At 31.6% G+C, this 72,089-nt stretch overlaps 1 protein-coding gene across 1 annotated transcript; it reads left to right on the forward strand.

Moving 5' to 3' along the window:
• Positions 1-3,388: 3,388 nt before the first annotated feature.
• On the forward strand, positions 3,389-58,508 carry LOC145317217 (endothelin-converting enzyme homolog). The gene is made up of 10 exons (XM_080158196.1): positions 3,389-4,601; positions 23,130-23,385; positions 30,651-30,801; positions 31,315-31,423; positions 39,016-39,176; positions 42,747-42,842; positions 43,123-43,195; positions 43,381-43,545; positions 45,539-45,895; positions 57,049-58,508. Exons 1-10 carry the CDS (start codon positions 4,308-4,310, stop codon positions 58,015-58,017), a joined length of 2,631 nt encoding a protein of 876 aa, XP_080014322.1. The 5' UTR covers positions 3,389-4,307; the 3' UTR covers positions 58,018-58,508.
• The last annotated feature ends 13,581 nt before the right edge of the window (positions 58,509-72,089 follow it).

Genomic DNA, 72,089 nt, shown 5'->3' on the forward strand with positions numbered 1-72,089 from the left:
TGGTTGGCTTATAAACCATTTAAGTTAACCTACCTCACATTTAATTGGTCTTCAGTTACCATTTAACCTGCCCACTTGCCAGAAAGATCTGCCAGCCAATTCGTCATACAGGATTATTATATCAATTAACTATCCTCCACTTTTTATTACTTTTGTTAGAGATATAGTCGTTTATCCATAAAAGATTCTCTAAACACAGGCAAAGTAATTTTTGGTATACAGGACCATGGGGCATAATGATGCAGCTTATAGTGCCTATAAAAAAATGATAGGCCAGTATTCATTTACCAGGGACGTCCAAGGGAGGGGGGTAAAGGGGTGATTAACCCCCCCCCCCCTCTATGATATAAATATTACCCCTCCCCCCCAAAAAAATCAATTTTAAATTTCAAACTTTTTACCCCCCATCCAAATAAAAATAGCTTGGACGTCCTTGCATTTTACCATTAGCCAATTAAAAAATTTACTTGCATATCATTGGACACTTTTATTGTATGACGTCATTTTTTAGATCTAATGATTTAGAAAATTTTGTTTGTTGTTAGATTGAAGAAATGGAGGGGAATAAGCATTTATAAATAACACTATTTAATTATTTTCTGATACAATATTCTTCTGTTAAAATTATTGATTAACCATGTTAAGTGAAGTGTGTATTCACTTACGCACATGTTTCACATTATCTAACCCTCATAACCGCGTTTCATTGCAAGAGCATAAAGGGCCTATCCCTATTGCTTTACTTATACTATTAAAAATACTATCATATGTTTTGCTATTGTGTCTTTTTGCGAATATAATAAGCGGAAGTGATAGTATACTGTTAAGTGGTCTCTACATCTTATTTAACCCTTTATTCCCCCTCCAATTTACAAAGTGAGGGACTTCCCCCTCCCGGATAAATGGTACTTAAAATCAATGACATCACATAATCCCTACCCTTTGTTAATTTTACCCCCCCCCCTTCCTCTATTATTTCCATTTTATTAACAAACACTTTGGACATTAAGTTTTATGTGCTTTAAATATCATAATATAGGTTTCAGAGATAGTTGACCACAGACACGAAAATATAACAATAAATTAGTAATTTCTTTGTTATGTAAGTTTTTATTTACATTTCTCCATTTATTTAATCTGATTTGGAGCCAAGAATTAGTTTATACATTCATTTTTCCGCCTATATTGGTACTTTTTCAAAATTATTGTTTAAAGTATTTTCCTATGTTAAAATAAATTATGTTTATAAATTTATGCTTCCTACTAAACTATCCTTGTTAAATTGTGTTGCTGCACTACTTAGGAGCAAAACTATCCTTATGGTTAAAATTGGTGGTAATATTGCTGCGCTATTTATAGAGAAAACCTGTCCTTGTTTATTAGAATGTTAAATGGCATATATGCACTATATATGAACAAATTTATGCTTGTTTTAGGAAGTTTGAAATGAGGTTTCAACGCTACATATAATCAAAAGTAGTGATTAGTAATATATTAAACAACTAGTTGAGCCTTATATGGATAAAACTATCCTTGTTTTAAGAATGAGTAATTTATATTTAAACACTATGTTAGAATAAAATCATCCTTGTTTTATCTGCGCTACATTACTGCATCACCTCAAAGTTGGAAGATGAATTGTTTTATCCAATAAACATTTACAAAATCATGGAGAAATGTTTTTTTTTTCCTACAGCAAAATAGTTTAAGCATTTTTCGGTTTTAAGGTTTGGAGACAGAGAAAGGTGCCTCCCCCCGCCCCCCCCCCCGTGCTAAAATAAATCTGGGCATTTTTTTGTTTGCTAAAAATGTATTTTTAAAAGCAAAGCTTTTCTATAATTAGGGTCGGTCCGTCCGTCCGTCCGTACGTCCGTCTGTCCGTCCGTACGTCCGTCCGAGATAGATAGCTTTTATTCGTTAATTTAGGCATGTTAGAATTGACCTATCGATGTCAAACTTTGCATGATGATTCCTGTAGTAGTTAGGTACGATTTAGAAAGCGTAGCATCTCTATAATCATTACCAGAATGACCGTACGTCCATTTTAAACATGTTGATTTTTCTAATTTTTTAACAGCAAATTTTTATGTGATCTAATTATCCGTTTGATCTGATTTTTGGTATATTGATTCCTGGGACAACAAAGAACAATATTTTAAGCGAAGCAACTCTATTATCAAATCCTAAAAATGTAAGTATGTCCATAAACTCAATAAACATTATCCTGTATCAAGAAGTTTTTCAACAAATTTACTTACAATTTTGCTTCGACTCTTATACTTTTATATTCTGATAATTCAGTTTAGACACTATACAAGTGTTAATGTCCGTTTGTCCTACCGTTTCAGTGCTTCGCTTTTATGGATGTTGTCATCCTTGTTTTGTTACGAAGCAACTATACAATTATTAAAGCTCCTTTTGTTCGACAATCTGTCTGTACGCTTGCCAATTTAAAGATGATTTTCTCGGCTGCTAGTAAAGATGTTCTCAATATCTTTTGAAGATTCATATGACAGCTTAAACAACAAAAGTATCTTTCCAGTAGTAAAACATCCAATAGAAAAAACTGTGTGTTTAGAATTTGTTAATATAATCTTTTTTCTTTGCTGTCCATATAATTTATCTTCTTTATCTTGATTCTTCTATGTACAACAATAATAGTACAAATTTTACCATAACCTGCTTGAAACAATATTCCTTTATAAAGAGTCATTTAAATTGAGCTAGCCTATCTATATTAAGATTAATCCCGTCCGTCCTTTCGTAGTTAATTCTTGCATGGAGCGTCCTATAGAAATTATATACATAGATATATGTAGTTTTGTAATCGTACCAACTTTTTAAGTAAGCTTGTACATTCATTCGAGTTCATTAGCCTCTAAAAAGGATTATAAATTAATACGGATCCTGAGCAGCAATTATCATTATATCTGATATTGTAATCTAAATCAATGAATTATAAAATCACTTTTTGTGAAACACAAAAACATAAATGAATGAATGAAAATCAGATGTAATTTTTGCATAATTAAAATCTAGAATATACTGGACGTTAGCAATTTTGATTCCGCATTTCAATAAGGATTAGTCTTCCTTCTTCATTGCAAATTGCAATTTTTAAAATCAAAAAGACAACAAGGACAACAGTGTCCGTATTAATCGCAGCATTACACGCACAAACAATGATTAAGAAAATACAGACCTACCAGTTCACCAACACCCACTAATTATGAAATAGGTTAACTATTTTAAAAGCAAACTGAATTTATTTTAAATTAATATTCATTATATACTGGGTGATTCATACAAATTTCCCATGTTTAATTTCAATATAAAAGATTTTTTGTAACCTACTTCTTTACTTTTGCAATTACTTTAATGTTGTTTAGCCTAAGCTAAATAGCTCGAAACCTGTTAGATTAATAAATAAGCTTCTAGATAAACATCTGTACATTACAAAAATGCGCCTTTTTTTGTTGAATTTTTGTCAAAGATTTTACATATTTTCTAAAATATATTTGCATTTGCTTTAAGCAGTTTCGCTTCAGTTACAAATATAGTTTTATGTAATACAAGTGTTGTTTTTACTTATTGATTTTTGTATGCATATTATAATTTTTAATATACTTCTTTGATTTTACATTGAAATTTTTGTATATATGTAAAAAAAAACTAGTTTTAAATGATGTGTGTGTGTGTGTGTGTGTGTTTGTCCCGAGAAATTCCCGGCCGGGGAAATCTGACATTACTTTCCGTGTTACTACAAACACCGAGAGGTAGACTCCCCCCCCCCCTCCCTCGCTTGCTCCCTCACCCATTCTCCATCACACACACCACACACACACACTCAACTAAGTGAGTAAAATGAACATAAAGATTTCTCAGTAATACGAGAGTGTGAGCGTGTAAGGACAACTATTAATTTCTACCTATATTTTCAAATTTCTACCTTACTATTAATTCATTTAAAACAGTGACAATAAAACGAAATTTATCAAAAAAAATGAACATTAATTAAAGTGTTAAATAAAAAGAATGATATACAAGTGAGAAAAAAAAAATTAACTTAGTTAAAAATAAATAAATTGTCCGATACATTAAGAAGGAAATAAACATGAAGTGTTATTTGACATAAAAATATTTTTACTTTTCTTCTGACACATTTCTATATCTACTCATAATGAAGTATAAGAGCAGATATGTAGATAGTTAATTATCTTTATGTGAGAGGTGACATGTTTTTTTCTTATAATATATAATTACAAACACATATTATAATCCAGAGTGCAAGTGTTTGAAGCCTAGCCATGTGGTCAACAGATAGAGACATGGAGGAACAGCACTATCTAGCAAATGAGCATCACTTGTTAACCAACCATCATATCTCAATAAAGCCGAGAGGGGAGAATGGCATAGGTGGGATGGATCATAACAACGCCAGCCGCCAGCATTTGGCTGTTGGCGGCGGCAGCAACGGCGGCGGGAGCATCAGCATGCACGCCAGCTTGGACCAGCTTGAGTCTGGACACCTGCTAGAACATCATGTTCATCATGGACACCATGATATCATGGATCCTATGGCCCATCATCTCAGCGAGCAGGTAGATTTAAATTTTAAAAAATGCGTTTAAAAACTAGTTTTATGTATGGGGGCAATGTTTGAAACCAAGAGGGCTAGCTAGTCAGTGGTTTACAAAAAGTTTCGTTGGTTAGTTTTATGAGGGGGGTCTAGTGCAAGAGAAAGATAAACAAGGTGCAAGTAAGGAAGTGGGCAGTCTGCCAGGCTAAACGCGCTCTTTCTTCCTTACTTTCTCTCTCTCTCTCACGCACCCCATCTATCTCTCTCATGTCCTCTCTCACCTATAAATTCCTAGGTATTCACCCGAATAACCTGTTCCCATTAAATTTTAGATTATAAAAGTTAGGGGATGAAAATGAGGGTTGTTGTGTGTGGGTTTGCGTGCGCGCGCGTATTTGTGTGAGTTTAGATTTGAGTATTTACATTTGAAGTATTTACCCTATTAAAAAATCTATAAAGTCGATTTCGACTGCATGATGTAATCAATGTTTTGCTAGGTAAAAAATATTGTTTTTTTATGCTATTAGCTGCGGCCATTATAACTTTATTTGGACTATCTATGAGGGAGGTTTTTTTTCTCGATGAAAAATTGAAATCCTCTGAAATCACAACCAAATTGTAAAAGCCATTCCTGATATTTATTGCCTCATACTTAAAACCTTGCTATTTTATTTAAATATTTATATCATCAAATTCATAAAAAATGTACATTTACTTATAGAAATTTGGATATAAACTGTAAATCAAAAACAACATATAAAAGTTGCTGATTTTGATAGGGTATTTGTGTGTGTGTGTGGAATGTAAGATTTAAGGGCTAAAGTATGCATGTAATACATGATATAGAAACACGTATGATATCGGGTTTCAGTCTCATATATAACATATACATGTACCTCCCAAGTTCAATGATTAACAAGGAGGACAACATCTTTTACATAGCGTATATCTGAATTTCAGTGGCGTGCGAAGCACTTTGTCTAGGGGGGGGCATTTTGAAGATTTTGTAAAATTTTGCCCCCCCTAAAACAAAGTGCCCCGGGGGGGCACTTTGCTTTAGGGGGGGGCATTTTGATTATATATACTAATTTTAAATAAGGGCGTTTTAAGGGGTGGGATTATTTGATTATGGGCCTCCTAGTCCTTATCCCTTCTTCCCCATCCCTTCCCCCATCCTTATTTCCCATTTATATCCCCCACCTCTTCCCCCCCATCTCTTCCCCCCCCCATTTCTTCTCCCCCATCCCTTCTCCCCACCCTGCAATGACCAAGGGAGCTAGAAAGCATCTTCGAAAAAATAGTACAGAAGATAAATTAACCTTCCCCCCCCCCCCTCTACCACAAAACATTTTTAATGGGTGGAAGGGGATGTTATAAAATCTCAGCAGGAAGGATGAATAACCCCATTAAAAAAAATTGGGGGGGGGGGGGGAGATAAAAACACTCATTTTGGAAATAATTTACCAAAAATTAACCTAATATGAAAAAATGATATGAAATATTTCTTTATTGTATGACAACAAGGATGACAACATCTTTAAGTAGCAAAGCACAAAAAATCATTAATAAGAATACAGACAAGTAGATTTAAATAGCATCTGTTGAAATAAATATATATTTTAGGTAGAAAAAGTCACAAATCCTTATTCCTGTATGTTGTGTGATGACAGTCAAAGTAAATTACATACTGGATGCTCGAAACAGCAAAAAATTTTATTTTTTTAATATTATATTCCACAAAAAAATTTATCGTAGCATAAAAACCAAAGATATAATGAACTGTGTATAAAATAAAAAAAAAATTACTTGTCCTTTCATTGTGATAAAAAGCAGAAATCATTTGGAAGGGCGCAAAGCGCAAATTTTTTTCTTCAAATATGCAGGGAGGGAGGGGTTTTTGGGCTATTTATTACACTAGTCCCCAATATTTCATAGCAGAAACTATTTGGAAGGGCGCGAAGCGCAAATTTTTTTTTTCAAATATGCAGGGAGGGAGGGGTTTTTGGGCTATTTATTACACTAGTCCCCAATATTTCATAGCAGAAACCATTTGGAAGGGCGCGAAGCGCAAATTTTTTTCTTCAAATATGCAGGGAGGGAGGGGTTTTTGGGCTATTCATTACACTAGTCCCCAATATTTCATAGCAGAAACCATTTGGAAGGGCGCGAAGCGCAAATTTTTTTCTTCAAATATGCAGGGAGGGAGGGGTTTTTGGGCTATTTATTACACTAATCCCCAATATTTCAAATATGCAGGGAGGGAGGGGTTTTTGGGCTATTTATTACATTAGTCCCCAATATTTCATATAAAATTTTCTTATTCGTTGGCTCAACAACTTTGGGGACTTTAATGGAATTTTGATTGGTTGGTTAATTAAGTCGAGTTTCCATACATTTCATCCACTAATTGTAATCTATATAAGGGGTAATTTTGTGTATCATCATTGGGGATGTACAAAATTTCTTTGGTAAAAAGTTTATATTATACCAAATAAAATACTTCCTATAACCTGGTTTGTTATTTTCAGTGAAAAAAGATTATAACCTAATTTCTACACTAATTTAAAAATTTGGTAAGGTTAAATGAATAGTAACTGTCTGTTTGGCGCGAAGCGCGAAAATTTTTTTTTTGGAGTATTTCTTGATCTTTTTTTTGGAAACTGGGATAGTTTTGCTTTTTGTAGGGTAGGGGGCAAAAAGGGGCATTTTTGTTGACCAGGGGGGGGCAAAATGGGGCATTTTTTAACATTTAGGGGGGGCAGGGGGGGCGGTTGCTAGGGGGGGGCAGGGGGGGCGTTTTGATCGCTAGGGGGGGGGGGCGATTGCCCCAAATGCCCCCTTCGGTTCGCACGCCACTGCTGAATTTTAAAAAAAAGACAAAGCCCAAATTGTGTCAAAAATGATCCATGTGACGTAATAAAATGAGGGAGATGAATGGAGAAGTGGGAAAAAAAAACCTAAAAAAGAGACGGATAATCCCTCATTTTTATTACGTCACATGGATCATTTTTGACACAATTTTAATACAATTTGGGCTTTGTCAAAAAATAATTCAAACTTATTTTTCTATTAAATGGTAAAATAACTTATTTCGTCAGTGACTTAAACATAACTCCACAGTTCTACATTTGAATAAAGTCTTTTATTATAAGACTAAACCCTGCGGGTCTCTAACTCTAATAAGACTGGTTACGCGAGGTTCTTTTTATAACCCTACATAACCAAAAAACAACAATTATATTTTGGAAATTATTTATTAGGCTACAAATTTTGATGATCTAATTTATAATTTCAAACCTTCATCGCTTGCTAATTTATATTTCTTAATGATAAAGAACCTATGACCTATATAAGGAATTATAGAAGAGCTGTGCGACTAAAAAAGTACTAACACAATAAATTTGGCATTCATTGCATGCGTTAACTATTTTGTTTTTCATTGTAAACAATCAAAACTTAGTTATGCCTAATTTTTCAAAATTTCTAGCTTTGATTATTTAGCAGTATTTTTTATTTCATCATAAATAAATTTGCCTCATTTATTTGCACGATTTTCTGTACAAAATATTTATCATGTTATATATTAAATCTAAAATTTTCTTCCATAACGAATTGGCTTGTCATATAGGGCAGCTTGGTATTGGTTCTGGTTTTCTTTCTGTTATTCCTAAAGTCTATTTATCATTTGTTTCTAAAGAAGGGGGAAGGGGGCATTGAAATATAATCAAACTGGTCCCCAAAATTTGTAGATTTCTCTTATTCGCTGGATAGAAAACTTTCGAGACTGAATAGGTTGGCACAAACTTACAGTGACCAAAATTTTCAACCAATTATTCAATAATTAAAGTCTAACTCTACAGAAGGGGTAATTTTGATTTTCATAATTGGGGATGAATATTGTACATCAATTTATCGTTTAGTGTCTTATCCCTTAAAATCCTCGATTTAAAAAAAGCTTCCTCAACAATTGAATACCAATTTGTCCGCTGGTTTCCTATTACTCATTGGACATATACAGTGTGTTTTTTTTATGAGAACTTTTTTGAAAGCAATTTTACCCCACTTATAGTTATCAGAATTTAATGATTAACGGCTTATTATCTTCGTTTTTTATAACCATTTATAGAACATCAAAAAATATTTAAGTTTTTATTTAAAAAGACAGTAAAATAAAAAATTCAAAACTTGGGTGTCAACATCTAAAAATGGTTTTAGCGCATTAGTCGACTTTTGGGGGCCAGTACTCCCTCCTTGGTTGAGATATGGCCTTCAAACTTTAATATGTTTAACTTTCTAGTACATGTCCTTAAAAGTATCTGTATCAATTTTTAACTCTGTATGTCAACTTTGAAGCGTTTTGCAGCCATTCTTGCAAAGGGTAAAAGATTCGAGCATGAGAAAAATGCGCTAAAACCGTTTTCAGATGTTGACACCTAGGTTTTGAATTTTTGATTTTTCTGCACTTTTTTAATAAAAACTGAAATATTTTTTTTATGTTCTATAAATGGGCATAAAAAACGATGAAAATAAGTTATTATTCATTAAATTCTGATAACTATAAGTGGGGTAAAATTGGTTTCAAAAAAGTTCTCATAAAAAAAAACACACTGTATAAATGTACACATACAGCTCATGAAGCATTTTTTAAAAGCGAAGCTTTTCTATGATAAGGGTCTGTCCGTCCGTCAGTCAGTCCGTAACGGTTAGCTGGTTATTCTGATTGTATTCTGATTATTTAGTTTTGACACTCTACGAGTGTTAATGTTCGTTTGTCCTACCATTTCAGAGCTTTGCTTTTATGGATGTTGTCATCCTTATTTGTATAAAGTTTAATTAAAATGATACATTATATTTAACTTTTCAAATGACATTTGAAAGTTGAAACCGTATAAAAACATTTATATCAATAAATTATCATTTTCACTGAAAATTGCAAATACATTAATTTTAAAGTAAATGATGGCGGTTTTGCTTTAATGTGCAAAATATAGAGAAAACAACTTTCTTTCTTAGTTGTAAAATTTATAGCAAAACTACTCTTTATATCGTACGTATTAAACTATATTACGGTTTAATATATTTTTTCTTTGTCCACTTATTGTTGCTGCTCTTCTTAAAGACATAATTTTACTTATTTACCTGATTAAAAAATATATAATTATGATTTAATTATAAAGTATGATGTTTATACCCTTCCACACATGCATTGCAAAACCAAATAAACAGGAAAGCATGTTATTACAACAGCACAAACTGCTTCTTCCAATTAAATCACTCTTATTATTACTAAACACGCCTTCTTTTATATTTGGTTTCAGGGATAAAAGGGATAAGACAATGGCCGATAAATTGATGTACAAACCCAATGATGATACACAAAATTATCCCTTTTGTAGATTACAATGAGTGGTTGAACAGTTGGGACACTCAACTTATTGAACAAACTAAACAGAATTGAAAAAAAGTCCCCAAAGTTATTAAGGCAAAGTATAAGAAAATGTTATTATAAAACTTTGGAAACTAGTATAATAAACAGCCAAATGTCTCCTCCCTCCCTGATTTGGTATGGTGCTTAATATAAAAAAAAAGATTACAATGAGAATTTAATAGTCTGCTAGATTGAATTGACACCCTAAAGTTTTGCATGGGATATGAATATATGTATGAGAGTTGGAAATGATTTTATTATTATGGTTCAACCACAATTAAAGTTGCTAATTTTAGCTTAAACATAAATATTAATTTTTTCCGTTAAACTAGTGGCTTTGCACCTAGCATTTAGCGGCTCTCACGGGAGGGAATGGTTGTCTACTACCCCTCTCCTTCTGCAAAATAGCCCTATACCTGCCAAGTTTCCCCTTCCAACTGAAAGTGTCAAAAAATCTTTGCTAAAAATTTTTGACTGATAGTTTAGTGGCTTTGCATCAAGCTTCAAGGGACTTTCTCTGGGGAGGAGGGGGGAAATACCTCCCATATTTAAAACAAAAATAATTTTTTTCTCTTTAAAAGTTTTAAAAGCCTTATCCCGATAAAATAACCACAAACTCCCCCTTGATAAAAAAAATGTCGATCGATAGATTAGGAGATCTTATTTGCTGAAAGTTTAATTAGATTAATTTGACACGTTTTTAAAAATAACAATGGAAAACTATATTCTTGTTTATTTAAAGAAGGATTATAAAATATATGGAAACCAACAACACAACTCGTGGTTAGACAAAGCGGAAATAAAAACTTAGTTCAGAGCCAAATACTTTCAAACAATGTTTATAATTTTCCTAACATTGCTATACATTTTTGTAGTGAAGCTACTCCATTGTTTGTCCTATGCTAGACGCTTGTGCTATTAAACTTGAACGTCCTTATTGGATTTTATGTGTCTGTAAAACTTAAGGCTATATGTATGTTTTTAAAAGAAATATTTAGTTTATTTTTTCAAAGATATACATAAAGTATTTCTGAATTAAAGTTTATATTATCTTTGCCTGGGGGTTATACTTTAAAAAGTTACCTTTTTTAGACCTTCTATAAGCGAAAATTTTGATACAATTAAAATTTGCTGTTCATATTTCAAAATTTATCAAAAAAAGTGGCTGGGTGTTTTTATACCATTTAAGATCTCGTAAACGGGATATAAGAAAACTTATATTCTTGGAAAAATCATGTTTCTAAACATAACTAATACTTAAAAGTGAACTGAATATATTTTTCATGAAAACAACTGTACAAAATTACAAAAAAATACCAAAAAATTCATGTAATATCGTAAAATTGTAGAAAAGCCTCGCTTTAACAATTCTCTCAAATATAAATAGAGACAAAATAGTCAACCCCAAAAATGAAAAGACTTGATCTAAGTAAAATCTGCATATTTTCCTAAAGATTTTGCCAAAATGTGAGTGATGGCTCGGGGGCATTTGACGGGGCCGAGATTGCGGGGGAGTAGAGGGGGAATATTGTCCCTCAAAATAGATAGAAGCGAGGTAAAGAAAGAGAGTGAATGAAGATAAGGTTTATCCAGACCCTGTACTTACTATCCACCGGTGTCCGATCCTTTCTGTAAAGTTTTAGATCGTACAGTTTTCTGAATATCAAATTAATCAAAACTATCGAATTAATTTTAAAATTATCATTTCTAGTTTGTCTTATTCTTATAAAAATTGTTCCAACAATGTCAAATATCTTTTGAAGAAGCTTGGCTTAGAAACAGGCGCAGTACTCTTTATTTGCCCAGCAATGACTTCCATACAAGTGTCTTACAAAAATGGTTCTTTCGAGAAGAATTGAGCCATAAGATTTGCTCTCAATTTTTTCATGTAGGTTGCAATGTATGATAACCCTTTAAATATATAGGCTAAGATTTTCTTTAATAATCCTATATTTTTTGCAAAGCCTTTATAAAATTATATGCATGCATATATAAAATACATGTAAATAGCATGTAAAATATCAGAAAATGGAATTGATTTTCAGCGATTTTAATCATGTTATGTTTTTGTGTTTATCCATAATTGAACTATTAAAAATTACTTAATAAAATGTTTGTAAATTTCTTTAAATGAAATTATATCCTTTTGAGATATTTTTCTTTTTGAAACCAAATTACTATGAAACGCGTAAATATAGATATAAAATTGTCGTAATATTTTATACAAAAGATGCATTTACTTATGTTTAATGCATATTTTATTAACTTATATATTCATTTTACATGCAATCAAAGTTTTTATTTTTCATTATGAAAATTGGTTGCATCAAAACATTAAAGGAATTATTGTATTTAATTATATTACACAGTACAGTTATGTAATTGTTAATAATTAAAATTGTTTTCATTTTATTACTTTTTTTGAGTTTTAAGCCGTGAAAAATGTTTTACATGTTTAAACTTTTCTTTAAAATACTCTTCAATAATGGTTATTTCTCGCATCGTATCATAAACAGCTTTCCGCGGATATAGAATGTAAAATTATAAGATTAAAACCAGTTTTTTTTCAGCCCCGAAGTGGTTTTAATCTTATGATTGTACATTTTTATATTCGTAGAAAGCTTGATATAATACTATGCTAGACATAGTTTTTTCGTATGGATGAGAACTGGTTCCTATCCACCGGATTCGAATAAATACGAGAAATAGCTTTAAACTATGCTCATAACCATTATAAATCTTTCCTTAAATCTTTTTTTCCCCGACAGATAAACCAACATCCTTTTCTTTTATATTATATAAAGCTTAAAAATGTAAAAATATTGAATAAAAAGCTTTTTGTCGTAGAGACTTGTACATAATAAAACTAATATGCATAGATAATATGGTTGGATGGCATGCCAAAAAATGGCTAGCTAACTAGATTACTTTGGAGGCATATGTAGACTTTACAATATTCCTTACCAACCAGACACGTGCCCACAGATTTATCAGGGGGTGTAAACCTTAGGAGTAGAGAGGGGAAAGGTCGTAAGAGCTCAAAAAAATTTTGATTATAAGACAAGGCATTCATACACTTTACTTTTTAGTTACTATGCTTATAATTTCCAGTATCGCTTCGAAACCGATTAACATCCGGTGGATTAGAACCGGTTATCAGCCATACTTAAAGATTATTTATAGCATCGTTATATATCCAGTTTTCTACGAATATAAAAAATTAGAATCATAAGAATCAAACCAGCTTTTTTAGCCTGTGACTTTGGCATCTCTGGGCTAAAAAAACTGGTTTTCATCTTAAAATGTACTTTTTTATATCCACGAAAAGCTGTTTATAATACGATGCGATAAATAACTGATACCTTAGTTGTAGAAAAAAAATTTATTTAAAATGAGGTAAACTATTCTATGAAAACGCTATTGGTGAAGCTGCCAGCTTTAAGGAACAAACATGTTTATGTGTTTAAATAAGGAAATAGATAATGAATTTGACCACTTTTGTTCATGATTAGTTAAACTTGAGGAAACAAATATTTATTTTAGTTCAAATGTAAAAATCAAAAGCAACATAAAGACAATTGTAATCAAAATAATCTAGCAACATTTTAAAATTAAACGAAAATTATGTCCATTGGTACCGCATTAATATGTCTATAAGTAACTTAAAGTTCAAAAATAATTTTAGATAATGCAAAAAATACAATACTTTAATTATGATTTCAAATTCATTTTCAATAACGTAAGGATGGACTTGGAACAGGTAATACGCATTTTTTACGCATTTCTACAGCAATAAAAAACACACATTCTTGTATATTAAATATATATTATACATGTAAATGATAATCAGTGTAAAATGTTATTCGGACTGCTGGACAATTATTATTGGTTAGGAGGCAGGGATTTGTCACGGGAAGCCAAATAGTATCTAAGATTCTTAACTTTAAAGTAAACAATAAATTAAAAATCAAACTACAATTTTTAACAGAACTTTTATGCAGCTGTTTCTGATTACGAAAATAAAATTCATATGATTTTGTTTTAATATTATTGGACCTTGTGAGCCTCCCCCCCCCCCCCTATATAATGAGACACCAAAAAAATTACAAAATAAATACTGACCCATTGTCCAATCCATAAATTCCTGTTTTACCTCGGCTCATAATATTGAATGGTATATTGTCTGTAAATAAACAGGGATGAAGGAACAGTAAAGCTGAGTTTTAAAAATATCAAATAAAAACGGTCATTCTATATGTTTTAACTGAAAAAAGTAGCTATTATGCCTACAACATTAGGATCTAAAAAAATTACAGAAAAAAATTTAATATGAAGGCAAAATTCAACATTTTTCAACTATAAGTTATTTTTTTATAATAAAGCAAAGTCAGCTTTTTTAAAAACCTGAATGTAAATTATATAACACAGATATAAATTGCCTTTTTTAATAAAAAAAAGTGAAAAGTGCATATTTCAAATAATTTTTTGGATTTCTAATTTGAGGGTCAACTAAATCGCTCAAAAAGGCCTCGAACCTTCATTACTATCAGAGATTTTAAGTAACATACATCAAAATACTTTGGGATATAGAATTTATTATGCTTAAAAAATATGAATATCCTTCCCCCAACCCATATAATGTAAAAGCAGAACAATTATGCCTTATGTACCATCTCTAACTTCCCTTACACTCAAATATTAACAGAGAAGTAGAATAAGGGAAATAAACATTTCTCTGAGGAACAGACTAACGTAGTTACAACTTAAAACTAGGGATATTAAGGGTAAGACAGTAGACGATAGGTTGATTTTCAACCTCAAATATAAAAATTTACATTTATGTAATTGGAGAAAGAATTAGATACTGAAGGTTCCCAATTTGGACATCCCAATCAGGATTGTTAAAAGTTTCTAAAAATTTAAGCCAATGATTGAGAAAATATGTTTAATAAACTTTGTACAAAAACTTGCATTCTAGTGTTCCCTCTCTCTTTGTACATTCAAATAATTATAGAAATATCCTAAGGCTAGAGGCGAAGGGTTCAGCTGGTAGTCTCTAATAACTAGCTTTTATCAGGATTGTTTAAATCAAATATCTAAAATTATTTATGTTTTGTTTAATTTAAAAACTTATTATGTTTTGTGACAGGATAAAGTGAATTAAAGAGTATCTTAACACAGATAGAGAGGGGACAATGGGATGTTTATTACACTAGTCCCCAAAGTTTTATAATAACGTTTTCTTATTCGTATGCTTAATATTTTTGGGGACTTCAATCAATTTTGATTGGTAGGTTTATTAATTTGAGTTTTTAAACGTTTCAACCACTAATTTTAATCTATTGAAGGGGTAATTTTGTGTATCATCTTTGGGGATGTATATCAATTTATCGACCATTGTCTTAACCCTTTAGAACCCTGATCTTGACAACAATTATAGTAGATAGATATGGTATAAATTCTTCCTTGATTGGTTGAGAGAGATGTTTGATAAATGGAATTGTCTTACTCAGCGACAACTTTATCCCTATCTAGTAGTTTTCTTAACAACCATAGATTAAGGGATAGGCGAACATTTAATTAGTTTATTCTTTTTTTCTCAATGAATTTTACTTCTAATGTACTTAATTTATTAGCTTTCCATTAAACCAATGGTAAAACCTTTTGAATGATCCAAAGGGATACATAATAGAATATATTTTATTATTTGGAACTGATGGTTTTTGTATATGTGAAATTTACGAAGCTTATAAGCTTTTAAAAATTAGCATTCTTTAAAACACATTTTGTTAAAGTCAAACTGTGGAAATTTAAAAAAAAATTTGTTTTGTTGATTTTTTTTCTCTATGAGTAAAAGAAGAATAATGGACTATGGTAATTTGTTAGTATAATATCAGGGATACAAGAATAGGAAAATGTTTGAAAAATTAGTCTTCCTTCTTATTCATATGTTTGAATTTCTATCTTAGTAAACCGTAGTTATTGTTGGAAGGAATGTAACCACCATTACCCTCTCCCTTTCTCTGGATAATTTTCGCATGAGAAAACCTTGTATAATGTAATCAGATAATCAGTTGGGGGAGGAAAGTTCCTTTGAAATAAAACAATATCAATTTCAATTTAACCGCCAAAATTTAAAAAGGAAAAAGACATAAAATCGTTGAATTTGAAAAAGATTAAGAAGCTTTTTATAGTGCCTATAAAAATGACGTTATACTGGCCTACCATTTGTTAATTAAAAGGTATACTAGCCTGTTATTGGTAATTTAGTCTGTGTATTGGCCTATTATTTGTCATTTGTATTTTGTGACGTCATATTTTTTATTGGCACTATAAAGAGCTTCAAAGATTAACCATTAAAGTTTTTAAACCACTAAGTATAGTTTTAAAGAGATATACCAAATATCATTCGTTGTAAATTATTGAAATTATAGTAATTATATAGTATCTTTTTCCTTAAAATTTATAACAGTTTACTGTTCTATTTTATGATAGAATTTTGTTAGCTATTTAACGTATGAATATAATATTCCTTTCTATTTCACTTTGGATAGATGTGTAGTAAGTATGTACCTTATCTCGACTTCACAGTTTCAAATCAACTTTTATAAACTTTACCTCAAACTAACTATTTTTCTTTCAGTCTTGATAAGGGTTTTTCTTCTGGTAACTATTCTTCAGCTTCACTCGTTTTATTCATTATCTTCTTTTATATTGTTAAAATTTAAAATAAATTCTATTATAAATATTTGAAGGCTTTTTTCCCTTTAACTTTTAACCCTTTTCAGGAAAAAAATGTTATTTCTACTTTAAAGAAAATGATGGCAACCTAATAAAAGAAAAGCTTTAAATCAGAGGGGTATGACAAACGAACATTAATACTTGTATTCCAAACAATCTAACGAATAGGATAATCATATCATTAAAAAAATCATAAAAGAGGTAGGTTAAAAGTCATCTTGTTTTATATGGACGTTGTGACTAACTGGTAATTATCATTGAGCTGCTGCGCTATCGAAATCTTACCTTATTGTCACAGGAATCAGTTTGAAATTGATAGGACATTTATAAATGCCTAAATCAACGATAAGAGTTATCCGTTAGGGACGGACTGAAGGGACGGAATAGAAACTTCAATTTTAGAAATACATAGTGACAAACAAAACTGGTTTGGAAAATGATAAAAAAACATTATCATTTTAAAAAGGTAAAATACAATATATAAAGTATATTATTTCCCCATAATGATAAAATCTGGTTGGGGGTAGAGAATATAAAAAGATTTGCTCTAAACAAATTCCATTAATACTCCGGGGGAAGATTTTTCTCACTTTTGTCCTGTTCTTTCACTTACTATCTCCTTCCTTTCAGGGATATGAGGATAAGTTGTCAGGAATTTATATTACTTTTTGTTATTACTCTTTTGATTTAGTACAGCTTTTTAACAAATAAACTTGAGCTAAATATTTTTAGTACTAATGGGTTGTGCTTTTTAGGAAAGCCAAAGGAAGGTTTTGGGCTATAAACCAGAATCCGTTGGAAGATTCTCTAAGATTATAACTCAATTTTCATCGAATCAATAATTAAATAAAACTGGAAAAAAATGAAATTAATATTTAATCTAATTTGTATCCTTTCATTTAAATTATCTCCCCCCCAATTCTTGTCTTTTTATCGCCTCTTTCCCTAATGTACTTCCAACAAGTAAAAGATCGGGTTTCTTTTAGCACCCTCCCTCAATCTGCCGACAAAAAGTGTAATTCCTTAAATGTAGACGATTAGGAGTATTATCCCATAAAGTTAGTTAAGCCTAAAAACACCACCCCCCCCCCCTCAAATATCTTTTTTTGATAGGAAATAAGTGTATAGAATGATCCTATCCATTCGAATCCTTGCATAAGGATTTCTATGATAATAAGGTATAGTTTTAAAGAGTAGCAACTCTTTTATCTTATGTGTCATACCTTATTTCTATAAACTTTTATATCAAACAATTGTTGTATGTGTAGGGGTGGTGAGGGGGGTTCACCAACGAATTCACGGGATTGCACCCGATTATGCTGCCCAGATGCTGGCTTTTTAATTTCCACCTTGGGAATTAATTTCCCCCAGTTTATGTTGTTTATCTACAGATATCAATTTATTTGAAATTTATCATTTTCTATTTACCTTTTAGCGATAATTATTAATATTCCCCTAAATATTGTAATAAGATACATTAAACATAGATATGTTAAATATTTCATTTGATTTTACTTTATAAAAAGCTGTTAATTATACAATTTTTTAAGGTCTAATAAATTTAATTTTTTATTTAAAGGAAGCTTTAGTGTAGTATCGTTAAGAATGAATGGGTTGGTATTAAGTATCTGTCCGTTCCGTGTTTTAAATTCACTCTCTGTGTTTTGTTATTTCGATCTCTCTCTCTCTCTCTCTCTCTCTCTCTCTCTCTTCCTCTATTTCAAATGTATCTCATCGTTTCAACAGGCCCGCCTGTATTGGACGTAATCGACCCTGTTTAAATATTTAATTGTGTATGTAAATTTCGAGATTTATTTGCATAGCATATCATAGCTAAATCAAAAATAACTGACCTTTGGACAAAATAAATTGCAGAAAAGCTACGCTTTCAAAAAGTAAATATACTTAAAAGCGCAATTAAGTTTTATTCCCATGAAGTCGCATAAATAGGGACAGGCATTTAAAGATTTTAATCGTTTGAATTATTTACTTTTTGTTGGTTCTTTTGGTGTAAAACTATTACTTTCTTGTATTCTCTTTTTATACCAACTTTCCTTGTATATATAGTTATGCATAACTTTTATTAAAATAAAATTCCAAACAAAAATCGCCCAATACTTGTTTCTCTCCTTGATAACATTTTACATATCTGGAAATAGATAAGACATTACCCTAATTTACCCTCTTACACCCATAACTCAAATGCCTTCAAATTTTCTGCAGCGCGGCTGCTTTACAATAAGGGTATATTTCTTCAAGGAAATTTGACGGATTTATAATATATTCTGTTACACTCATAACTCAAATGCCTTCAAATTTACTGCAGCACGGCTACCTACTAAATATTTGACGGATTTATAAAATTCTAAAAACCTATGTATACTGTATTTCTTAATATCCAGATTTTGTGGTTTTCAGTGATTTATTAACAATACCTACTAAAATTTACAATTATTTTTCAACAATACCAAAATTATTGCAGTAGAATTCCTCTTTTTCACTAATGTTCTTACCTTCTTTTGGGTTTAATTCTCCTTGTTAATAAAAGTATTAAATGTATAAACTAAATCTTATCTGAGAAATACATTAAATACTTTAGTATCTTATCCTACAAGTTTCTTTTAGAAAGTTTATTTTTAAAAAACATGTTTGATAAACAAATATCTTTCCCTTTGCTCACTAGCTGCTTTGCTGTTAGCTACAAGGGGCTGTAATAATTTAAGATAACGATAGCAAAATTATTGAAGAAAAACACTATGGAAAGCTCTCCTTCAAAGCACAACCCTGTTGATTCGGCGATTTCATAAATTTTTGTATATTTTTTAATTTCTTCTAAATTTATTTTTGCTTATCTAAAGTTCTCCGAGATTTTTTTAAGGAGACTCGTTGTTTCATTATAAATGTTTAAAAAAATTAAATAGATTACTATAACCTATAAATTTACAAAAACATAGTACAAAACCTAAGCTAACGCGCATTGTATTTAGCCTGAATTTCAAGCAATGCGCTCATAAAATTTACTCAACTAGTCCATACTAGATATTTTTCATCATTAAAATAGCATACAGGAATATTAAAAAGATAAAAAAAAACGGAAAAGCTAATTGGGCTTTTTTAGAATATTTGGGTCAAATTTTTTCTATGATAATAAACTATGTTCAAACACAATTTGTTTTTTACGCAAGATATTTCAGTTATTTGACAGGAATTGTGTGAAATTTTTACTTTTTTAGTTGCCGGGGTGCTCTGTAGTTCAATATGTCCGTTTGTCTATCTATTTTTTGTGTTATTAGTATATACATCAACATACCATACTTAAAAAGAGAAATAATATAATGTCTATGAATTGCTAAGGTTTTTTGGTTGGATTAGACTATTAACAACTCAAATATAATTAAGTTTTAGCAGGTATTGACAATTAATTACTAACAAAATTAATGCTAACTAAAGGGGTAGTTGCACGAAGTGCATTTAAACTTGAATTTAGTGAACTGTATATTTTTTTCTGTTTAATAGTTTAACTACATCTATAGGACATATTAAAAAGAATTTTGATTTTCTACCAGGTAGTTTCAAAATATCAAGACTTGAAAATCATGTTTTGCAACTAATAAGGCTGTCCTGTTTTCACAAAAACAGCATGATGACTATTTTAGTGGTGCTTAATTGATTGATATTTATTGTTATACAAAATTATGTATGTTAGATGGTATTCTTGTAATTTTTGCTTGCAATCAAAGTTTTTAAATGCACTTCTTGCAACTACCCGTTTATTAATAATAGACACTTTATGAAAGTTTAGAATATTTAAGATCAGCCATTGATAAACTATTGAAAAACTTTTACAAATAGTTGATTCTTTTAACTTTTATGTAACAGTCATTCTATGGATATTATAATTCTTGTTGTTTTACCATTTGCTAGGACACATAATCATCATATTTTTACACAAAATGAGATAATTAAGATGTTAGCTTTGTAGATTCTTATGTACTTTTATATTTTTTCTTTTAAATATGCTTTTCTTTTGAAATTTTAAGATTTTTAGAAATATACATATACATACAATTGTCCCTTATTTATATTATTATATATGAATACTAGGGGCCTTTGCCCCAAGAGATGATAAAAAAAGTTAAGGTGAAATTCGTAAAAAAAAAATAAGAAGGACCAAGGAGTTCTCCTGCAAAAAAAGGACCAAGGATATCTCCTACAAAAAAATTGAGGGGGTGTTTATTTTAGTTTTTTTTGGGGGGTTGGGGGTGTCCCACCCCCCAGGAAAATAGCTTAAAACCATCACAGGACCAGTAGGTATAATCCCTAAAAAGTAGAGCCCAATCGGTTCAGCGGTTACTAAGATCTTAAGCTTCAGACGGACAGACAGACATCGTTCTACTTTGTATTATAGATGGTGAATAAAAAGATGCAGAAATTATAATTATTTTTACCAACTAAAGAAACCAACTTTTTAATTACAAGGGTAGGCCATATTTAAATGCAGGCGTATGTAAATATATAGTTTTTCTTGGGGTACAATATCCTCTTCCATGATTTTAAAACATGTATGTATAAAACTATACCTACTAAACCCTATTTTGCAGGGTATTTCCAAGTAATGTGGAAAAAAAAGTTTTTATCTTTTCGTGATATGTTTGAATTCAAGAGCTTAGCATTTACACTATACACTAGTTGTCTTGAGACATACATGCAAAATTACCAAATATATTTGTTCATAAAGTAGCCAATTGACTTTGAAGGCCGCATTGTTTTCAACCAGCAATTATAGTAAAATTTTTAGACAATTTAAGTTTGGAAATATTATTGAATAGCTTATTTCATTTTAAGGTTTAAAATACAATTTGCCTTTAATTGAGCCAAGAAGTTCCCACTATTATCTTACTTTAAATGTCTTGCTTGATTCCTTACTATAACATGATCAATTTTCAACGTCTCTATAATGATTGTTTTCTGCTCAAACTTCCTTTCTACGCGATGGCTAAAAAACATTAGGCGTTACAATTCAAGATGGTCAAATACTTATCCCATTGAGCTTGTTTGGTTTTTGCTAAATAAAAATGTGTACAGGATGGATGGACATATACGTTGTCAGGATATTTCTAATCCCTAGATAAACAAACGCAAAACTTCCCCTTTGATACAAGGTCGCAGAGATACGAAACTTGAGGATAAATTAATCTTTTCCTCGATTTTCTACAGCAAAAGAGCAAAGTAGAATCTTAATACTTAAAACTTTGTTAAATATTGATTTATCCCCCATTAGCAAATCCCTATTTTCCAGCCTCTGTATTAAGTTGAGCATATTTAGAGCTGGCTTTTTACATTTTCTAAAGGACAATTTTGGAGTCATGTTAAAAGCGTAGATTCTTTACAACCAAAGAAAACTCTGGTTGTTTTAAAAATAATTCTAAAAAGACATCATACAACCATATTCATTAACTTTTTTAGAATCGAAGTAACTATATAGTTTGAAATCTCAGTATGTTAATCAGAGTAAGTTTAGTGAGGCAAATGCCCAAATACCCTACAACTCATTATGTCCGCCTGTCAGTCTGTTTTCTTTTTTTTCTTCTGGATATTTTTCTTACTAATTTTATCAATAGTATATATACCTATTAAGTAACTGTTTATGTTTCAAAGTTTTCTAAATGTAAAAATTTACTTATCTGAAAGTGTCAATTAAGATAAAACTAATTTGATTTACAACTTACTTTACAAACACCAAAAATGTTTCAAGTAAACTAAGCTGCTGAAATCAAATGTAAATTATATGCTAAACTTTATGAACTAGACACAAGTTCTAAAAGTCTTGAGAAAGTTTGATTTAAAATGATTATTTTTGTTGTTTAGAACATTAAGTTGGTTGTAATTAAGAACTTAAACATTTTAGTCTCATGCTTAGTTTGAGGGTGTAAGAAAATTATAAATTGTTTATTCTTTGTAAATAAAATTACATCATTCTATAATTTTCAGAGCAGAAAGGATTGGTGTCAGCAAAATATATCTTTAGGGTGCCCTATCCTTCACTAATCTAAGTTGAAGCTTTATCCTTTTTAGAGATCTTGAATTACACGTACAAACTATTGAATGTAAACTGATTTGTTAAAATTTGTATCATTTTCTTTCTAATAATGAATTTATAGTATAGATGTATAACCAGATAACTTCCTGGATCCTCCTGTTAAGGACCTTTTTCGTTTGCTAGCAAATTGCTTTCTTCTCTTTTATTCCCGACGCTATTCGTTGATTTTCAAAGACCCATTCGAAAGACGGTACAGGGTCCTCTGGAAGCTGACATACGGTTATTTAACCCCTCCCTCTTCTTGTGTTTACTCTAATTTTTGATTATTTTTTTTTCTTCAGGAAACCTTAATGCTTGGAACTTCTCTGAATGGAGACCACCACGGTCATTCTGTCCACTCTGGCCACCAGGCTGGAGGCTCCAACAACAGCCAGGATGACCTGAAGCTGCCCTCGCGCAAGGAGAAGCAGAGTATCCTGCGCCTGTATGCTAAGAAATTGGGGTTGAACGAGCGGGGCTGCTATCTGGCGGTCATTCTGGCTTTTTTCATACTCTTTCTTATGTTGATCATTCTGGCGATGGCTATAACCTGGCCAGGTAAGTGTTACATAAATACAGATTTTCTCTAATTAAGATTTGTAAGATGATAATGGTTATGTTGTATTTTTAAATACTAATAAGTATGATTATACATAAATAAGCCTCTAGGAGCACTTGAGGTGGGGGGAAATTGACCTCCGCCCATTTATAATTTAAGTAAATTTCTCTAGCGGTTTATCAAGAGACGGGGGGTGGTACTCTCACCCCAAATAGTTATAAATCTTTTCTAGGCTTATGATAAGACGCATTGTAAAGAATAACCATATCGGTACAGACAGATAGACATACTGTTACTTTTAAAATAAAATATAAATGTATGAGTAAAAATAAATAGAAGCGCGAACTCCCTTAAATTAATGACTTTTTTTATAACCAGACACGCCTTTTGCTTGTTTTAGGGAGTGTAGATAGGTGTAACCACACCCCCTTTCTTAAGCTTTCTGCAGCAATAGCTTATATCTGTTAGCCTAAGCCATATAACATCAATTTAAAAACGTGGAATAATAATTTCAAGAGTAATAACCTATAAACTAATTGTATCGGCTAGACAAGTAATCAAATAACAAAATTTCAAATCAAACTTCCAAAATTTGAATTGTATGCAATTTTGAATAAAAATTACAATCAAGTAGAGACAGCATTGCTTTATTAGATCAACCAAATTTTAATTGTCATACTTTGAGAATTGAAGGACATTTTTTACAATATTTTTTCAAATTACTTATGTGTAGATGTAAGTCTGAAGGATTCTGTCATTTAAACTTAAGGGATGAGGCAATGATAGAAAAGTTTATCTATAGAATGAAAAAATCAGGGATAAGGGATGGGAAACGTAGGGAAATATTATTTCAGGCCTATTTCAAGCCTAGGCCTAATAAACCAGTTTTTGGATGACGCAGTGGTTCGTCCTAAACGCTAATGAAAAAGCTGTGTGTGTGTGTGTGTGTGTAGATAAAGTATAGAATCAAATTCAGGTAACTAGTTTAAAGTAAAAAACATAACTTTTTATAAACCTATATATTAATGGCTTTTGTTAAAATGAAGTTTTTTCTCTCCCAAATTTTTTTTATCTTTTACTTTGGTAATTTGAACTGTCAGAAAGCTATCATTGGGTTTCCCTCAGACAGATTTTAGTTTGTATTATTTGCATTTTTATTAATGAATAAAAATTTTATTTGAAAATTTCATTGCTAATTAAAATTCAAAATAAATAAATAAATATGCACTTGGGTAACATTCTATCAAGTTCTTTGGATACTATAATGTAATGATATATCTGTACTGTGTTGTATTGTACAAAAATTAGGGTTAAGTTGTTGTATCAATTCCGTACTAAATTTTTTAAATTCAAAATACAACATCTAATTTAAACTACCAAATGAAAATTCGTAGCTAACTTCTTTCCAAAAAAATAATCCCGTTATTTTTGTTTTTTTCTATATGGCCCTTTTTTAATGTTTAACTCTGAGCAGATTTAATAATTAAACTAATGTGATCTAACACCATTTATATTTAATTTTCGTAGCAGACGAAATCATTAGTTTTTCTAGAATTGTCTGCTTCTAAAATTTCCGCCAATTGGTGATTGGTTGATACAAAACAAGCCCAAATCACAGAACACTATTGGTTTAGAGCGGTAGCCAATATGAGCCGTCCGCCAGTAAGGTCCTTAAATTAGGCAAATGGTAAAAGTTGCATGATCCCTTTCAAAACCAGGCCGAGACCTAATTTATGGCCAGGTTTCCTATCCCTTATCCCTGGAAAAAATATTTATTACTGATTGGAATATTTGAACATTACTTGATTGAACCAACCATCTTAGATAAAACAAACGTATCCAAAGTTTAAGCCATCGAGTTAGATAATCTAAATGTAGAACTTTGGTTACTAGTATAAAATGCTTACTTCCCCCTTAAAATATTCAAATATGAAAATCATTAAAAAAAAGACTTTTTCCGAAGTTTAAAACTAAATTTAATCAAATAGATTCTTTATAAACTTAAATTTATAATCTAATTCAAAAGTTTGTCTGTGTCTGATTAGTAATTAAGTTGTCTCTGTCAAAAAATTTTGTATTGTAACCGCAATAATTCAAATTATTGTAAAAAATTAAATCTCGTTTGTAATGATTAATCGTTATAATCTATCTCGGTAGACCTACTATAAGGTTAGTTCAATAATCTTCTTAAAGTCTTTGGGTATAATGTTGGGCATGGAAACCAAATGAATATTGGAAAAAAATAACCCCTCCCCCCCTCATTATTTTTAATTTTTATTAAAAGTAAGGAAGGGAAAGCACCAATTAGTTTCACGACTTTTGGATTATTGTTTGTTGGGATGTAATTTAACATACCATCCCCTATTTTGCCAATAGTAATGGGATAGAATATGTACATATACTATTGGATCACTGACACTAAATAAACTAGATTCGTGGAATACTTCCTTTTTAGTTTGAAATATAGATGGGGAAAACTGGTGAGGTAAAATTGTTTTCAAACTCCTTTGGGCAATCAAGTTTTATTTGTAAGTTCTCTGAACATCATTACAGTTCTTGTCTCAAAAGCAGGGTTCTGCAGCCGGCCAGTTTTAATACGGCTTGCTTGGAATAGGATAATGAACCGTTCGGCTGCGGCTCCACATTTTTTATTCTATTTCAGCTTTAAATAAAATAATATATATATAGAAAAGTATAAACCGCTGTTTTAAAATATACGTTGCCTTCCGTTATATGGCCGTTTTTTTTAGCAGCAGTTGGCGCAAATTTGCTATTAAATTCTGCACCTGAACGCGGCTTCCAATTTACAGGTATTGCGGGAAAAATGAAGAAGAAAAAAATAGAACGTGCGTCTAATGAACCTTGCAAATAATCATCCTACTCAACATTTCTGATACCCAGAATTGAGATAATTCTTTTATTCAATCATTATTCAATTTAAGTAAGGGAAAATTAAGTTTTTTTGACGAACCCCAAACTGTCCCACTTTGAGAAAGACGATTCCAGTGACGTCATATACGTTTAAGGAAGGGGGGAAGAAAATCTCTTCCCTTTTCTCCCATCTCTTTTGAAGAGATTTTCTTCCCCCCTCCTTTTTTCTTTCCCGAAACGTATGTGACGTCACTGGAATCGTCTTTCTCAAAGTGGGACAGTTTGGGGTTCGTCGTTTTTTTCAAACGAAGCTACACTTAAAAGCTTTTTTTATGTTTTTTTTTGTCATTCTAGTGAAATATATTAGTTAAGGCTTAAGGAATTTAATGACAAATTTATGTATACCTCAAGTATTGATAAACAAAATTATCCATTGTGTAGATTAAAATAATTGGAGGGAAGATTTGACACTTCTAGTTTGTACCAGCCAATCAGGATATAATGAAAAAAAACTAAAGTTTTTAAGCCAACTAATGAAAACTGGTTTCTATAAAGTTTTGGGTTCCAATACAATTTACATACCAATGTTAATATCTTTTCAAATGCTGCCGTTTAAAGGAGATGCGTTGCTGCAAAGTTAAATGTATAAAATTTAGAATAAAACAAAAACTAAAAGTTAAAGCTGAGACAGAGCGGAAACATTGGCTGTGTATTTTTCTTGGAATATGTTGAAAACAAGACATCTCACTTACTTTATATTTATATTTACATTCTAATATTTTTAGACTTTTATACACTTTTTTTTTATTTTTAGCAATGATATTTTAAATTTAATATTTATGTTTGATGTAAATTTAAGCATTGTAGCATCATTAAACAGACAATGAAAATTCTTATATAATAGTCATTTCTACAAAGGCAGTTTTTTGTTCAAATTAGTGTTGTAAGGTGATATAAATTTAACCTATATTATCCCTCCTCAGGCTTATACCCTTTATTAAAAGAGGAAAGGACATGCCCCAATAAGAGGTTGAGGGGGAACTTCTAGTTAATTAAAAATGAAATAAAATAAAATATTATATTAATAAAAATGCTTCTAAAGGCTACCCAAAGCGATCCGACTGTCAATGTTAGTATATGTATTTAAAATACTCTCTGAGTTTTGGGGTTCTACTAAAACAAAAATCAACCTCTATCTTTTATAGCATTTGAAAAATGTTTTCTGTTACTATGTTCAGACGGACATGTGAGCATACAGACATATAGAGTACCAATGCTACTTATAAATCAAATGTAAGCATATTTCTAAATAATTGTATATTTAATATAAAATATTATTAAAGGCATGATGTAAATCAACGATTTTCACATAAATCATACGTAAGCAAATATATTTGGCAAAACTCTGAAATGTAGATATGGATTTGACAGGGTAGGATTAGTTACCAACCCCCTCCCCCCCCCTCCCTCCTCCCCCCTCCCCCCTCCCCCCTCCCCCCCTCCCCCCCCCTCCCTCCACTACCCACACTCTATATTAACCCAACCGCACTCCCCAATATTTCCCTAATTTCCCCAACCAATAACCAATTTCCCCCTGATAAAGGGGGGTTTGTAAATAGATAGATAGATAGATAGATAATCCTTTCACCGATTTGCCTATCTCTTTGATAATAATCCCCTCAGTGTTCTACATTTACAATTTTTTGGCTTTAACCCTATTTTTTTTAGAAGCATAGCTATTCTAAATATTATTTTTAAAGAAACATCTAGGGGTTTCATAATCTAAGTGGTTTGGGAGGGCAGAAAAATAGCATAAAACCATCTCAATACTAAAATTTACTATAAAATATTAAAAAAACACTTTAAAAAAGACATAATTAAAGCTTTCCTCAATCGGTTGAGTAGTTTCCGAAATTTTAAGCTTGAGACAAAAAACTTACTACTTTATATAATGGATATATTTTAGAAATTATTGGCGGTTACTCATATACCTTTTTTGAGCACAAACGAACTTTTTAGAGAAAATTATTGCATATTTTAGGTTAGGTGAAGTAAAAGTCAGTAGAACCCCGAAAGTATAGTAATCCGAAAGGGGCTAATTATTTATGAAAATTTTTTAAAAAGGTGTCAAAAAATAGATTTGAGTGAAAGTACCAAATAGTTTGTAAAAAAAATATTTTCTAACGCATAGATTAACAAGGATGTTAATTTTCACAATTAGCAAAGCAATTTAGATTGTAAAGGAACATTCAACGTATTTTTACAGTTTTGAAGTAAAAGCAAAAAAAAGTTTGACAACAAATTATTGAGAAGTGTAATACAAATGAAGTACAATCTATGTTTGTTATTCTAATTTTTTATATTCTATTATTTATTTACCTATTCTATACCTTATTATTCTATATATGATATATTCTATGTTACTATTATTAAGTAAGATTCTATATTAAGTAATCCAGCACTAATCTTTTATCTGGCGAGTTTACAATTTTTTCCACTACTGCACTGGTAGTAGGAACACGAATATGGATTCTCAGTTCTGAACACGGTCTGACCAAACCTTACCCTAATTTAACTTACTAAGGCTTTATAGTTATAGTCCATTTTAGGGGGGTTTAACTACGGTAGCCGAATAATTTTTAAAAAGAAGGCCTTAGATTTTTGGCTGTTACTTCCTTTTGACTTGATTTTTGAAATATCGATTCCATGGACGAGTTGTAAGCAAGGCAACTCTGTAATATAGTCCTAAACTGTTAGAGTTTTCATATCAAACATCCTCTATTTAGTTAATATTGGTATAGATTTACTCATAAAATTATTGTTTTATAATGAATGAGTTGATGATTTATATTTGTTGATGTTTGTATGTCTCTCATTGCGGAACATCATTTTACACACACTCGAATATGTTATTATGTAGGATTATTTTTTATAAACCCTGTTTTCCGTCCGATATATTGATTTTGCACTTATTACGACTATTTCGCATACACTCATTAAGAAGCTAAATAACAAGGGATTAGTACCAAACTATTATGTATTAGTAGTACTATGGATGGAGACATAAGTATATGGTTGTTATTTGATGATAGGTCGGTAATGCACTTTTGATAAAATAGTTGCGAATAAGATTCTTTATACACGGAAGAAAATTGTATAGGGGTATGATTCATAATAAAAAATGAAAACTAAAATTTTGCAAAATTTTAAATTAAAACATATAAAAAACCGTGTAAAAAATGAGCTATTAAATATGAACTAAAAGTTCGTTATCAGACACATCACACAATAGTCTGTGTCAATATACCCATTCCTATATCCCAAATAATTATAAATAAATGAACTTTGGTTACAGCTCATTCTCGTGTATCTGTCTCTTACAAATATAGATTATTCAACAAAAATTATTAATGAGTCATCAAATATTAAACAAACAAAAAAGATTTATAGAAAAAAGCGGTAACAAAAAGCATAAAAACAGTCAGGAATAATCATTCCCATATAAACGACCCCTTAAATAGTGGATGTAAATATTCATTTATTTCCCGGGTATGAGTTATTTAAGCAAACAAAATTTAGCATAAATGGATATTTAAATCCCAAGGTATTAAATGATCGAGCGTTAGCTCATCATTTAATACCGAGGGATTTAAATATCCATTTATGCTAAATTTTGTTTGCTTAAATAACATTCTATTGCAACAAAAAGGTGATGTTAGCAAATAATAAATGATGACCTATCGGTCCATCATTTATTCCCTCGGGTAAGAAATATTCATTCCTAAACAAAAAACTGGACAGGAATACCCCATTTTTTTAAAAGTAGTTTAAAAAGGAGGGAGGTATATTTTATGCTTAATATACAGAAAAGGGAATTTGGTATTTGATTTACTGAGTAAAAAGCAAATATTAAGACGCATATATCTAATTTATTTGCTTATGCTTAATTTAATGATATTGCTTTTATATAATAATGTGTATTTATTAATTTGCATGAATTGAATTGGTTTTTAATATGATCAATTATTTGCTGCTAGATTTTTACAATGCAAGATAATTTATATTATATGAACGTACGTACAAATGACTATGAAATCATAGAGATTCTTCGCAACATCCATAAAGGCGTATTTAATATTTCTATTGCCGGACAAACGAACATCAACAAGTAAAAGTGCTCATGACATTAAAAAAAAGAATTTTATTGGAAATCTGATAAAAAAACGATGATATTCAGTCGTACAATTCAAGATAGACGAATCTTTAATTGTAGACACGACTGTTGACATGCTACGCTTTTAACATTATACCTAATCAATGTAGGATTTTGTTACATTTAAAATGAAGTACAGTGTTTTTGTAGAACTTTTTTTGAAGTATAATTTTATTTCAGTATCACAGCTGCGCTACTCTGGACCGCTGGAGATATGCAAGAGCGCAGAGTGTCTACGGGCAGCGGCCAACATTGCAGATGTGGCCAACTTTTCCAGCTCCCCGTGTTCAAACATTTACTCATACTCCTGTGATGGTTGGTCAGCTTCCAGGTACAGTGTTTGGCCGTTTCCCTCTAAGTTCCTGTTGAGCACTAACCCCCACCCACACCCTTATGTTTAGGAACAACCTCCCCCCCCCCCCTGCGTTATTTTCAATTTATTTTAGGAATAAGGGAGGAGTTTCAGCGCTCAACAGGCAGTTCAGGGATAGTACCCATTGTTTTCATGTTTGTCATTTCATTTTTACAAGTCACAAGGATCTTGGGGGATATGACTATGAACATTAAATAGATGAACATTACAAATTTTAACAGACAAAATTACCCCTTATGTAGATTAGTTACGACACTGCTGGTTTGTACAACTCAATATAGGTTTAATGAAGGTCTTCAAAGTTTTTTATTTATTTATTTATTTGTATGAAATCCAACAAGCAAAATAATTTTTGGTTTAAAATTCACAAGGTTTTTGAAATCAGCGGTTTCTTGATGGTTTTTAGGCAGAACAGCATCGATAATGTCTACATAAAAATTTATGGAAACTAATAAATTTATAATAATTTAGAGTGATACCCGCTGGTAGAAGTAGTATAAGTACTCTCAAAGAAATGGAATATCACGCCAACAAAGAAAAAAGTAGAATTGTATCCATGTTCAGCCATAAACCCAGCCAGGTATCTATTATTGATTTTTCTATGATTAAGAACATAAATTACAATTTTTATTTTTTATATGACTAAAATAGGTTTATACTGGCCTAAAGAGTCTTATTCAGCAGTTACAGAGATTTAAGGAAACAAATCTACAAATACTTATACTTGTTTCCAATTAATTTGTGTGCCATAATCTCCGCCAAAGTGTCATCAATGAAATTTGTTTCTTATCTGTTATAATACACAATAGCCAAAAATTTAAATATTGATTAAAAGATAAAGGGTAGTTTGTGCTTTAGTAAAATTTTTTGAGTCTATTGATAATATGAAATAAAAAGAATATATGTGAAAATGATGTTTCACCTCAGTTTTCTTGTTAAAGGGGAATACACAAATTTTTCAAAGTGAAAAACTTGAATTTTGTGAATACACAGTTTTCTTTGTTAAATTCAAATGATTATATTTACCCAAAGAAATACTTGAAAATGATGACCCAAGCAAAGTCCTAATATTAGGATTATTTAACAATATGTTTACCCCATTCTAGTCACAAAGCTTATTTTGAAATTATACATGTTAGGTGTCTGTCAGAATTATCTGCTCTCTAATTTTTTGTAACTTTATAGATATTAATAGGTACAAATCTTTAGTTCAAACTATTGTTCATAATTAGAATGAAGTATGGCTAACCCTTACATTATCAAATTAGATATCAAATAAGAAAATGTTCAAATCAATAGTTCTAATTAATGGTAAAAATAATACTGAAGCTACATTAATTTTGATGATGTGTGACAAAATGTACAAATGTTTAGTTGTACGTATTGTTCATAATAAGACTGAAGCTAGTCTAACACTTAACTCATTAATTTGTTTGAATAACCCCATTTTGCATAATTAAGTAGAAAGCTTGTAATAGAAGAATGGATCATTTAAATTGTCTCCTGGTGACTTGTGCGATTTAACTCATATTCTTATATTAATCTTCTTATTAGAAAACGCAATTTATTTACAAAAATATGTAATCCTAAATTTAATTAATTAATCAATCTGTTTACAAAATTCTCATTCTATACCCTTGGAGATAAAAAATTTTAAAATCAAAATGCAAAACGAAATTTAATCAATTTTTACCCCTTGTTAACAATAATGGCTTTTAAAAACTGTTCTGAATTTACCTTCAGATACATTAACCCCTAATTCTGATAATTCAGTAGAATAGGGAACCTGTGAAAAAAGAGGGGTATAGTCCTTTCCACGACATCCCTCCATAAGGAGCGATTCTTCGTATTTTTAAAATGGCTTTTTATAGGTTATTTTAGGTTAGGTTAGGTTATATTGTGTTAGGTGATTGCCCCACAGGGTTAGGTAATTGGCCCCGCAGGGTTAGAGCCCCCCGCAGGAGCTAGAAATAGGAGAAAAGCTACTGTGAAAAATACGAAGAATCGCTCCTTATGGAGGGATGTCGTGGAAAGGACTATACCCAAAAAGAGTACAATTATCGATTAAGTAAATAAGAGTGGATACAAGCTCCTGACACTCAGAATCTTTGTATTGCTGCGTCAAACTTCTATATTTATGCAAACTTATATTTCTAGTTTTATTGTAGTTTTAATTGAAGCTTTCTGCGGAAGAAGGAACAAGGTACCAGGAATCTGACAAACAATTCTAAGTGAAAGAGGTCTATCTATAATAAAAGCCGATTAAAATATATTTTAAAATAAAGTCGTAACAGGTGTACGGTTATTTCAATCATAGAGTAACATCGCTACTTCAAATATAATTCTAACCTTATGTAACATTAAGTATCAAAGCCACATGTAAAACAATTACATTTAAATATAATCTTTCTATTTTGCATTTAAGCCTATTTTCTTATTATTTTAATTTATCTAACAATTACAAAAGGATTTAAATTTTAATCTTTCATCATATTTCAAATCTTTTAATCACCTTAGTTTTTAAATTATGTAAAACAAATCGCTGAATTATTTCATTTTAATAACATACCTAGTTCTTTTTGGTCAAAGTAATGGAGTTTTTTTACTTATAAAGATGTTCCTAATCGTTCAAGGAATAAAAATGACTCAATTATTGAAAAGCACATTTCAATAAATTTTATTTTCTTTAAATTGGTTGTAAATTTAGATTATACTTTATCGTTATAGGTAATTATAATCAAAATACATAATTTAGGTGAAGATTCTTACCTACCGAGATTGCTAAAAATTAGCATACATTGTATAGAACTATACAAAGTGTACGACTAGATTATTCAACAAAAAATTATTTTATTAAGATCAAACGTCCATTAATAGAGTTCTTTTTTAGCGACTGGACAGACATGAAATTTAAAGTTGCTACGCCTCAGAAAAAAAGTGGGACAGACAGCAAAAAGTACAAAAAACATTGTTTTCATTGAATTATACCTGAGGCTGTTAAAATTGTAAATAAAAATATCTGCGACTTTTTGTTTTGAGCATATTTGTGTGTGTATGTTTTTAAGTTTTAAGATGCTCAGGAAGAAAAGGAGAAATCAATGTATTGTAAACGGCGCGGTGGCATGCACAGTGTTTTGCCGGGGGGTATGCGTGACTTGCACCCGAAAACTTTGACATACCCTTAATATTTTTGACACCCCTTCCCTTTAAACCAAAGGGGGACATAAGTTGGCTTGAGCTTTATAGATTTGTAAAGAGACACCCTATTTCAAACAACCCACGCCCCATTATTTGATTTTTAAAAAACCTCATTTCTAACCAATGCGGGGGGCTTAAACCCTGCGGTATCCGACCCCTGCTGGACCCTTCTTACCTTTACTTAACCTAACCCAAAATATGCACTAAACAGGCTTTACAAAGTTTGTTTGTGGTAAAGATGCAATATCAGAAAAACCTCATTTTAAAATGCTTAATCATTATAGCAATAACCAGTGTCCTATATATGATAGTCTTATGTTGATATGATAACAACACACCGGATTGACAGGAAGTATCCGTTTCTCCTGTTGGGCGCCTAGATAAGAGTAATTTGACAGTTTAAATAAACATATTCACGCTCTAATATAAACTTTGCCCCCGCTAAAATTCAAGGCTAGGAAAATAATATCCTGTGTGTGTGTGTGTATGTGTGTGTGTGTGTGTGTGTTTACCTGTATTTTAAGGAGGTAATGCATAGCACACCAGGACATTAGAAACTTTGAACTTCTATAATAACACAAACTAAAATATAATGTAATTTTGAAACAATTCGCTAAATCCTGTAAATTTTCATTGGCTAGCCTAATTCTTACGGTTTCCTAGTTCCTAAATATAATTTTTATTCAAATAATATAATTGGGTATACCTAACTAAGGTATGATTATTTATATAGCAGATATATTCATCTGTTTAGGAAATATAGACAGTTTTTCCTTTTTTCCTATTCGTCTTTATATTTTAAAGAAGCTTTGATTATGATTGGTATTGTCCTTGCTTTACTTTTGTTTTAATCATCTTTAATATTTTTATTTTAGCACTACTTGTTACTTAGTCATCCTGTATTCGCAACAAATGTATAATATTGTCCTTTATTTGCAATTATTCTTATTATTTTCTCTGTCAGATTCATATGTACAATTATTTATTATTTTATTCCTTTTATTAGTTTGTTCTTGGACCTTACATGTGGGTGTTCAATCGTTACCACAAAAGTGTCATACCTACAAATATATAATTACGAAAAATTACGTAGCTTATGTTATACAATATACATTTCCAAAAAATATGATTATTGTCTAGTATTTAAGGTGATATTTTGGTGCTTGAAGAGTTGAAATAAATGTTTTAATACTGTAGTAGCAAATATGCGATTCTGATATAATTTTTTGCAATAAAATTTATCTGTTGAATTGATTGAACACCACACATGTTTGGCAAAAATAATGAGAGGAAAGAGAAGTAATGACCTTTTTCTTCCCCTTACTATAAATTTGGATAAAGATTCAACAAATTAAATAGAAAAATTGTTGTTAGAGAATCACTTTCTGTCAAAACTTTAAGCACAATATATACAATTTCAAGTGTTTATGTCGACTATATGGCTTTAATAAATAGTGGTCGTGCCTGACATAATATCGACATCCTACTTTCAAATAATTTGAAACTTGTATGACTATGTATTTAATAAAAAAGTTCTCATGACTTACACAATATCAACATAAAGTCTAATGACATTTTTACCTTCATACTAATATTGCCATAATATCGACACACTTTTTTTTACAGGGATTGAGTTGGAATTTAAAAAAAATCAATTTACATTAAAGCTACTTTTAGCCAATTTACCGTTAACATTTAAAGAATGCATTATTTTTTTAATAAAGAATATTTATCCTTTTCCTGTGCTTGAATAATATTGTTATTACATCATTCATAATTTGTTATTAAATCATATCCAATATACTGTACAGTGTACATGTATTATTATTTCAAATAATAATTTTCAAAGGTCCAATAACGTATAAAGTATTATAACAGTTAGGGAGTTGAATCCATTTTTATAGAAGCAGAAATATAATCTATGATTATGGTTTGAACCCTCTAAAACTGTAATCTACCCTTCCACTTTCCCCTCTCTTGGTGAAGATATCTTCAACGCCGATACGATTTTTGAAATATAAGATTCCACTTTTGTCTCTCTTGTTGAAGATATCTTCACCAAGAGAGGCAAAAGTGAAATCTTAAATTTCAAAAATCGTATCGGCGTTGAAGATATCTTCACCAAGAGAGGGGGAAGTGGAATCTTACATTTCAAAAATCGTATCGGCGTTGAAGATATCTTTACCAAGAGAAGGGAAAGTAGAATCTTACATTTCAAAAATCGTATCGGCGTTGAAGATATCTTCACCAAGAGAGGGGAAAGTGGAAAGGTAGATTACAGTTTTAGAGGGTCCAAACCATAATCATAGATTATATTTCTGCTTCTATAAAAATGGATTCAACTCCCTAACTGTATAAGATTGTGTCTTATTACCATACCGAATTATCTTGATACCAATATGGTTTAATGAACTGTTCGTATTGCATGGTTTCTCCCCTGAACTCCTTACAGGGTGGTCATAAATTGTTGGCATTTGCTTTGGCTTAGAAAGATGATAACTACAATAATACTTTATTTAAATATTATGGGAAAAGTTGTGGGGTGGGGGGTATTTTTTCTTGGAATGGTGGACGTTGAGGTATGTCAAAATAACTCAAACCCACCCAGGGACCTATAAGAAGCCTTTTAAATGAGCCATATTGGCCTGCAGTAATCGGGATCTTTTGCTACAGACAAACAGAAAGACGGACAGGATACAAACATTCTATTTCTTTTATGTAGGGCTAATTTTTTGAGACAAAGTTAAACTTAAAGTGATTTATTTCCACCCCTTCTATTGCGTAAACTTAAAATTTGTCTATCTTTGACATGTCTGCTGTGTTATTGTAAATGATGCACACAAATCATACTAAAAAAGTAACCTCTCTTGCTGTCAAGGCAAAGCAGCTAATATATCTGAAATAATTTAGCCAATAATAAAAACTCTAATCTTTGAAAACTTAAAAGACTTACAAAAATGGAAAGATATATTTTGCGTTAGAATTTTTTTTTGTTAACCAACCCATATTTTATACAATTTTTTTTAGCCATTTAAAGGGGAAAAATGTAACACCCTGTACTCAAAGGCTATTTTCTATAATTCTACTACAATGTGTGCTAAGTACCAGAAAATCATGATCACTCTGTATCTGAAGGATACTTATTACAATACTTCTAGAATGAATGTGTACTATGTACCAAAAATTCATGATCACCCTGTATCTGAAGGCTACTTACTACAATACTACTAAAATAAATGTGTACCAAGTACCACAAATTCATGATCACCCTGTATCTTAAGGCTACTTACAACTCGAATGAATGTGTACCAAGTACCACAAATTCATGATCACCCTGTATCTGAAGGCTACTAACTACAATACTACTAAAATGAATGTGTACCAAGTACCACAAATTCATGATCACCCTGTATCTGAAGGCTACTTACTACAATACTACTAAAATGTATGTATACCAAGTACCACAAATTCATGATCACCCTGTATCTGAAGGCTACTTACTACAATACTACTAAAATGTATGTATACCAAGTACCACAAATTCATGATCACCCTGTATCTTAAGGCTACTTACAACTAGAATGAATGTGGACCGTTTACCCCAAAATGGAACTTAATTCTTACAAATTAATCTTTAACATACTGAATACAAGATTTTTAAAAATCTTCTTAAAAATTTTTTTGTTTCTATTCTTTAAAAAAAAGCTGGTATTTTTACGTGTGACTGTGTCCATTAACATTTCGGAAACTACCGGACAAATATTTTTTTGCTCAACGTTTTTTATTGGTCCTAGGAAGGTTTTTTAGCTAGGAGATGGTAGGTTAAACTAGTAGAAAAACCTATACCTCAACAACAACAAAAAAGAAAGTTCTCCATTCATTTTAAGATTTCTTGAAAACAAGGAAACACTCTTGACATTTTATTAACGACAGAACGTTGAAAAGTTTAAATATTTAGAAAATATGATTCACAAAAGGAGTATTGCTAAAATAGAACTCACTTCCTCCACCTTTGAATGTTCTGCAATCAAATGGATGATGGCTTAAATATGTCTTTTTTTGCCAATTTAAGTAAAAAAAAATGCTCATCAAATTTTTAAAATCATCTTTAAATAATTTTGTTGCATAAATCTGTAAAAAAAAAGTAAATTTGCTTTGTCTAGAGAGTGAAACGCTAAGAAAAATTGTTATAGGTTTTTAAAGATTTAATTATTTCACCCTATGGACGCCCCTTTTGAGTTTTGACTCATATAATTTTGACTAACTCTCGTCTGTAACAGTTGTATCAAAATAAAAAATGTCTCAACTGGCAAAGTATACTGTAATACATCGATTTACAGATTTCCAAGAACAGAAAAGGTTAAGGTAGTGAAATATAAACATTGATATATTTAGAAATGTAAGTTGCATTTGCAATTAGGAAGGGGCAGAACAATAGAACTAAAATTATCCTACAATATTTTTTTCTCTCTAATGATAATAAGCTACCGAAGGCAAGATGATCTGGTGCGAAGATTAATTCATTATTAATATCCTATCCCTGATCAGCAATGTCTAAAATAAATATTTAGAGGTTTTTGCCTTATTCCCGACATGTATTTCAAAATTATAACGAATAAAATGATTCACTTTGAAAAAAACTTTCCTAGTAATATGCGTTGCACTGCATTTTGCTTTGTTTTCCTTATTTGTATTCAAAATGGGTTTTTGAATTTTTCTAAATGTTTTAATCAAGTTTAATTGCATTGAATTAATTAAGAGAAAACTTTGAATTGCACTTATGTATTCGATTAAACAAAAGAAGAAAATACTATTTTTTAAGCATGTAAGTGCATTTTAGAACATTGAGTACGTACTTCTATATTTAGACCCTTGCTATGAGCTACTTATGATCTTTGGAACGACTGGAATATCATGAGATTGTTTTCTATCGATATGTTTGATATATTTTTATTTATGTTATTACTATTTCAGTATGACAGTATTGAATGGAAGGTGCAGCACTTCTACGAGAGCTGTAAGTCCCTGGACTACATCGAGTCTGACAGGGAGAAGCCCCTGATGAAGATAGTCAACAACCTCGGCGGCTGGGACGTCCTCAGGACCTTCAACAGATACAACTGGGATTCTTACAGGTACGAGATTTTTGCATCTCCCGCCATTTTTGGATGCGTAGGATGATCTTTATAAATATTTTCTTTACACTTGTATCTTGAAGTTAAAAGTTTGTAAACACAGGTAAATATCTTCATTTTAAATGTTCTTTTATTCATATTTTACCTTGAAGTTAAAGGTTCGAAAACAAGCAAAATACAAATAATATTAAATCAAAGAGTCTGCCTTTTCTTACATCGCAAATGTACCTAAAACTAAATTTTTGATGTTAATGCACGGTTTTAAACTTATGTTAGGTTAAGTAAGAGTTAGGAGGGCCCCCTCTTCGGGAAAGGGATAGGATAGATTCCCGAAGGTTTATAGCTACCAGCATGAGATAAATTGAAATTAAGGTTTTTGTATTTATTCTTCTTCTTTTTTTTGGGGGGGGGGGGGCGGGGGGGGGTTGTCCATCACAGCTTCGAGTTAAATTATAGTTTTTGTGACATTACTTTATATCTACCCAAATGACGAAGACCAAAAGTTTATTGTCCTGATGTTAAAACAAACAAAAAATCAGAATCAGTTTGCATTTTCTTAATTTCAATGAAATCTGAATTGTCTAAATTAATTTTTTGGAGAACACAATTCCCATAAAAAATGTGCAAAATCTCAATTTCTATCAAAAAATAGCTTTTCTCGCTTTAGCTGCCAAATTTGTTTTGGAGCGAAGAAGCTCTATAACTCTTCACTATAACTAATCTTGAAGCAATTGTACTTTCAAATGAATGTTTTAATAAAGAAAATTTTGGATTATTATCAAATTCTGCTGCATTACTTGTATAGAAAATTGTTCCAGTCTGATCGATATTTTATTTTTATTTGAATGTAAAATAAATTAAACAAATAAATAGGACAGCAGACAGTGCATTTGGAATAAAATGTAGGTTTTATTTTTTTTCTCTCCAGCTTTCCTGTATTTTATATAGTCTTTCTTCATTTGGGTATTGTTCGTCGGTCTGTCATCAATTTCTAATAAAGAATAATGTTAATTGTATATCAACAAATTTTCACTAAATTACATTTGAAATAATCCACTAGTTGGTTGCCTCCAATTTTTCAACTAATGTGAAAACATGCTTTTGGCACCTCAGACCTGCTATAACCTAACATAACCTTAAATGAGAAACAAAAAAATGTCTTTTTGGTCTACTTTGGTCAAGTGAACCCCCCCCCCCCCCCTAGAAGACCTTTTTTGGATCTACTGCAGTTCACGGTAAAATATTGCTGGTAACGAATATTGCTAAAAATTTATGAATTTTAAAGGCTGCTAGCTGCCAAACGGCTGAACGTGCAGATTATACCCGCACACTATTTTAAGCGGCAGAAGGAGGCCTACAAATAATCTGGAATAGCCAAGATCCAATGATGCACAGGGAAGGCTTCTCTGAAGAAAAATCGCATAAAATAGGTCTTTTTCGCGCATTTCTCTGCACTGCAAGATAATTATGCATTATTGATTTATGGCTATTCCAGATTATTTGTAGGCCTTTTTATGCCGCTTAAAACTATGTGCGGGCATGATCTGTACGTTCAGCCGTTTGGCAGCTAGCAGCCTTTAAAATTCATATTTTTTTTGCAATATTCGTTTCAGCAATATTTTACCGTGAACTGCAGTAGATCCCCTTTTTTCCCTACCTAATCAACGCATTCATATGACCATTGAAAAGATAACTGAAAAGCGCAATACCTGTTATTTTTCATTAACTTTTCCCTGCTCCATATTTTCTATATTTTTTTTAGTTTTGTGAGTTGACAAGTGGTGTAATGAGTTTATCTAGAAAATAATACAAAAACTCGAGCTCACACACAAACACACACTTCACGTTAGCATGTTTCAAAATTATAAAGATAATATTAGAAAGACTTTCAAAATAGAAACTAACCTTTAAACAAAGTTAGATATTCAAAAAAATATACACAATTTAGGCACTCCAAAAATACATTTTTGAGTAATAATGAAATGTTTTTTGGGCTATCTCAGCATTTAAATTCAGATTTAATTCTAAAAACCAGTAATTTGAACAATGCTATTATCCCAAGTATGAAATATGCACGGTGTCCCCTAATTTCCGCCAAAGTTTAATGATTTAAATCTGTTTCATATTAGATAAAGAAACTGTAGGAAATTTTTATTTCGCATTGGCTTAAAACCGTGGATGCTTTTATAAAATCTTGATTGATTGGTAAAAACCTTAGAATTTAAACTTTTCACAAATAAATTTGATTACTAAAGGGTTAGTTTTGTTTGTTGTAATTTGTGGTATAAATCCAACATTTTCCATTGTCATATCACTCAAGATCCCTGTATATAAATTGAAAGACTAGAAAAAAATAGTATGCCTTTTGAATATGTTAAAAAAATGCGGTAAAAATGGTCCACCAATATGCACACACACACTTCTGTTTTTCATAATTTTGTTTGTGTGATAGTCAGTAAGGTCTGCCTTAATTATACAAATCCTTTCTTTTACATTATTTTTACAGGTTGACAAATATATTCAAGATAAAATGGACTGCACACCAATACACTGCAGACTATAGACGGTCAATTCAACTATTAAATGATATTTGATGGTTTTTGCAGCACAATTATTAAAGGACATTGTCTCCTTAATAATCTCTAACTTTTTCATCCAAATATATGCACGCTACCAAATGCAGAATTTCACATACAAGACTTAAAAAGAAAGTAATTTATAATTTTCTAGGAGCTAAAGCGTCTTGTCGTGGTTTTTTTTCTGTAATTCGATAAAATTTGTATTATATTAAAAATCAAATCAATAACCTAAAATTTTTACCTTTAAACTATACACCTTGCATAGTTCATTAAATCATGTATAAGAGAGGGGTCAAATGAAGCTCCTCTATGACAAACTTTATAATGTTTTTTTAGGGTTCAAGTATTTTGCCTAAATGGTTTTAGAATAGTTTTTTAAAATAGGTGGCATGCTGCTTTTATTCTACATAAAAAAATTTAACAGCCCAAATTTGCAATATTTACTTGGATACGCTTCTGTGAAAAATTACAATTATTGTTTTACATGATGGAAAGTAAACAAAACTATATTTTACAAAATTCAAAAACTGGCTTCTTTAAACTTAAGTTGGGTAATACTTTAAAACTTGACTTTGGTTAAATCTATTAAGTATAGTTGACCCAACTAAACTCTTTTTTTTAACTTAAGGCCTTAAATTGTTAATCATTTGTGAATACATCTGAAAAGCTTGACTGAACATTATAATACAAAAACTGAATTCTAAGGAACATGCATTCAAAGATTCTAAAAAGTGCTTTCCCTCAAACTTATTTTTCGACCAGCGAACCACCCTGCTACCTTCTTATCTATAGCTTTTTTGAAGAAAATATGTAGGGGCCATATATCCCTTCGGGGTAATATCCAAGCGGCGGGGCTATTATGACCATTACTTATCCAATCTTTAAAAAAAAAATATGTTATTCATTGGCGGACCAGAGGCATCACTATTTTGAAGCTTGTAATCTGAATATGCTTTCCCATGATGTCAATTTTTATCCTTGTTGTTTCTAGGGTACTCCGTGAGTTACACTCTGACTTCTTGGTGGATGTTTTCTTTAAAGTTGACGTACAGCCAGACTACACAACTCCAGGACAAAATATTATCAGGTAAAAATATTTTAATAGTAGCGAAGCTTCTCTATAAGACGTGTAATATTTAAAAAAACTGTTTTTATCCTTCCATCCAGTTTAGTAACTGTGTTTTTCTAAGTGGACAATTAAATTTCTAGAATATCTTCCAAATAGATGTTAATCTGAAAATTGATAATTCAGGGAATATTGCATTTTTAACTTGAAATATTACAGGATATCTCTTATAGATTGTATTACCTGAAAAACCTTACCAGTAAATCCGTGAATTTCAATAATAAGGCTTTCCATATTACAGGATATCTCCAGCAGGACTTGGATTACCTGACAAATCTTACTACCACAGGCTTCCAGAAGATCCAGCCGTTCAGGTAAAATGTTAAGTCTTTTCTGCTAATCTGTCAACCTCGCGGAAGATGGTAGTTACTAGTTATCCACCCCAAAATAAGAAAAAAAGTTTTTTACGGATCTTTCTTTACACACACACAGATAGTCAGACATCCTGTCCCTTTAACACAAGAATAATGCCAAAAATCTAGTTAGTTTTTTTGTTTAGGCATACCAGACCTTCATGAAAGATTCAGCCCAGTTGTTCGGAGCCCCCAGCCCCGAGGCTCACAAGTTCGCTGTCGACATATTCAACTTTGAAAAGAGAATAGCAGAAATAACCCCGGATATGGTATACATGTCTGACCCTCTCAAAGTTAACAACAAAGTTTCGGTAAGAATATTTCTTGTATGGCTTTGAAACCGATTAATATTTTCTGGATTAGAACTGTTCTAATCAAAACTGCAAAAGCACGTTTCATACATAGACAATTTCTCACGAATAGTAAACTAAAAATGGTAAGATTGGAACCACTTTTGTTGGCCTGGGCCATCGGCCCCTCAGGGCAAACAAAACTAAAATCAGTATTGAAATTTTATGTACAATACGATAAATAACTATTCTAGTATAGCACCTAACTCGAGTTAATTATTCATAAATCGACAAAATGACTAAAATTTAGAGTAAGCCATCTGAATGCTTTAATCTTGTGGAGCTCTAAGCCTTTTTTCAATCTCATAATATCACATGATAATAATAAAAAATACATTTGCTGTTTTTTGGCCCAACAATATTCATTTTTTTGTTTATTAACAGAAAAAAAGATTTTTTAGAACCTTTTAATTGCCAAAAAAATATTTCTCTGAAATACACAGCTTAAGATATAATAAGAAATAGAACAGAGATACAAAAGGCATCTAGTTACTTTTACAGTTGAATTAATACGCAATTGAACAATTGAATTGAATGTGTTTATCTACCATTTACCTATCCATTAATATATATGACCATTGACCAAACATAACAAAAAAACATTTTTTGTTATTTTTATCTGATGTAAATGAAAGAGAATGATAAAAGTAAATGATTCTCTTCCTGTTGCAGAATAAGATATCCATTACGATCATGTTTACCAACCAACCAACAGCTAACAGACTTTACCTACTTTTCAAAATCGTAGCTTTACTATAATTGGATGGTGTCCGTCCATATGTCTGTAAAAGATATGATTAGGATATTTAGGATTGTTATATTAGTGTTATAATTGTATATTTTATAATTACTCACGGTTACGCCTTAGTATCTAGGGGCTCCGTATTCGAAGGTGCAGAGAGAGGCTAGAAAAATAGCTCAAAACCACCCCTAGACTTAAATCTAAAATTAGAATACCAGAAATAGTTAAACTAATCGTTTCAGAGTAGTTATTGAGATCTTCAGAGAAAATACCTTACTACTTTATATTATAGCATTGTCAAAAGAAGTCATCATTTTCTTTAAAATTATAAGCAATGTCATCAATCAATTGTAAATTTCCCGAAAATCTGATTTGTTAAGCTAGGCATTTATGGATGTTGTCATACTTGTTTTCTTTTAAGCCTTGGGCCCTGTAGGTAAGGGTGGATGTAAGATAGAAATTGCATTTCCTCAAATAGTGAAATACATGAAGTATATCTCTCATAGGAAACACAGTTACATAATCATTTTCATTTTTTGAAACTTTTTAAAATTTATAGTTTGTTTCTAAGTCATAAAATTTTAAATAGATAAATAAAAATAGAATATTGTTTTTTTTTTAATATTTAGGTTATATGTATGTTGAAAATAAATGTTTTATTGTATTTGGTTTAACCTTTCCCTACTTTTCTTATAACACTTTTATCTCATAATCTTTATACTATTTGTAGTAACCAGGGAGGGGGAGGGCATTGAAATGTTAATTACACTGGTACTCAAAGTTTTATGACAACTTTACCTTAACTGAAAGATAAGAAAATTCAATCTTTCAGCAATGCCTCAAAACGTTCTGCCGAGAACTAAAAGGCAAGGATGATGATGACCTTAATTGTTGGCTCAAAAACTTTTATAAAATTTTGATTTGTTGGTTCTAAATTAGTAGTGTCCAAATCTTAATATACAGAAAGTGTATTTTTACTTATTATCATCATTGGGGTGATAACGGAGCTACTCAAAAAATCTTAGTGTTTGTCTATTTTGAGCAATGTACTTATTAAAAAATCCGCTATTTTTTTCCAATTGCCTTTGTTTGATGTACAAAGAAAACCATAAGAAAAAATATTGTTTTATTTTTTACTTGAAACGTATTTTTTACATACATATTTTTATTTTATGCAATTTGTTATAACAATTAAGTTTAATTTTTTTTAAGTTGAAAGACCTGCGGATAATGTCCATCAACATCCCGTGGTTGGAGGTGCTGAAGGCCTGCTACCCCAACTCCAAGATCACCGAGAACACATCAGTCATGCTGGTCTCACCGCAGTACGTAGCCGACATTGCTGTCATCATGTCGACTACGGACCGTGCCAGCCTGAACAACTACCTGATCTGGCAGCTGGTGCGCACCTACATGCCCTACCTGTCCAGCTCTTACACAGAGGTGGTCAACATGTACACCAAGTTCAGGATAGGAGCGGATAAGCCGCTGGAGCGCTGGCAGTTCTGCTTCCAAGTGACCAATGATTTCTTTGGACACTTGCTTGACTCACTTTACAGTGAAGAAAAGGTATGTATTTTAACCCTAGGTAAATTTTGCCCTTCTCCAATGATTCCATTAAAAAAGGGATCTTGAACATTCAAAGAGACGATTAATTTCTTTTTATTCAGTCTCTATTTTCTGTTATTTAATATTTATTTATTCAAAGCAAGTTTTTTTCAAAAAGATAATATAGTAAGAACTTACATCCAATTGGTTTCCTTATTTTTATAGACGGGCATTCTCATTTGTAGCAATGAGGGACTTCTTAAACCTTGAATGAGTTGTGCATATTAGCAGTGTCCAAACTTTTTCACCAATAATTATATTTTTGTAATAATGTAGGGTGTACACTGTACGTCCATCAATTTTTATCTTCCTTTGCTTTAATATTAGTAACAAGCTAATGATGATAAGAAACACTAGAAATAATTATAGAAAAGCTTCGCTTTAAAAAAAGATTCATCTAGTCAGATTTTTAATAAAAGGTGGCAACAGTCAAAGGTTCCGGTTGAACTCAAGGCTACCCTAATCGAAGAGTAACTCAAGTCTTAAAAACGACAGACATTTATATAAAAAAGTATTGCTAATAACAAAAAAATGTTCAGCAATTCTAAAAAATTAATCATTTAACTATAAATGGAAAGATAGATAAACAAACAAACAAAATAAACTGATGTATAAAGAAGTTCCACATCCAATAAAGTACCAAAATATTCAAAAAGAAATTAGGTGAAAGATTATCTTGATAATATGATTGTAAGTGAGGAGAAGTTTTGAAAGTATTAGCTTTCAATCTAAGAGCTATCAATCATGACGTTCTTGTTTTTGTACCATATCAAGTCAGACTTGTAAATAATGAGCTTCTCAAACACAAGAGTGAGAACTTTCAATAGACTACAGTTTACTTATGCTGTACCACTCAGGGACAAAAAAAAATATGTTATTTATTATTAAAAAAATGTTTCTTCTTAAATTTGAATTATTTTCAAATTATAACAAGATCAATTCTTGCATTGTTACAAGAATTTTTTGGGGTTGGAGAAAAGTTTTTGTGAAATAGTTTTTACTTAGGTATACCATCCCTTATTCTTTATACTATTTATTTTCGTCTTATTGAAAAACATTTTTTTTTAAACCTTTCACTTTTAAACCTTTTTAACAGTTCATTTGATGACGATATTTGAAGTTTATATCATTACGTAAATATGTATATATATTATTTATAAGAGGCCTTTCTTAAAAGATAATATAAGTTTTTTCATGTTTATGGAAATTGAAGCTTATTTAAAAATTTTAGTTATAGTTTGAGAAAAACATATCTACAAAAAAATGTAAAACACAAATTATCCGTAAAGTAAACCGATGTTATTCAAAATGCCAAGCTAAGAAACTTGATAAAAAAATACATTCACCTATCAATTTTGATCTATTCTTTTCATAAAAAAATCATTAATAAAAAAAACAATGCATCTTTTTTACTTTTTTCTTTTTCATTATGACCTCAAAAAGTTTTCTATTGATGTAATTTTCCATTAGGAATTAACCAAGATCAACTTTTGTTTACATGATGAGGTGCGAGCAATAACAAGGATTACAATTTGCAAAGTTAATATAACAAAGATTTTTCTATAAATACCTAATATCAATGAAATTAATGACTTGATTTGATAAGAAGTTCAATGCCTTTCTAGTAAAAATAAGTGAACAATTATAATAGTGCTTATTTCTATAAAAAAAATGAGAATTATTATAAGACAAGCCAAAACAGAATAAATATTAGCCCATAATTAAGTAGATACTAACTCATGTAAGTTATAGAGAAGTTTTACCCCCAAAAAAGAGAGAAAAATAAATAAGAAAAAAAGGTATGTAAAAAGTGTGTCTCAACCATGACACTTTGGTTGAGCTTGACTTCCGAATTAGCGGGAAGTTCTCGAGATCTGTTGGCGAACATACAAACCCCCAATACCAGGAACCATCAAGTTTCAACAGCAGGTTTGAATATAGATTTATTGATGAAATTATTTCAAAGTCCTGAAATTACAAAATCAATTAGTTCATAATTCCAGTTATTTATAACCACGTAATCTTATTTGCTTTATAAAATCATTTTTCTCTACGGTAAAAATCTTTGGAAACTTTGGCTTTAAAGGAAAATTATTTGGTTTAATAAATCATTGTTAAATGCAAAAATAAAGGCACATAAAAATTACTAAAACATATATTAATCATAATTAAGTTTCATGCTTAGCTGGCTAAAGCCTTTTTAAAACTACATATAATCGTCCTATACACCATTCTTCCTAATAAAATTAACAAATTCTACCTGAAGTTCTTATGGTTTCAAATCCCTGGTATACTAGGGTCGTTCACACACTATGAGACCAATGATAGGCCCAATTTTGTTCTCCGAAATCTTCACACACTCATATCTCATTCAAAAGTAAGAAACGTGGCGCATCAAATATATAAACAATCCATGCCGCGTCACATTATGAAAGGAAAGTCAAAAAAGACGACATTTGCGCTTAATTCTAGGATAATGATAAGGAATTAATTTCGAACTTGATAAACACAAAGCTTCCTCGAAAAGAGGTTAAGACACACCCCCCGTTTGAAAGTCAAATTAACTTCCTTAACGAGATTCAAGGTTTTTTTGCGCTGAGCACTAGCAACATTTCTCACTAAACTCAACTCACCATAATCACATGAGAATGGCCACATCCCGAAAACGTGACAATTTTGCTCCTAACTAAATGAAACCCCGTGAAATGTATACACAATATTATACTCCTCACTAGGACTCATAATACCTCACATTTTAGGATAGAAGGATGGGGATTGGTTTGTACCATACAATATTCCAGGCACATGACACTCACAAGATCACATACACAAATCCTAAAATGGATAATCCTATTAATCATGATGTTGTAAATATAACAACTTATACTAAATAATAATCATTTCATAATCAATAGGTAATAAATCATTATTAATAAATCAATAAGTACCTACGAAATCAGGTTGAAATGTAAACAATAATGGTAAAATAAAACGAAATAAATCTTAGACAAGAAAATTAAGATTTATAGGTACTTAAAATTAAATTTGTTAAGCATCAAAAAGAGTAGTAAGAAAAAATATTTCAAAATCCTTGGGCAGAAAGTTTTTCAAACTTAATGAATAAGAACTGTACTATCTTAATCAACAATAAAACTTTTTAATACTTAAAGAATAGCAAAATAATAATAATATTTTTGTTAGAATTTTCATCAAAATTATGAAAAAAAATACCAATTTTTCTTTGTAAAAGAAATATGAGACTTTAAATATGAATTTTCAATCATTCCTTGATCTGAATAAAAATGTTTTACTTGATTGAAATTCATATATAATTCAAAAAAATCTGCTAAAAAATACTTGATTTTTTTTCTTAGAATAAATATCGAATCACGCAACCTCGACACATTTATTCCTTTTTGGTAAACTTTTCAGGTAAGTTTTATAATGAATTGTACTTTTGAAAAGAAATTAAACTCAATAAAATTAAATTTGAGCATATGAAATAGAATAAAAATTAATCGCATTTCGCTTGATTCTTATTTTAGGCATAAAAATAGGCATATGAAAAATGTGGCTATTTTACTAAAAAAAATCTCAATTTCCATAAAATAAGAATCAATTATTAATCATAATTTTTAATAACCGCTTTTATTTTAATATCTGCGATAAAAATGAAGGAAAGGTTAATTTAAAATATGCATAGTTTATCTTAAATTAATTCTGTGATATTCATATAAATAATAATCAATATTTTAATAATATCATACATCGTGTTCATTATTATAAATGCTTATCTCATAGAAAATAGAGTTTACATTTTTAAACATGAACGAAAATATATGTACCTAGGAAATAATTGCTATAAAATACTTTCTCAAGGTTTAAAATTGTCCGAAGTCGCTAGGTACATATATTACTACGAATCTCTGCTCTCGAAATGAAGAAAATCTTTACGCGTGGATTATTAGGAATCCTTGCCTCCGGAGTAAAAGAAGAACCTTTATTTGCTTACAAATTAAAACAAATATCTTGATTTTTTGCGATAATCTTTTTAAAATAATAATAAGAAATATTTTAAACATTATCATAATAATTTTACATGTTGTGTTCTTTACTTTAATGCATTATCTCATATGAGAATCTGAGAAATAACATTCTTTTAGCAAACGTGAACCATGAAAAAAAATACCTCGAAAAATAATTTTAAAAAACCTATTTTTCTCAATCTAAAAAAATCTGCAAAAATCATTTGGTAGTTAATACACACAAACTTTTGCTTTTCGAAGTCATACTTAAAGAAACAAAATCTTTTAAAATCTGCTTTAAAAGTCTAAACAATTTTGTAGAATTTTTGTGCTTAAATATGAACAATAAAATTAGTTGAATAATGAATACTTATTCTTTACAGAACCTTTTTAGGTTCCCTTCACAAGCTTAATATATAACTTGTATTATTTTTTCTTTAAAAGATCATTTTCACACATAAATAGTTTATGTTGTAAATTAGATTTGTGGGGTTGGTAAACTTTCAATAACTTTCTGGCGGCAACACCCGCCATATTGCAGGCCCTTTACCCTGTGTCGGGCGGCCAGCTTGGCAGCAGCCAGGTCGATTCTTGATTCACAACAGCACCAACCTCATTATCAGAACCGGCTGCAACACAACCAATTTCAGCATCATCATTGTGAACGGCTACAGCCTCACCTGCCGTAGCAATGTTATCAACAGCTACGGCAGTATCTTTAACATCAGAATTGACTGCAATACAAACAACAGTATCAACTGCAGAAATAACAGGTTTCTCAATAACAGCATCATAAGCAGAACCAACAGGTTCATCATTAACAGCTACGGCAGACCCAATCGGTTCATTATCAACAGCTACGGCAGTACCTACCGGCTCATTATCGACAGCTACGGCAGTACCAACCGGTTCATTATCAACAGCTACGGCAGTACCAACCGGCTCATTATCAACAGCTACGGCAGTACCAACCGGTTCATTATCAACAGCTACGGCAGTACCAACCGGCTCATTATCAACAGCTACGGCAGTACCAACCGGTTCATTATCAAAAGCTACGGCAGTACCAACCGGCTCATTATCAACAGCTACGGCAGTACCAACCGGTTCATTATCAACGGCTACGGCAGTACTAACCGGCTCATTATCAACAGCTACGGCAGTACCAACCGGCTCATTATCAACAGCTACGGCAGTACCAACCGGTTCATTATCAACAGCTACGGCAGAACCAACCGGCCACGCACTCTCATCAACAGCTACGGCAGCTTTAAACGCAGATTTCTGCTGACCAGCTCCATAGTCAGCACTTGTACAGATAAAACCACTACCAAAAATGGTTCGCCACAACATAGACTGGCCCACTTTCTGGTAGGTTGATGGAAACACGTCAGGATGTGTATTTCCAATGATGATATCTAAGCCTCCACTAATATATGTAAATCTTTCTGGCGGCATCTTAAATATTTCGGCGGCGGTTTCCGGATGGACCGAACGCATCTCGTTGCCACCTCCGAGGTTAGGCATAACAGCTGCCTCAAATTCTCTCAAATTACCATCCCTGTCCTTCAGATAGAACACCACATTGCGGCAGGATGATTCACTACCGTCAGCAACAGAAATGTTTGTATATCTGCCGGTAGATTTCAGCTTCAACTTGTGGGACATCTTCTCAGATATAAGTGGTAGACTCGCACCCGAATCAAACATGACGGCGGCATGGCAGGCGCCGCCGCCAGGTGCTACAACTGGAACTATTTGCAGCAGGAAGGTACATGTGCTAGGCGCAGAACTTGATTTGTAGACTGTATTCACACTAGCACTAGCCTCATGCAACATACGACTATGATAACCGTCGCAATTATTGGTGCCACAGACACCAAGCTTATCCGATTTATTACAATTGTCAGCAGCATGACCATCACACAGGCAGAGTTCACACAACTTATTCTGCTGGACAACTTTTTTTCGGTCAACAACATCCATCTTCTTAAATGTGGGACAACGGAAAATAGGATGTTTATCCTCGCAATTTTCAATAGGACATGCACTATTCCACTTGGAAGCCTTGTCCTTTCCAGCCTTTCCATTCTTATTGTCGCTGCGGCCAGATACTTGCGCGGCGGCAGCTCTGTCACGATTACTCTTGCCGGCGCTAGTGTCATAGGACATATCACCGGCCAACATGGCTCCCCTGGTCCTCTCCAGCAGTTCTACAATCTTCTGGATGTTTGGTTGGTTCATGCTACCTAGCTCCATCATAATTTTCTCTCTCAAATTTTCAGGGCACTTGTCTTTAAAAATATGAATAAGAGTTAGGTGGTTGTAATCCTTAGCTGTAGAACCAACGATGGTTTCTACTTCCTGCATCATGCTCTTGAAGGTAGCAATTGCGCTAACCACGTCCACTGGTTTATCCACAGGTTTCATCTTGTTCAGCTTAGTTAAAATCCTCATGAACCGGCGAGTGTTTGATAAAAACATCTGATCAAGAAACGACCATTGTTCATTATGATCTCTAATCGCTGACACTTGCTTGCGTAGTTCCGGGTTGGTTATCACCTTCTCCATACACAACATCAGACTTAACCTCTGGTCAGCAAATCCGTAACCAGAGCATAGATCCTTAAAGACCTGTTTAAAGTTTGGGTAATCCGTGTCAGTACCGTCGAAGGACGGCAACAAACTGTTGTCCCAGCGCCCATACTGCGGGTTGGAACTCCGAATATCCACGGCAGACATACTTCTGGAGAGCATGGCAGGTGTCCCACTCTCATCCAAGTTAGATGAACGACGTTCCATCTCTCTAAGCCTTCGGTACATATCACGTACTTCTTGGCGCAACTCCACGGAAATTTTAAGCACTCCCATGTCCATCCTCACCTTCTCAACGACGTCGAGGTTCTTGGCGACAGTGCTCGACCTCACGTCGTCTGAATCATTGTCAAGCCAGTGCAGAATTTTCGTACACTGTTCCAACGACGCATAAACTTTATCTGCAACAGTTTTCTGTTCACTAGCTTCATCCAAATCACGCTTGAACTTGCGCATCTCACTAGTCTCCACGGCAGATTTTAGACTTTTTATTAGGTCAGATTGGTCCTTGACCTCACTAAAAATGTCACGAATTGATTTTAAATTCACATTTTCACATGAACTAAAACTTTGGCAGGCTTTTAGATTTTCATAAAACACTTTTATCTGTTCGTCAAACACCTCTAGCCTTTCATTGCCAATAGCGATAGCTCGCTCAATTTTCTGCTTTTTAGTGAGCACCATATTGATTCACTAGGTAATTATTTCACAGAAAAATTGTCAATGTTTTTTGCATCAATACACTATATGCTATTGATTTATTGAAGAATGCTAACGCCTATTCTTCAGATTCTTTGAAGAATGCTAATGCCTATTCTTCAGAACCATTTGAAATTGCTTGTGCAGCGCCTTCAACCATCAGGTTATTTGAAATTTGCTAATGCCTAAACTTCAACCTTCACTTCTTTGAAATTCGCTTGTGCAGCTCCTTCAAACTCCAATCATTTGAAATTGCTTGTGCAGCTCCTTCAACTTCAGTATTTTGAAATTTGCTAATGCCTAAACTTCAAGTCCTTTGAAATTGTCTCAACCATGACACTTTGGTTGAGCTTGACTTCCGAATTAGCGGGAAGTTCTCGAGATCTGTTGGCGAACATACAAACCCCCAATACCAGGAACCATCAAGTTTCAACAGCAGGTTTGAAAATAGATTTATTGATGAAATTATTTCAAAGTCCTGAAATTACAAAATCAATTAGTTCATAATTCCAGTTATTTATAACCACGTAATCTTATTTGCTTTATAAAATCATTTTTCTCTACGGTAAAAATCTTTGGAAACTTTGGCTTTAAAGGAAAATTATTTGGTTTAATAAATCATTGTTAAATGCAAAAATAAAGGCACATAAAAATTACTAAAACATATATTAATCATAATTAAGTTTCATGCTTAGCTGGCTAAAGCCTTTTTAAAACTACATATAATCGTCCTATACACCATTCTTCCTAATAAAATTAACAAATTCTACCTGAAGTTCTTATGGTTTCAAATCCCTGGTATACTAGGGTCGTTCACACACTATGAGACCAATGATAGGCCCAATTTTGTTCTCCGAAATCTTCACACACTCATATCTCATTCAAAAGTAAGAAACGTGGCGCATCAAATATATAAACAATCCATGCCGCGTCACATTATGAAAGGAAAGTCAAAAAAGACGACATTTGCGCTTAATTCTAGGATAATGATAAGGAATTAATTTCGAACTTGATAAACACAAAGCTTCCTCGAAAAGAGGTTAAGACAAAGTGGAAAGGTTAAGATAAATAGAGCCTTTCTAAAAATATGAAATCTAAGAAACCAAGTAAAAGGTTCTGTTTATACTATTCATTTTCTATATCAGAAATATTCAAATATATCAAACACTTTACTTTAGTCTAAACTACACTAATTCAAACATTAAACCGAACCGATCTTGAAATGACAAAGTTTCGATCGTCTTAGCGATCTCTTTATTTTTAGCAGTAAAGCTATTCTATAATTCACTTTGTTTGTTCATTTGTTCGTCTGTAATTCTATCACGTTATGGATATACTTTGTGTCTCAGCGATAGACATACGCAGGAGTAACTAACCTCGGAGTGGACAAACGCAGGAGTTTCTGAAATATCATGTTAATTAAGTATTGCTATACAGGTTAGGTTAGGTTAATATATAAGTATTCAAAAAAGCAGCCCGAAGGGATTAGGCATTAAAAAAACCTATGAGATGGCTTAAAATTGGTTAGGTTAGGATAAGTGAACCTACCGACGTTTGACACTCCTGCGTTTGTCATAGTACCTGATTTACTAAGTGCGGAATAAGCAAACCATTTAGTCATTCATCTACTTTTTATTGCTTGTCACCAATTGCTGGAAAACAATTTCATCGTAATAATGAAAAATTAAAAATGACAGTCTGTCCGTTAGTCTGTTACTAACGTTTTCTGGTACGGTTGTGCATTTTAAATTACAATATTTCTTTCCAAAATATTAAAATCTTTTAAGGTAAACATTATAGTATAATAAACAATAACAAAACAGAAAAATAATATTCTTTGAATGTATAAAATTATTTAAAATAGACTATAATTGATTTAACAATAATTGAAAATTTATTTATTTTCTTTGCAATGATGAATCCCTTTATCTCTGTCTAAATATACTTCTCTTTTGTGTTATGTTCTTACATAATTGAAAAAAGTTCAATTTATTTTTGTATTGATATATTGGAAAGGCTATTAAGTCATTTGTTTCATTGTATATCAATATATAGTAAATAAGTTATAAAGAAAAACTCTTAGAAAAAGAGTAATTATTTCTTGATAGGTATAAATTTTTAATGTTTTTAGTCTAAAGGGAAGTAATAACGAGTAAATTAATGACATGGAAAAAAACTGTTTTGTCTAAATTTTTTTTTGCTTTAGATTTTATATTATTTTCTTTTTGTTAAAAATCAAATAAAGAAAAAATGTAATTTAGTCTCAAAATGTTTTTATCTAGCAGAAATGTTATTAGTGTATTCCTAACAACAGGTTTAATTTTTTTGCATAGGCATATCAACATAAAAAAGGATCTACTTATGTTGATAATAGAATAACTATTTAGAAGATTTATAAGATTTATAAGGGCTAAACTAATATTATTTTTCAAAATTTCTCTAAAATATCTCAAAATATAAGAAAATTCATACTCATAGCTTTTACAAGGCAGTGGATTCGCCCCCAGATTCTAAGCGATTAGCCTCATAAGATATCTTAAAACCACCCCATAACCTAAATATGGATTTCCTAGAATATCTAATCATATCAAATAAGCAGTTTCATCAGATATATTTTATTTATGACTTATTACTTTACCAAAGACAATGAAATTTAAATGTTATTTACTCGCGGCTTAAGCCTTATCCTTTATGAGCTAAACCATCTCAAGGCCCATAAAAAATTTCCTTAAAATTCATACCATAATCAATCCAGTGGTTTAAGAGATATTTTGCTGCAGACAAATAAAACTGATTATTTAATATTATTAACTCTTACTGTTGTCTTGGTGTAGTATGTGTATGTTTTGTGTTCACTTTTTCAACAATTTATGTGTAGGAGTGCTTTTGCCAGGTATATGATTAAGCGGTATTTAGCTTTACCCTTTTATTTTCCCTCTACTAAGTACACATACACACACAAACACACACACACACACACACACACACACACACTTATACAGTAGCCTGGCTTAAAATGGAGAAATGCTTTATTCATTAACATCAACAAAAGTAGAATAGGTCAGAAAATTATTTTTGGTATGATTATAAATTTTCAGGAGTAAAGCTTATCTATAAATAAAAGTATTCTGTCCGTACGCCTGTCCGAATTCGTATAAAGTGCAGTTTAAGGTAAAATGTTCTTGGTTACGATTATCTTTAAAAATCTATGAACTTTAAATGCTTCCAGGAAAATTTTACCGTTGTACTAGATGTAAAATATCTAAATTACCATTTATTTTCTTCAAAATTCAAAAATACTAACTGATTACTTTAAAAAGATATATGGAAAAGGCTAACCAACAGATATACATATAGCAAAATAATACACACACTCATTCACACGAACACACACACACACACAAGCACACACACACACACACAACCTTACACCCATACACACACATCTCACGCACAAAAAGCAAAGCATCGGATTGTGTTTATTCTTTTTCTATATTTGTGTGTGTAACTGTCAGGGATCTGAAGGGATAAGACAATAGAATATTAAAGTACATCCCCAATTAGGATTTTCAAAATTACCCTTTGTGTAAAATAAAATTAATAGTGGAAAAGTTTTGACACTGAAAGTTTGCACACACCAATCAAAATTTAAGTTCTAAGAGATTTTTAACCAACCATTGAGAGATCATGTCTATAAAACTTTGGGTACAAGTATAATATACAGCCCTATGTCCTCTCCCTCCCTGGTGACTGTACAATTATATACTCCATTGTTTTTAACTAAATACATTTCAGGAGTTGAAGGATGAGCGGGAGGTTGTTATCCAACGAGTTTTCTCACGCCTCAGAGATAGTGTGGGACACAAGGTTTCTGTCAGCACACAGTTTGATTACTTTACCAGACAAACAGCTATTGACAAGCTGCACGCCATGAGTATTCAGATAGGAACTCCTAACATACTCAAAGACAGAAAATTTTTGAAGATTATGTACAAGGATCTATCAGTCCAGAATGAGGACTTCTTCCAGAATATACTTTATGGAAAAGGTTTCCTGCGGCGCCGACAAGAGCATACCCTTATGTCACCTGGAGAAGAAACAAGATGGCTGCCTAATCTGTTGGAAGATCGTGTTACGTATTCCCCAGCTGCCAATAAAGTTATCATACCTGAATATATGCTATCAGAGCCTCTGTTTCATCCCAATTATCCCACAAATGTTCTGCTTGGTGGTATAGGCAGCATGATTGCTGAAGCTATTGTAGACGGTGTAGCTGGTGTTGGGGCTGTTTTCACAGCTACTGGAAGAATCTTAGACGGCAGCGAAGCTGGAAATTTTACACTAAGTCGTGCAGAAAAGCCAAATGCTGCTCTGGAAGGTGCTTCTAAGTGTATTGCCCGCAGCTGGGCTAATCATGGTATAGATACAGCTGAGCAGCTGGAAAAGACAGCTGTTTCAAATGCTATTAGTGTGGCTGGTCTTCAGGCAGCTTACACAGCCCTCACTGAAGCATTCCAGGTAGAGAACGCGCAGCTACTTCCCTCCATGGGGGATTTAGATCCCCAGGCAGTATTTTTCCTGCAGTATTCGCAGCTACAGTGCTCACTGTCCACCCAGGAGCAGGCAGACCTGGACAGGACCCTGCAGCCCTGGCTACCTGGCAAAACCAAGTTGGCAGGTATGCTGGAAGCTATACCTGACTTTAAACATTATTTCTTCTGCAGTGATAGTGATATGAGAGATTGTGAAAATACATTTTTCTAATTTTGTCTTAAAGTGAAAACAAAAATATATACAATTGCTTTTAAACAAATTAATAGAAAAACTTTGCAAAAGCAATTCATGAACTTTTATGGTGCCATTTTATGATTAAAAATACAGTTTTTTCTTACATTAATATTCATTCTGAACGACTTTATACCTTAAAAAATATTATTATATCATTTATCTGTATATTTAATATTATAATGTATTATTTGTAATAAGAATTATATGCTTATAAAGTTTAATATGTATTAAAAAATGATTATTTAGGTTTTTAAAAAATGTTAGTTTTCTATGAAAGCAAAATGTTAACAATTTAAATCAATTTCGATAAATATTTCGTTGCTTACAATTTCAGATTCAATTTTGAAAGGGATATATAATGAATAAATTAAAGACTAAATAAATAATGAAATTTAATAGTTAAATAAATGAGCTTCGAATAAAAATTGTTAAAATGCTGTAGCTAAAAATAAATGAAATTTACCCAAGTTATGAGTTTTTTTTAATATGTATTTGCTTTTAGCAAAGCTACTCTACAGTTACCTAGTAAATTAACTCGTTAGGGCAGGGTTCTTCTTTGAATTTTAGACATCATTTAGATAACCCAAGGTCATCATCCACTTGTAATGGACAACTGAAAGATATTAGGTCAAGGAACCTAACAACCAACCCTTTGATTCTTTGTCGGAAAGTCAAACTTTATATGGGAATGAATTATCCGGTTTACGGGCCAAGACATTTTCCTTCTCTTACAGTCAAGACTTAGTTTCAGTAGGTGAGAAATTACTCCTTGATTCCTTTTTTGCCGCCATATTATCATTCTAGCTTCTGCGTCCTTAGATGTATTTTCAGGGCTTAAAGATAGCTTAAAACCATCTTTAAAGACTTAAATATGTAAGTAAAATACACTAAAACCATCACAGGACCTATGTAAAGCATTCCTAAAATAGAAAATCGGTTTAGTTCTTATTGAGATCTGGAGCTTCAGACAAAAAAAACTTTTCCCTCTTTTTCTCTAGGAGTTAGATATAGTGCATAGTACATATGAGTCTGATTTTCGATGCTTGTTTAAGAATTTGTATGCTTATAGAAAAGTAGCTTATAGTACCTAATAAAAAATTACGTCACTCAATACAAATGACCAATGATAGGTCAGTATACATTGTAATTGACCAATGGTAAAATGTATACTGGTCTATCATTGATAAAGTGAATTTTTTTAGGCCCTATAAGCTGCTTCCTTATGGACTGTATGGTCCTTGATAGCAGGATAAGAGGTAAAATTTTGCACTGTCTAAATACATTTAGTATCAAAGGCCTGTTTTTCTACAGGTATTAAAAGGGATGAAAGAAAGGTGATATTGCAAATGTGAAGATAAAATGAGTCTGGGTGCAAAATAAACAAATTAAATCAAGTGTCTAAGTATCCTATTAACGTGTCGGAGAGATATAAAATGAAACTAGGATAATTTTGTACTTAAGTTGCAAAGGATTGGCAAAAATATTTTTATGAAAAAAAGAAGTTTTATTCATAGAAAATAAAATTATTAGGATGCCGGATACCGAACAAATGGGACAGGTAAGGGATGTGAAGGGGAGAGGTGGGTTAGTTTTAATTATTATTGATAAAATTCATTTTTGGCGACAAACAGACACTAACACTTACAGAGTTAATTCACTACTAAAAATGTAACGCAACGACACAAAGAAAATAAAAGCAACGCCTTCGTTGTAATAAATGTTATTATAGTGATGGGTTTATCTGTTTATCGGTCAGGGCATTCCCTCTACATTTTTTGAAATACAGAAAGTTTTTAATAATGACGCTGTTTGTGCCAGCATAATTCGGTTACGTTTTTATTTTAGGTTAGGGTCGTTTAATTGAAAAAGAGCGTTTGTAAGGAGGTTTAGTGATTATTATAGTTTAATATTTTAAGGGTTTATTATTATAGTTTCTGAATACATTAACCCTACTGTTAATGACCAATAATTATACACTTTTAAGATTTCCAATTAGTTAGAGAAAGAATAATTATGCGTTATTCTATAACTACTTTTCCTATACTAACATACATTGCTCAATATATTAAAGGGAAAAATGGTCAGTAGATTGTTAAAATATTTTAAAATACATATTGCTAGCGGCTGAGCCCCAAAAATCTAGATACTGCTCTTAATTCAACTGTATATATAGGATCTCATAAATAATATACTTATACCATCCAGGGACTCATAGAAGTCCAAGGGAGGGGGGGGGGTAATGGGGCGATTACCCCCCCCCCCAATTTTTTTTCTTTTTACCCCCCCCCCCCCCTATTTAAAATTTATCCCTACCCTGGGGGTGCCGTAGGCACCCCCAACCATTTAGGAGGGGGTATTTACCCCCCCCCCAAAATAAAAAATCTCAAATAAAAAAAATTTTTGCGCGCTTCGCGCGCATTTTTAATAATATATATTTAATAAAATTTAAATTACCCCCCCCAAAAATGTTACCCCGGGGGTAAATTTTGGGGGGGTAAACTAAATTATCCCCTGCCAACAGATTTCAGGGGGGGTAATTACCCCCCCCAAGCAAATTTTACCCCCGGGGTAAAAATTTTGGGGGGGTGAAAAAAAAATTTGCGGAGCACTTCGCGCGCCATTTTACCCCCCCAAAAACGAATTACTCCCCCCTTAAAAGATTTTTACCCCCCCCCCCCAAAAAAAAAAAAGCTTGAACGCCCCTGCAGGGACCTATGCGAAACTTCCATGCAACAAAGAACTTTTAAGCGTTTAAGTGGATCGAAAGATCTTGACGGATGGCCAAAAAAATCTTAAAAGGGGGAGGTAGAGTCTTCCATCTAACTTTCATATTAGTTTTAAGAAGAAAAAGTAATAAAAATGGAGGGGCGTTATTTTTTCTAAGGGTGATTTTTCCTGGAAGGTTGCAAGGAACCCTCCCCCAAAATAACATTAAACATTTCCAGAACCTAAGTGATATTTATAATGTAAAGTAGAATCATATTAGTTCAGCAGTACAGACAGACAAATAACATCGCTCGCTCTAACATTTTTGTTCTAAAAATACTATTTAAAACAAATAAACACAAACACACTCTCTCACACACCCTTCAAGCTTAACATATTGAAAAGAATATTGTTTGGGAAGGTTGGGTGATGGTAAAAAGAGCGCAGTTCTAAGTAAAAACTCCGCAGATAAACTTTATATACACATTCAAGGGTGTGATTTCACTTCCCCACATTATCACACCTGCAAAAGACATGATAGCCAGAGAGAGAATGAAGCCAAGGGTACCCAAAGTTTTATAACCCGTATCTTATTCGTTACCTCGTTAACTTTGATTGAATTTGATTGATTGGTTCCTAACCAATAGTGTCCAAACCTTTTCAACAATATCTACAGCAGGGGTAATTTTGTCCCTCATCACTAGGATGAAACAAAGGGTAGAGGGAACAGAGGAAGAACTGACAAAGGAATGATATTACAAATACAAAAGAGGTAATTTTAATAAGGGAAGAGAAAACTATTCTATCATTGTCCTATTTCTGGGAAGAGATAGTTTTTGCTATTGAATAATTCAGATTTAAATTAAACTACGCCTATAGAGTCCTCTAGGACTACTTAAAGGCGTGGTGGTCAAATTCATCAATCCATTTTACAGATCCTTCGATACAAACAAATAAAGCATACCACTTTATATGATAGGATTATGCAGAATTGGATGCACACCACATCCAACAGTAAAACAAAGTTCTTTCAACATTGTCTAAAAAGTTACAATATATAAAGATTACTTTCTTAAATCAAGACAAACTTTTTTTCTTTGCCTTTACTGGTATTCTATAATACTTCTAAGTTACAGGGATCTTAAGGGATAAGAGTAAGACTACCCTTATAATAAAGTAATATGATGTTTTCTGTTTGTTTGTACCAACGGATCTAGCTAACCGCTGAACCAATATAGTTCGAAGGTTTATAGCTATTTTGGGGAAGGAAAAAAGAAACGGGGTGTAGCCGCTGGTAGAAGATAAACTGATAAAGAAGACGAAGAAAGTCCCTCAAAAAATCAGCATGTTACGTCATGAAAACGAGGGATTATTCATCTCTTTTTTAGAGGTTTTCTTTCCCACTCCTCCTCACCTCATCCCTCATTTGTATGACGTCATTGAGGGACTTTCTTCGTCTTCCTGATAAACAGTTGTGATAAAAAATTCCATTTTTAGTAGAAAATATTGGACATTGTTAGTTTGTACCTACCAATATATCAACATTTAATTTAAGTTTTATGCCAACGTGTTTAGAAAGCTTTGATAATCAGTATAATTTCCAGTTGACTGTCCCCTTTCTACTTAAATTTGACATACATAGTATACATACATAGCAAAAATATTTGACATGGTTTTCTATCCCTTTAGCTCTTGGTATATAGAAATCTGTAACTTAATCATACTTTAGATTCCTAAGAACTTATAATCATATAAAATCCCAGGTGTAGGCCAGAATGGATAGATATTAAGATGTACAGTAACAACTTCAATTTTAGGGATCAGTCTTCCTTTCTGATGACAATATTTTGGGAATAAATGTGTCCATTTGACTAAGTGAGTTTTTCTTCAACTTTTCATAAATCTTCACAATCCTTTTTGTACATAAAGGGTGTTCAAAAAGGTGCAAAACTAATTTAGTTAGAGAGGTACCATTTGCGAGTAAGTAACTTGGGGAAGAAATTTAAACTGTAATTTAAACTGGTACCCAAAGTTTTATAAATACGTTATTAGTTTGCTTTAAAACTTTGGATAATTTCATTACAGTTAATCTGTGTCCAAACTTTTATCTAATCATTTCAATCTACAGAATGGAAAATTTTTTTCATTCTCATTAAGGATGTACATCAAATTATCGTTTATTGTCTAATTCCATAAGATGAAATTATTCTTATTTTATATCATGATAGAAGTTTTCTCAAACTCAGGAACAAAAAAATACATTTTTTGTGGAAACTCTGTATAATATAATATTCTAAGATGAAGATTTGTTACAATAAATCAGGTAAGTTAAAAAGGATGAATAACTAACTATAGATGAATGGTAATGTAGTAAATTACAACCAGAGGCATGTAGATCAGTACCTAAATGATCCCTAAGTATGATGGCTATTTTTAAAAAGTTGCGATCACTAGATTTTGTTTTATTTATACAAAAAAAAGCTTTAACACATTCATATTTTCCATTTTTTAGCAGTTATTTCTACTTAATTTGAAGCTCCCAAGATAGGGGGTCCTATTCTAATAATATACGCGATACAGAAAATAATTATTTATATTTTACCTTACCTAAGACAAAATTGTGTAATCATCAATGTTATGTAATTTTTTCCCCCAGACAAACTTAGGGGTGCCATAGGCACCTGTAAAATTGTTAGAAAAATATAATTATCGTTAAGTCGATATTATGAGAGCTATGAACACTTTAATTTAATGTCATATAATCGACAAAAACGTAGTAACGAACAAATATTAATCTTAATTTTAAATCTAAGATAGTTCTTTTAATTTTTTTTAAATTCTGATTTTAAAGATGTTGCAAAAACATAGAGTAGCAGCGCTGCTAAATAAATAGGACAAACATTGAATTTATTATTGCAAAAGTATGTTTTACCCAGGGAGGGATTGGAAAATAGACTGTAAATAATACTGGTACCTAAAGGTTAATAATAGTTATTTATCGCATCGTATTATAGACAGCTTTCCGTGGATATTAAAATTAATATTTGTATTTTAATATTCGTGAATAATTGACTGTAATACTCGCGACCGTGGCTCAACACGTAACGCATCCGCTCGTCGTCGGGAAGGTGATAGGTTCGAATCTCGGTCCGTTACCGCGTCATAACTAAAGACGTTAAAAATGGTTCCCACTGCTACTATGTCAGATGCGCGACGTAAATAGTTAGAGTGGGGGGAATGCCTTGGCTCAAAAACAGGCGCAACTCGTTACCATGCACAGTTGGGACTTCTCAGTCAATGGTCGTGCATCTCAGAGAGTTGGTTGTCTGATGGGTAAATGGACGCTTTACACCGCAATCATAAACGGAGTATGTTTCAAGGTGTGTGGAGAGAGGTCTAGTACCCGAAGCGACACCTAGCCCCCTAGAGTCTTAACACAATGCTACGATTTTTCAGTATGGCCGAGAACAGGTTCTAATCATGCGGATATCAATCGATTTCAACGCCATAATGGAAACACGTATTCTCATTAATTGGCTTTCATTAATTTGGATACTTTTGAAAAGTCTTTCAATCTAGCAAAACCAAAACTTCACAAACAAGAACAGAACTAAAGGTGTAAATTTGTTTATTAGCATTGGAGATATAAATCAATTTATGATCCATTATCTTATCCCTTAAGAATCCTGGTTTTACCCAAATATGGATGAGATAGGTTTATAGGAATGCCATTTGTCTTGCTATTACATTTCTATCATTCTTGGTTATTATTGTAAAAGTATATTTTATTGATGTAATTTTTCTTAAAGTCTTTGCACTCTTAAAGATCTGATAAAATTTTATTTATATTGCTTTTATAAGGAAGGATTTTTTAAAAGACACTTTTATTTTATTTAGAGTTATTTTTTGAAAATTTAGTTTACAAACTAGTAAAAAGATAATTAGGAAATGGAATAATGAAAAGGCATAATTTTGCTCATTTTTTTACCTATTTTTTCATCGGCAAGTAAAAAGTTAAATGAATAGAATACCGAATGTAAATAATTATAAGAAAAGTGGTCTAAACTCAACAAATAAGAAAGTTTCTAGAAGACCTCAAAATTCTAAAATTGCATTCAACATGGATCTTACCCTTTACATACATAAAAAGACAGCGTTTGAATATAAAATCGCTAAGAGTGTAAAAAATGTGCAAAAATCTAACTAAGATGTAACTAATCTTTTTTGAATTTACCATTTAATAAAGGAAAACTTTTATCCTCGATAATACATGAAAATGTATTTATATTAGATAATAATTTATTCATGAATTTTCCTTATATGGTTTTTGTAATTCCTGTTGAACCGTAAATACCACTATTTGTCTGAACTTGAAGAAAAAACTTCAACCCTGAAACTTTCTTTTTGTTTAACTAGAACAATTGGTTCCTATATCTTAATCTGTCGCTAAATTACTTAAAAGCGGAATGTTTTGGATTTCGCATAGGCCAATGTACCTAATACCTAATCATTTTAGGAGTTATCATTCAATCAATCAAGATTTAGTTGAGATTGAACATGTTTTGGAAATTTGGAAAGTTTCATGTGTGACGTCTTAAAAATACATCTATAAAGTAAGGATGAGAGGAGAAGTGGGAAAGGAAACACCTGAAAAAGAGATGAATATAAGCGTATTTTTATGACGTCACACATGACACTTTACGTGTCTCCCATGTTTTGATATCGTAACTACTTTCTGTTGCAGATCCTAAAGTGTACTTTGTATCATTATGCGAAAATTGAAAACGAAAGGACGAATAAAACATTATCTCAACAATCGGATATATCTACAGACTAATTCAGATATGTATACTGTATAGAGTAGAATTGCTACTCTATAAGAAGAAGAGTAAACAAAACTTGTCGTAATTAGACCAAGAAACTCATCACAAATCTTTTGAAATTTTACTTTAAATTATTTTTATCTTTGCCAGCCCAACTCCTCTTTCTTTTCTAATTAGGTTCTAACTTATATGATATAAGCTTTCATTGTAAATTTAAATTTATAGATTCCTGTAACGACAGAAGTATAATCTTTATAGCATTTCAGATTTACAATCCATTGCAATGTTCATTATTTTGCTAATTAGACAATAAATTATGGGATGAAAAACTTATTTTATCATTTCAAACAGTGAATTCTAAATTCATTAAGTAAATTAAGGCTAAAATAAATCAATTTCGAATAAGAGTGTTAAATTTTCGTTTTTTTTTAACATTTTCAAAAAAATGCAACGGATTTTTCTTCTTCTCATGTACATGTTAAGTTGCGCATCTTTCCATTTCAATCTATCTGTCTATCTATTTGTTATAATCAGTATAGGTTTTAGCAACAGGTGTTAAATAAATTGAGTTAAAATAGAGTAAACTAAACTCTATTTTTATATGTCAAGCTTTAGGTTTTTACAAGCAAGAAGAATTGCCCTATCGATTTTCAGCCTTATATTAAGATTTCTGGGATAAAATGGTATAACTGAAGAATTTGAGCAACTTTATACTGGTCATCTAAATCAGGTCAGTCAATTTGACACGAAATAATTTCATCGTAGACTTATCCTTTAGATTTTATCTTATTATATCAAAATAAGTATATACTTATAATGATATTAAAATCGATAAATGTCACTTTATTACTTAGTCAATATACATAGTAATATAAATTATAGTAAATAATGTAATTTTTAATGATATCTTGTCAGCCACAAACAACCTTTGTTGTATAAAGTCATTATATAAACTATTCGATTTTTTATCAGAGAAAAAATAATTCTAAACGGTCTAAAAATGTTGATCTAATATTAAAAGTAAAACCGCCATTTCCTATAAAACCAATGTTAATGTCTACAAATTACCAGTGCAGGGATAGATAAATAAAAGAAAAAGTTGATAGCAACGCCACACTATAAGTCAACATGTCTGTGCTTTCTTCTGTTGGTAAAGAAGCTCTCTATTAAGTACATTCTCTTGCTTAATCAAATGTCAACAAATTAGAGAAGACTGTCTACAAGTGGTTTTGTCCTCCAGTCCTCTTTCTTCTGTTTCCCCTTCTCTCTTCGTTCTTTAACTCATCTCTTTTAACATATTACTACTTCACTCTTTTTCTCCCTATATGTATGTCCCTCTATATTCAGCTTTTTTATTATTGGGCATAATGGTCCATGTATTTTTAAAAGCGAAGCTTTCTATAATTAGGGTCGGTCCGTCCGTAACGGATAGCTTTTTTTCGTTAATTTAGGCATTTTAGAATTGTCCTATCGATTTCAAATTTTGCATGGTGATTCCTTTAATAGTTAGGTACGATTTAGAAAGCGTAGCAACTCTATATAATTTAACAAGAATGACACTTTTATTGTGAATGACTTTTATTAACTTACTGACAAAGGCGCGAGTAACATAGGAGCTGCGCAACTATAATTCTTGTATAAAATTCTAATAATTAATTACGTATTGATGATATAATGCAGAATTTTAACAACAATTACCACAAATTAATCAAAAAGTTCAGTCAACTCTTGCAAATTGTCTAAGCATTAATTCAGAGCTCAACAGTCGCGGATTTTTAGTTCTGAAAAATTAGCGAAAGTAGTTGATTAGATTTAGCTGCACAATTGTGACGGCTAAAAGCAGTACAAAGGGATAGGTTGTAGCTGCTTATTGTTGAGTTACTATTGACTGCTGCCTTTATATTGGAATGTTTGAATCTAGCAGCTGCTAGGTTTTGACTGCTGAATGTTAAGTATTTTTTGAATGGCTGCTTCTTTGATGTTAGAATTTAGTTCGGTTGTCCGCGGATAAGACATGATACACAAATGCAACTTTATAATGCTGCGGCTGCCGGCATTCATTCTTTGCTATGCAATTTCCTTTTTTTTAAATCTAAAATTTACAAACACAAGTCAGTTACTGGATTAAAAGTATCTTTCGCTAAAATGAAGTAAAAAAAAATTTTAGATCATTTGATTGCTTATCTTTTAAATCATAACTAGTCCCCCCAAAAAGACCAAATTCAAAAAGTTGCTCTGATACTAAATCTTTTCGTCTTTAAGAAGAAAATTTATTTCTAGATCGAAAACTTCTTTATTTACAATTCGCGTATACAAAAATTCGACTACCCAACTGTCAACCTTCCCCCATTTTAAATTTGTCCCAATGGGCTCCCTCCACCCTCCCCTCCCTTTCTCCTTGGCCACCCTCCGATATAACCTCTTTATTCTGCGATGAAATCCGTTTACAAATCAAGGCTGATCAAATTTACTTGTACAGGTTGAAAAACTATTTTTTCCTCCTTTTTTGTAGTAATTTGGTTGAATACAGGCTTAATTTATTCACCTACTCTCCAAGAACAGCAAATTCAGTTTTCGTTAAAATCTTAAAAATTGAATGAATATTTCTAACTTTGGTTTTGGATTAAATTCACACTTTAAAGCAGTACAGGACAGACATAAATTAATCTTCTTAACTGCCAATATATAGCCATAATAGCTATGATTTTTTGATTGAAAATTTTAATTCTTTTTGTCAGTCAAATTTGTCTACTCGTTTATGTAATCTCCACAATTTCAGGTAACAGTACACCAGCAAACGTGATTAGACCAGGTGAAATCAGAGATCCTAAGGGGTAAGACAATAGACGTAAAATTTATAAACATTCTAAATGATGATAAAAAATTACCCTATCTAAAAAAGATAAAATTTTTGTTTGAAAAGTACCCAAAGTTTTTTGAGCCAACAAAGTCTTTGGGTACCAGTGTTTGCCACACTGACATTGGTACCTACCTAAAATAGAAAACCTTGACTCTCCACACATATACTTGATATAAACCATTTCACTTCACTGATTCTAACCAACATTCCAGTTTTACAAAAATCAATGCAGGATTTTAAGTTATACAGGGATGTAGCAATGGAAAATCATTTGTTTTTAATAACGATTAATTTGGTTCTATGTTTCACAAGTCACCTTGAGGGAAAGCAATAAAATATCAGCAAACTTGTTACAGATTAAAAATAGCCAAACAGACAGATATACAAATTGTGTTAAAAAGTAATTGGTTAATGATCATAGGAATCTCCACAAGAAATTTGAGAAAAATTCACCGTACAGAAAGAAGGACAGACATACATGAAGTTTTTCTTTGAGATAATCAAAATTTCTGAAGTCTTTCTCATTTATCAGCTGAGTAAATTTAATTTACCCCATAGCATATATATCATATACATGGACTAAATTAAGAATATATTCATATCCCCATATTCCTGGGGATTTTATATTCCAGACATTTTGATTTATTGAGCTAGCCCGAGGCTCTGCCTACCAAAAGTTTTTTTTTCATCCAAAGTATCGAAAAGTTTCAATGATAAATACTAACAGTTTTAAATGTATGAGATTCAACTTCTAGGATAGCAAACTATAGGTTTTAAATTTTGTAAGCGAGACGCATATTATAAACTCGCAACTAAAACAACTACAATACTAGGGATAAAGTGAAACCAAATTTAAATTTTGAACTAAAAATATATTTTGTAAAAAGGATGATTACATCCAAGAACAATATATTTAAATATATACTAAACGTATGACAAAATTCCATTTTTTTTCTCATCATTAGTTTTTGTTTGTGTTGGGTATATGAAATAGGATTTCCATATCTCCTGGTTGCTACATATGCTTAATCAACTGACCAACAGATTAACCACGAAAACTTATTGTAGAGTAGCTACGACTTTGAAAAATGAAAGGTTTAATTTCTTGATGTCAAGCATTTTAAACAAAGTGAGGAAAACTGAAAAACAAAATAAAAAGGATAATAATATGATGAAAAAACAGCTGGATAAATAAAGCTATACCAAACAAATAGACGGGTTAAAATTTTAAATTTCAAAGTATCCCTCATGCTTAGAGCAAGAAATTGTATCCTATCTTTTATCTATTCTATATACATCATACAGAATCAATATACATGAGAGTATATATTTCTTTTCTAGTCTATTTGTAATATTTTTCAAACAATATTATTGACAAGATATATGGATACAATTTGTGGAAAGAGGATATTGGGAAAAGATATGAAAGTAAGATTTATGTCTTATCATTGTCATATTCATTTCTAACTTGAACATATTCATTTCAGGGAAGCTTTTCCATCTGTAAGGTTTGTTAGTTAGTATGGAATATGTAATTTACTTATAACTTTTTAAAGTTAAAATTGTATTAACAATGGCTTGGCAGCCGCAAGTCAGTCGCAACAAAGCCTCAGGGAAATTAACCGTTCTCAATTTTCAAAATCAGCTGGACGTCTAAACTCGACCTAAATATTGCAATAACTTTTTTTTAAATGAAAAAAGAATCAAAAAAAAGTATCAAATTTGAGGCTTAGTCGCGGCTGACGCTTGGCTGCCGAGACCTGGTATTAACTACCAACTAAACCAACTTATTTGTGATCACGTTAGTCAATAATAGAAAAACAAATAATATACTAGAAAACCCAGGGCTCTCAAGGGATAAGACAAAAGATGATAAAATTATATGCATCCCCAATTTATATAATAAACAAAACTAATCCTTCTGTAGATTAGAAGTTTGGAATTACAAGTTTGGAACAAACCAATCAAAATTCGATTCAATAAGGGTACCTAATATTTTAGAGCCAACGAATAAGATATCGTTGTGTAATTTACGTTCCAAATCCCCCCCCCTCCTTGAGAAAACCACATTTTTAACCATTATTTAGCTTGAAGACAAATATTTAAAACAATAATGATTAACATCTTTGTGACGGAATTAATCAAAAAGAAAATCATGCAATAATTTAGTTCTTCTTTTATCATTTACATTTTCTCTTAATTTAGAAGCGAGGCTACTCTACAAACTTTAAAACTTAACAAGTATTGCTGTTTGGTTAGTTTTATGACATACAAACCTTTTTTTTATTGTTATCAATTATGCATTTATTATCTAAGTATTTACATTGAAAAATATAACATGAAAGCAAAATCTAGGTATTGTATATTTTTAATAAATTAAAATGATGGAAATAAAGTTATAGAGTAGATATGCATTTGTGTGCGTATGTATAAACTTATTTGATTGGGTATGAAGATTGTACATTTTTTCAGTATCTGGCATAAGTTAGGTCCATAGTTTGTTAGATTTCATTAACCAAAAACATGGTCATATTGAAAAACATCTGAATACCTTTAATCCAGGTATTATTTTAACATATATCAGACAACAAACCTTTCATTCGTCGAACTTTATCTGCCTGTACTAAATAAACTTAGATTCTTTGCAAAATGCTCTTATTAAGGATGTCAAGTTACAATTTTCTTGATGTTGTCATCCCGTGTTACAACAGACAACAATCCTTTTATTGGTTACCATTGTCTGACGTCCTGATGTGCATTTTAATTAATTATAACAGTTTTTTGGCAAAGGCATGTGCCACTTTGTAGTGATGTCAAGTTGTAAACAAATCAGCAATGTGCTTTATTCAACTCAGCCAAAACTGCTATCAATATTTTGAGTTTCAAATTATTATTTATGTTGTCATCTCTTGATACAATGGTAAAACTAGTGTGAAATGAAAGAACATTAATGATAAATGGATTGACATAACTTCAGCTAAAGCTGACCACGTATTTTTTACAGGGAGTAAGAGATAAGTAACTCCAGAAAATATAAAAGTATTTGATGGATTTTCTGTCTCACAATTTTTATCAGTTTTGAGCTTATCCAACAAGAATGCTATATGTTATATTAGCAGCTACGCTTCTAGAGGCTTCTAGAGGCTCTATGGGTGATGGTAAATTGAATTTGACCCCTCGACCCTAGTTTTAGTGTCAACTCAAAATAGTTAAAAACCTTCCCGGGACCTTTGAGAAGCTACCCTGTAAAGGAGAACAATATCAGTTCAGTATTGAGCGATATCCTTCGGTACAAACAAACATCCTGTTACTTTATTACAAGGATGTAGAAACTAATGCATATTTATAGAGAAAATAGATAAAAAAAAATCTTGTCATATCTCCTTTAATACACATCCATCAAGCAGTGGAGCTTTTAGATTGCACTTGTTTGGGCATTTCACATAATTTGTAAATCGACCCTCCACCTCCAATTTTAGTTTCAAAATAAAAACAAAAAAAAGTGAGTGAGGGGTTTTCATTTTGGAGAGTGATGTACCCTCCCCTAAAATAGTTTAAGTTTTTGTGGATCTATAAGAAGGTTCACTGTAAACAAGAACAATATCGGTCCAGTGGTTTCAGATAGACATTTTGTTACTTTTATACAAGTATTAAGTATC

The sequence above is a fragment of the Acartia tonsa genome, chromosome 4 (assembly GCF_053477335.1).
Source record: "Acartia tonsa isolate MP-2025a chromosome 4, ASM5347733v1, whole genome shotgun sequence".
Lineage (NCBI taxonomy): Eukaryota > Metazoa > Arthropoda > Copepoda > Calanoida > Acartiidae > Acartia > Acartia tonsa.

Excerpts from the sequence above, each read along its gene's own strand:
- LOC145317217 (XM_080158196.1), top strand. The coding sequence starts at position 4,308 with ATGTGGTCAACAGATAGAGACATGGAGGAACAGCACTATCTAGCAAAT. Across the intron at positions 4,602-23,129 it reads CCCATCATCTCAGCGAGCAG|GAAACCTTAATGCTTGGAAC; the intron begins GTAGATTTAAAT and ends TTTTTTCTTCAG. Across the intron at positions 30,802-31,314 it reads GATGGTTGGTCAGCTTCCAG|AGTGATACCCGCTGGTAGAA; the intron begins GTACAGTGTTTG and ends ATAATAATTTAG.